The sequence below is a fragment of the Cherax quadricarinatus genome, chromosome 42 (genome assembly GCF_038502225.1).
Source record: "Cherax quadricarinatus isolate ZL_2023a chromosome 42, ASM3850222v1, whole genome shotgun sequence".
NCBI classification, from domain to species: Eukaryota; Metazoa; Arthropoda; class Malacostraca; order Decapoda; family Parastacidae; genus Cherax; species Cherax quadricarinatus.
The window spans coordinates 514094-586182 of record NC_091333.1 but is presented as its reverse complement, the minus strand read 5'-3'; the positions used below and the strand labels follow the sequence as shown (position 1 = coordinate 586182).

The following is a 72089-nucleotide window of genomic DNA, read 5'->3' as shown; positions in this document are numbered from 1 at the left end:
AGTATCTTTTTGAGGAAACGTTTCGCCACACAGTGGCAAAGATCTGGAGGAGTTTGAGGTAATCAGTCCCTTAGCCAGGAGTCGATGTAATCAGTCCCTTAGCCAGGAGTCGATGTAATCAGTTCATCACTCTTGATAACAATACAGGATATGCGCATATGCTGTTTTCTTTTTAAGACTGATGGACTAATTACATCGACTCCAGGCTGAGGGACTAATTACCTCAAAACTCCTGATCTTCACTCCTCTTGTTTGAATTGGACTGATGAAGCCACTGTGTGGCAAGACGTTTCCTCAATAAAGATACCCAAGTGTTGCACATGTGTCTAGTTTATCAACATGTCGGTTCTCCGAATCATTTATTTACAGACTGTTTACTTCCTTCCACAACAAGTAAGCGATGCTGGGTGTTCCATCCTCGCGTTGCCTAGGCAGAGGGTGGCGGGGGAAATATTGACATATGTGCAGTACTGGGATATTTTGTTGAGCAAATGTTACTCCATGAATGGCGTCTTCACGAAACGTTTGACGACTTTTTTCAGTAAAATATCCTAATGCTATGTATGTCTTATTTTACACTGTGAATAGAGACAGTAACACAAACAGCAGACTCTAAAATGTAACAACTAGACTAAGGCCAAGATAATGTAACTACTGGATTAAGACCAAGGTAATGTAACGACTGTACTAAAACCAAGGTAATGTAACAACTAAGATCAAGGTAATGTAACGACTAAGACCAAGGTAATGTAACGACTAAGACCAAGGTAATGTAACGACTAAGACCAAGGTAATGTAACGACTCAGACCAAGGTAATGTAACGACTCAGACCAAGGTAATGTAACGACTCAGACCAAGGAGAATGTAACGACTCAGACCAAGGTAATGTAACGACTCAGACCAAGGTAATGTAACGACTCAGACCAAGGAGAATGTAACGACTCAGACCAAGGTAATGTAACGACTCAGACCAAGGAGAATGTAACGACTCAGACCAAGGTAATGTAACGACTCAGACCAAGGTAATGTAACAACTAGACTTAGACTAAGCTAAAGTACAATACCTCAACCAGATCACCTTGTCCGGAGATTTCAATCATATAATATGTAAACTGTGTGGACAGGGGACCACACACACAGACACAGACACAAGACTGGCTAATAGTGTCCAGGAGTCAAACAATCAGTGGTAAATGCAACCAACACTACATGAAATGGCAGACACTTATCTGATGATAAGATATCCGAAGTGTTGACTCACTCCACCACTGCACTCCTATCACACTTTCTTAATCCAATGATATTAAAATATACACTCATTATTATTGATATTATTATTATCATTATTATAATTATTAATGAGGAAGCACCTGAGAAACCAGAGGTGATTATATTTGATCTTAGTGGAGGTTATCTTCAATTCATTGGATCAAAAACCTTCCACCATGATCAAGGGCTTATCAAGACACGTTTGATTCTTCAATATTTTGGCTCTACGACTCATGGGAAGTGCTACACACACACAGACACAGACACAGACACACAGACACACAGACACACACACACTCACAACAACAAGGGGGTCACAACTGGAAGTTGAAAACAGATAAGTCACAGCGATGTTTGAAAGTATTTCTTCGTGGGAAGTGGAACAATCTGGAGAGTGATGTAGTGGAAGCAGGATCCATACATAGTTTTAAGAAGAGATACGATAAAGCTCTTGAAGCAGGGAGAGAGTGGGCCTAGTAACGACCAGTGAAGAGGCGAGGCCAGTAGCTACGACTTGACCCCTGCAACCACAAATAGGTGAACACAAACAAGCGGCGATAAGATAACAATTATGTTTCTGATACAACCCACAGCGGGGGTCCCACAAGGAGCAGTACAAGCTCCAGTTATAATCCTGAGACGACCTGTCGCATTCCCTTGACGGCAGTCGCTCTATCACTGTTACTAATACAGTGGAACGGGTGACTGTTATAAGAGAAATAAGTATTGTGTGTGTTTAGACTGCCACAGGTGAGTCCCTGGTACAATGTCACCTGACTTAATAACGTCAGTCGAGGAATATGATGAAAATAGTAACTAAAAAATCGAATTTAGTGGGACGGGTAGAGTTCCACTCTACCCGTCATGTTTCATTCTGTGTAGAACATTATAAAGTTATGTTTCACCCTGTGTAGAACATTATAAAGTTATGTTTCACCCTGTGTAGAACATTATAAAGTTATGTTTCACCCTGTGTAGAACATTATAAAGTTATGTTTCACCCTGTGTAGAACATTATAAAGTTATGTTTCACCCTGTGTAGAACATTATAAAGTTATGTTTCACCCTGTGTAGAACATTATAAAGTTATGTTTCACCCTGTGTAGAGCATTATAAAGTTATGTTTCACTCCATGAAGAGTATTATGTAGTTATGTTTCACTCCGTGTAGAGCTTTATGTAGTCACGTTTCACTCTATGTACAGCATTATGAAGTCATGTTTCACTCCATGTAGTTTTATGCAGTCATGTTTCACTCCATGTAGAGCTTTATGTAGTTATGTTTCACCCCATGTAGAGAGCTTCATCAAGTCACGTCCCAATAAAAGTATGTCGTGCAAAAGGTTGTGAAGAAGAGAGTGTAGCAGAGGAAGTGTGGTTTATCAAGGGCAGCCAACACAGCCATTAACCATGACCACAACCACAGTCGCCCCCATCACACTTAAGGTCGCTCAAACTAGGTCCACAAGTATTCTTTTTTTCCCCTCGCCCGGTTTTGCTTTGAAATCTATACATTATGCATAAATGTTTTTGATCAGGAAGATGGAGAATAATGAATGATGATAAAAGGACCCCAATGGAAATAAGTCACTCTGACTTCTTTCGGGTTATCCTAGGTGCTCTACACATATGCTGCTATGTATGATAATCTATGTAACTGTATTTGTGTATACCTGAATAAACTTTCTTACTATGTGTGGTTGATTCTAAGGATGGTGGCTCTCACGTCTTTCTAGTTGATGGCTTGATCGATCGAGCTGTTGGTGCTACCTGCAGGCAGTCCAGCTTGTGCACCACAGCCCGGCTGATCAGGAACTGACTTGAGGGGTTTATCAAGGCAGCCTGTTAGTAATTCTCCTGATATTCGAGATCGGCTGTTGCAGTATGATGCTATCAGTCAACAAGTGTTGCAAACCATGATGTTGTCAGTCAACAAGTGCTGCAAACTATGATGCTATCAGTCAACAAGTGTTGCAAACCATGATGTTGTCAGTCAACAAGTGTTGCAAACTATGATGCTATCAGTCAACAAGTGTTGCAAACTATGATGTTGTCAATCAACAAGTGTTACAAACTATGATGCTATTAGTCAACAAGTGTTACAAACTATGATGCTATCAGTCAACAAGAGTGGCAAACTAAGATGCTATCAGTTAACGGCTGATAGCGTCACTCCCTATGAAAGCCAGAGACTCGACAGACGATGCATACAGCCTCTTAGAAAAGCAGGGATACCGTAAGTAAACTAAGCGATAACACGGTGAGCGTAAACCACCCGAGATTTTCAACACACTTTCTTCATGCATAAGAGAGATTACCACCAGGTCCCTGGTTGTCTGCAAGATCCTTAGTTATCTGCAAGATCCCTGGCTGTCTGCAAGATCCTTAGTTATCTGCAAGATCCCTGGCTGTCTGCAAGAGGAACTTAATAAAGTTCCTCAAGTATGCGTTCCTCAGACACTACCACAACCTCAGACACTACTACAACCTCACACACTACCACAACCTCACACACTACCACAATCTCACACACTACCACAACCTCATACACTATCACAACCTCACACTACCACAACCTCACACACTACCACAACCTCACATACTACCACCTCACACACTACCACAACCTCACACACTACCACAACCTCATACACTACCACAACCTCACATACTACCACAACCTCACATGCTACCACTACCTCACACACTACCACACATACTACCACAATCTCACATACTACCACAACCTCACACACTACCACAACCTCAGACACTACCACAACCTCAGACACTACCACAACCTCTGACACTATCACAACCTCATACACTACCACCTCACATACTACCACAACCTCACATACTACAACCTCACTACCACAATGTGGATAAACCCCCTGTAAAGGTAATAAGATAAACAATGCCATACACGGGTAGCAGCTCCCTTATCCAGAGGTCTGATGAGCAACAGTTTAGTACAAATAAGCGTCTTCCGGCGGGACAACCTTCTGGTCTAGACAGACCACGGACCAGTCTGACTCACACTTGTTGCTTCAAGGTATATGGCCTTCAACGATAATAGTAGTTGTGCCGTAAAGGTATACATAAGTAAACTGCCTAAGATAACCCCCCAAAAAAGTGAGACAAAGTGACATAATTTTGGGGGTTGTAGTATTGATAGTACCAGTGGTGGTGGTGATGGTTTGTACTACCAGCAGCAGCAGCAGCAGCAGCAGCAGTAGTAGTAGTAGTAGTAGTAGTAGTAGTAGTAGTAGTAGTAGTAGTAGTAGTAGTAGTAGTAGTGGTGGTAGTAGTAGTAGTAGTAATAACAGCAGCAGCAGCAGCAGCAGCAGCAGCAGCAGTAGTATTAGTAGTAGTAGTAGTAGTAGTAGTAGTAGTAGTAGTAGTAGTAGTAGTAGTAGTAATAGTAGTAGTGGTGGTAGTAGTAGTAGTAGTAGTAGTAGTAGTAGTAATAGCAGCAGCAGCGGCGGCGGCGGCGGCGACGGCGGCGGCGGCGGAGGAGGTGAAGGTAGTAGCAGCAGTAGCAACAGCAGCATTAGTTGATAATGATGATTCTGGGAGGTTATAACCACCTTGGCTCAGTCCCAGAACATGCCTCCTGGAGGCCGGGATCCAGAAGATAAACCCGGAACACGCTGACCACCCAAGGAGCCCTGGGTCAGCTGGACCCCCATGGTATATCACAGAGTACACAAGGTGATGGAGGAAGCCACAACGATCAAGGCCAAGGTAAACTAGCATGGGACACACACACATACGCACCTGGCTGGGCCAGGAGCTATGAATAGACCCCTGCAAAAACAATTAGGTGATTACACACACACATACACACACTTGTGGTTGCATCAAGATGGAAAACCTTCAGACATTATCTACCGACTGGTTCCGGGGCTAAGAAATAGCATCTACCAGGAAAGGCTCAACTGGCTACACCTCACAACACAGAAAAGTCCAAGATCCAGGGAGACTTAATCACAACATACAAAATACCTAGAAGAAAGATAGTTGAGACTTCTCTTGGATCATCCTAAACACATCACCATCAAGAGTAATAACAGTTTACACAAGAACACAGTGATAAAGGGAGAAGGAAGGGAATAATAAGGTCAAGGAAAATGAAGCAGATAATGAGAACATTCAGAATAAGGGAAATAACGCCAATGGTGACGCTATTCACTTCGCCCGTGTTCTTTCTCCTTAGAGTATTGCTCAAGTGTTGATGGCTCCGTTCATAAGAGGAGAGATATCAGATGGAACATATACAGAGATCATTTACGGCTTGCACAGAACCAACAAAGCATTTAGGTTCCTGGGAACGTCTCAAAGTCCTAAACACGTGCTCACTGGAACCAATGAGAGATACATGATAATACATACGTGGAAAGTACTCAAAGGTCTAGTCCAAAATCTGCACACTGTCATAACATTCTGGCGTGAGACATGGGAGAAAGTGCAAAATAAACCCAGTATAAGCAGGAGCGCCGTATGCACAACGAGAGAACATTATATTAACACCTGTGGTCCCAGATTTTTAACATCTTATCAGACGATATGAGAAACAATGCTTAGATAAATGTAGAAGTCTTCAAGAGGAAAATCAACAAATGCCTAGGACAAGTACCGGATCAAGCAGGCTGTGAGCCAGCGGGCCACCAGTAGCAACAGCTTTTTTGACCAGGCAAGCACGAGACAAGTCTGGCCCAGGGTCGGGCTGGGGGAGTAGGAAAACTCTCGAAACCCATCAAAGGTGTATCAAAGGGCATGTGAAGTACTTTTTTTCAACACTGAATATACAAGCAGTGTGGTGGTACCCTATCCTCTGTATATGATAGTTACATAGTGGGAATAAACGCTAACTGCTTCCCTGTCGTACTTCATAACACAAGATGGATCACATCCACAGTGTTGAAATCTGTCAGCCTCAGATGGGAAACTTCAGCACAACAATAAGGATTTCGTCAAATATTCCATTAAAGGTCCAGCAACTACGCTAGCTTCAAAGGTTTAGTTCCACCAGAACTTGAGTTACCTGGAGGTTATTCCGGGAATCAACGCCCCCGCGGCCCGGGGTATATCCCATATACACGCGTGCAACAGGAATTATATGTAGGAGGAGAATAAAGAGATGGGGGGGACTTGTATGATATGATATATAGCAATATACTATATACTTGTATATATATTATGAGGAGGTGGTAGAACAAGGGCGAGAGAACGACAGGAGGGAGGGAACAAGGGCGAGGGGATGACAGGAGGGAACAAGGGCGAGGGGAAGACAGAAAGGAAGGAACAAGGGCGAGAGGAAGACAGAAGGGAGGGAACAAGGGCGAGGGGAAGACAGAAGGGAGGGAACAAGGGCGAGGGGAGGACATAAGGGAGGGAACAAGGGCGAGGGGAAGACAGAAGGGAGAGAACAAGGGCGAGAGGAGGACATAAGGGAGGGAACAAGGGCGAGGGGAAGACATAAGGGAGGGAACAAGGGTGAGGGGAGGACATAAGGGAGGAAACAAGGGCAAGGGGAAGACAGAAGGGAGGGAACAAGGACGAGGGGAGGACATAAGGGAGGGAACAAGGGCGAGGGGAAGACAGAAGGGAGGGAACAAGGACGACGGGAGGACATAAGGGCGAGAGGAACACAGAAGGGAGGGAACAAGGGCGAGGGGAGGACATAAGGAGGGAACAAGGGCGAGGGGAAGACAGAAGGGAAGGAACAAGGGCGAGGGGAGGACATAAGGAGGGAAGAAGGGCGAGGGGAGGACATAAGGAGGGAAGAAGGGCGAGAGGAGGATAGGAGGGAACAAGGGCGAGGGGAGGACAGAAGGGAGGGAACAAGGGCAACATGGGTTCAGGGCAGGTCGCTCCTGCCTCTCACAACTACTGGATCACTATGACATGGCCTTGGATGCACTGGAAGAAAATCAGAATGCAGATGTAATATACACAGACTTTGCAAAAGCATTTGACAAATGCGATCATGGCGTAATAGCCCATAAAATACGTGCTAAAGGAATAATTGGGAAAGTGGGGAGATGGATCTTCAACTTCCTAACAAATCGAACACAAAGAGTAGTGGTCAACAGAGTTAAATCGGAGGCTGCCATAGTGAAGAGCTCTGTTCCACAAGGCACAGTACTCGCCCCCATCTTATTCCTTATCCTCATATCAGACATAAACAGAGATATACACCACAGCACCGTATCATCCTTTGCGGATGATACTAGGATCTGCATGAGGCTGTCATCTGCTGAGGACGCGGTTAATCTCCAAGAAGATATAAACAAAGTTTTCCAATGGGCAACGGTAAACAATATGATGTTCAATGAGGACAAATTCCAACTACTCCGTTATGGAAAACTGGAGGAGATAATAACTAGAACAGAGTATACTACTGACTCCGGCCATACAATAGAGCGGAAAACTAATGTAAGGGACCTGGGAGTAGTAATGTCTGAGGATCTCACTTTCAAGGATCACAACAGTGCCACGATCGCACGTGCAAAGAAAATGATAGGATGGATAATGAGAACTTTCAAAACGAGAGATGCCAAGCCCATGATGATCCTTTTCAAATCACTTGTTCTCTCTAGGCTGGAATACTGCTGTACATTAACATCTCCATTCAAAGCAGGTGAAATCGCAGATCTAGAGAGTGTACAAAGATTCTTTACTGCACGTATAAGTTCTGTCAAGCACCTTAACTACTGGGAACGCTTGGAAGCACTTGACTTGTACTCGTTGGAACGCAGGAGGGAGAGATATATCATAATCTACACTTGGAAAATCTTGGAAGGAATGGTCCCAAATTTGCACACAGAAATCACTCCCTACGAAAGTAAAAGACTGGGCAGGCGATGCAAAATGCCCCCAATAAAAAGTAGGGGCGCCATTGGTACACTAAGGGAAAACACCGTAAGTGTCCGGGGCCCAAAACTGTTTAACAGCCTCCCATCAAGCATTAGGGGAATTGCCAATAAACCCCTGGCTGCCTTCAAGAGAGAGCTGGACAGATACCTAAAGTCAGTGCCGGATCAGCCGGGCTGTGGCTCGTACGTTGGACTGCGTGCGGCCAGCAGTAACAGTCTGGTTGATCAGGCCCTGATCCATCGGGAGGCCTGGTCATAGACCGGCCCGCGGGGGCGTTGATCCCCGGAATAACCTCCAGGTAACCTCCAGAAAGGGGTTAGGACAGAAGGGAGGTGGTAGGACAGGAGGGAGGGGGGACAGAAGGGAGGGCGAGAAGGCAAAAAGGAGGGAGGGGAAGCAGAAGGGAGGGGGGAGGTCACAAGTGAGGGGTGGAAGACAAGAGAGGGGATGTAGGACGTACACTACCTACATATACAGTGTTCCAGAGACACAACCTTGGAGTTAAAGAACATTTCCGGAGATCATCGTCCCGACTCAGCCCTCTCTGACCAGGGTTTTCCTTTCCTCAATGTCTGATCAGTCATATTGTTGGTGCATGAAGCATACACTCCCACGTAGGCACTTCGGTCCGCTCATCGTTACTGGTTGTGAGACTAAACAAGTTCTTTCTTGAAGACCAGGGTCTGTCGGTAACTACTGTTGAAGACCAGAGTCTGTTGGTAACTGCTGTTGAAGACCAGAGTCTGTTGGTAACTACTGTTGAAGATCAGGGGTCTGTTGGTAACTACTGTTGAAGACAAGAGTCTGTTGGTAACTACTGAAGATCAGGGGTCTGTTGGTAACTACTGTTGAAGACCAGAGCCTATTGGTAACTACTGTTGAAGATCAGGAGTCTGTTGGTAACTACTGTTGAAGACCAGGGTCTGTTGGTAACAACTGTTGAAGATCAGGGGTCTGTTGGTAACTACTGCTGAAGACCAGAGTCTGTTGGTAACTACTGTTGAAGATCAGGGGTCTGTTGGTAACTACTGTTGAAGATCAGGGTCTGTTGGTAACTACTGTTGAAGACCAGAGCCTGTTAGTAACTACTGTTGAAGATCAGGAGTCTGTTGGTAACTACTGCTGAAGACCAGGGTCTGTTGGTAACTACTGTTGAAGATCAGGGGTCCGTTGGTAACTATTGTTGAAGACCAGAGTCTGTTGGTAACTACTGTTGAAGACCAGGGTCTGTTGGTAACTACTGCTGAAGACCAGGGTCTGTTGGTAACTACTGTTGAAGATCAGGGGTCTGTTGGTAACTATTGTTGAAGACCAGGGTCTGTTGGTAACTACTGCTGAAGACCAGGGTCTGTTGGTAACTACTGTTGAAGATCAGGGGTCTGTTGGTAACTATTGTTGAAGACCAGAGTCTGTTGGTAACTACTGCTGAAGACCAGGGTCTGTTGGTAACTACTGTTGAAGATCAGGGGTCTGTTGGTAACTATTGTTGAAGACCAGGGTCTGTTGGTAACTACTGCTGAAGACCAGGGTCTGTTAGTGACTCCTGTTGAAGACCAGGGTCTGTTGGTAACTACTGTTGAAGACCAGGGTCTGTTAGTAACTCCTGTTGAAGATAAAGGTCTGTTGGCAATTCCTCTTGAAGAATACAGTAATTTAGTAAGCACAGTATTGTTATAGTTATGTTGCCTTTGAAAAAAGAGCATGTGTGGATCCTTGCCAAAGAAGTTTTCATGAACCGTGTTGGTGGCTGGGTCAACTTTGACGACTAGTGTATTAACAATTAAGCTTTGGTCAATGATACGATTATGAGTCTACTATAGAGGTGTCAGATGGATATAACCTAGAAATAGTCAACATTTATTGTTGACCTTAATTAAGAATGATGATGTCACAATAATTCTCAGGTATTGTTCCCTCTATTTACCCAGAATGCCTGGAGCGCCTGGATAAAATGACAAACATAATACCGACAAATGTGAAATAAGACATGCACAGCATTAGGATATTTTAATGAATATATCTGGTATCTTATTTTCAGCAGTAAGATATCTTTACACATCACATAGGTTATTACATTGTCTATAAAGTTCACGAGACTGGTGAATTTTTGTTATATATTAGTTCACATGGAAAAGCGCTAAACCCGTAGGGGCAATACAACGCCTGGGGAATGGGAGATAACCAGGTTTAATTCAGTTAAGAGGATAGCTCCAATTACTTGGAGCAAGAGCCCTTAATGCCGGTGAGTGACTTATAAAATTTCGCATTGAAGACAGCCGGGGGGAGGGCTGTTGGTGATCACTTTATGTATGATGGGAGGCTGTTGAAAAATCTTGGGTCTCTTATATTTATTGAAGTACATGTTTAAGAAGGATATAGGAAAGAACTGGTTTGGTAATAGAGTTGTGGATGAGTGGAACAAACTCCCGAATACAGTTATAGAGGCTAAAACGTTGTGTAGTTTTAAAAATAGGTTAGATAAATACATGAGTGGGTGTGGGTGGGTGTGAGTTGGACCTGATTACTTTGTGCTATTTGATCAGTTGTCGTGTTCCTTCCTTAAGTGAATGTAACCTGACCTGACTAGGTTGGGGCATTGGCTTAGGCCGGTAGGAGACTTGGACCTGCCTCGCATGGGCCAGTAGGCCTGCTGCAGTGTTCCTTCTTTCTTACGTTCTTACTCATGACACCGCTGCTTCTCACTTCTGGTATTTAGCACCGTCTGGTGAGCCTCTTGCTTTCGTAGGCAGTGATTTGTGTTGTGAAAATTTGGGACTAATCCTACAGAAAAAACAGGCAACAAGGGGGGGTTGGCCTGTATGTCAAAGAGTCCCTTATCTGCACGGAGTTGCTGAACACCACAAATGAGGTAGTTGAAGTTCTATCAATAAAGATCGAGAACCAAAACCTAGTCATTGTGGTTGTATACAAGCCACCAGATGCAACCTCACAACAGTTCAAGGAACAGCTACTGAAAATTGATTACTGTTTGGAAAACCTTCCAGCTCCATCCCCAAACATCTTACTGCTTGGTGATTTCAACCTAAGGCATACAAAATGGAAGAATGTAGCAAATAATGTTATAGCTGAAACAATCCCTGGAGGTAGTGCAGATGAAAGGTCACACACACACATGAGCTACTAAGTCTCTGCGAAAAACACACCTTAAGCCAGCAGATAGTGGAGCCAACAAGACTAGAAAACACACTTAACCTTATCTTCACAAATAATGAGGACCTGATAAGAGACATAAGAATATCAAAAACAACTAATTCCGATCACAACCTAATCGAAGTCCAGACGTACATGCATAGGGGTCCTGATCAGCAGAATGCATGTACCTGTGAAGGTGTCTTCACAAAATACAACTTCAACAACAAGAACATCAACTGGGACCAGGTAAACCATGTCCTAAACGAAACATGTTGGGAAGATGTCTTAAATGACATGGATCCAAACCAGTGCCTTGAAAGGATCAACTTCCTGGTAGCCGAAGCATGTTCTAGGCATATTCCCCTAAGAAAGAAGAAGAGCAGGAGTAAACTGGAGAGAGAAAGACGCTCCCTCTACAGAAGACGACGAAGAGTCACTGAGCTCCTCAGGAGTGCTAGAATATCTGATACACGAAAGGAGGCGCTGACCAGGGAAGTGGAAACTATTGAACTTAAGTTAAATGACTTACAGGAACCAGGAGAGACAGGAGGAGCTTAAAGCTATTAGTGAAATTAAAAGAAATTCAAAATATTTCTTTTCATATGCCAAAAACAAGGCAAATACCACATCTAGTATCGGGCCCTTACTCAGACAGGATGGGACTTACACAGATGACAACAAGGAAATGAGTGAAATATTGAAATCCCAGTACGACTCTGTGTTTAGTGAACCACTTATCGGTCTGAGGATCGACGACCCAAATGATTTCTTCATGAATGAGCCTCAAAACTCCATAAATGTATGCCAGATTTCCGACATTACCCTAACTCCGATAGATTTCGAAAAAAACCATTGACAACATGCCTATGCACTCAGCCCCGGGCCCAGACTCGTGGAACTCTGTTTTCATTAAGAACTGCAAGAAACCCCTCTTGCGTGCCCTAAGTACACTATGGAGGAGGAGCTTGGACATGGGTGAAATTCCAGTCACTTAAAACAACGGATATAGCCCCACTCCATAAAGGTGGCAGCAAAGCATTAGCTAAGAACTATAGACCAATAGCTCTGACGTCCCACATCATAAAAATCTTTGAAAGAGTGCTAAGAAGCAGGATTGCAAATCACCTGGATTCCCAAAATCTGCACAATCCAGGGCAACATGGGTTCAGGGCAGGTCGCTCCTGCCTCTCACAACTACTGGATCACTATGACATGGCCTTGGATGCACTGGAAGAAAATCAGAATGCAGATGTAATATACACAGACTTTGCAAAAGCATTTGACAAATGCGATCATGGCGTAATAGTCCATAAAATACGTGCTAAAGGAATAACTGGGAAAGTAGGGAGATGGATCTTCAACTTCCTAACAAATCGAACACAAAGAGTAGTGGTCAACAGAGTTAAATCGGAGGCTGCCATAGTGAAGAGCTCTGTTCCACAAGGCACAGTACTCGCCCCCATCTTATTCCTTATCCTCATATCAGACATAGACAGAGATATACACCACAGCACCGTATCATCCTTTGCGGATGATACTAGGATCTGCATGAGGCTGTCATCTGCTGAGGACGCGGTTAACCTCCAAGAAGATATAAACAAAGTTTTCCAGTGGGCAACGGTAAACAACATGATGTTCAATGAGGACAAATTCCAACTACTCCGTTATGGAAAACTGGAGGAGATAATAACTAGGACAGAGTATACTAAAGACACTGGCCAATAGAGTGGAAAAATAATGTAAGGGACCTGGGAGTAGTAATGTCTGAGGATCTCACTTTCAAGGATCACAGCAGTGCCACGATCGCACGTGCAAAGAAAATGATAGGATGGATAATGAGAACTTTCAAAACGAGAGATGCCAAGCCAATGATGATCCTTTTCAAATCACTTGTTCTCTCTAGGCTGGAATACTGCTGTACATTAACATCTCCATTCAAAGCAGGTGAAATCGCAGATCTAGAGAGTGTACAGAGATCCTTTACTGCACGTATAAGTTCTGTCAAGCACCTTAACTACTGGGAACGCTTGGAAGCACTTGACTTGTACTTGCTGGAACGCAGGAGGGAGAGATATATCATAATCTACACTTGGAAAATCTTGGAAGGAATGGTCCCAAATCTGCACACAGAAATCACTCCCTACGAAAGTAAAAGACTGGGCAGGCAATGCAAAATGCCCCCAATAAAAAGTAGGGGCGCCATTGGTACACTAAGGGAAAACACCATAAGTGTCCAGGGCCCAAAACTGTTCAACAGCCTCCCATCAAGCATTAGGGGAATTGCCAATAAGCCCCTGGCTGCCTTCAAGAGAGAGCTGGACAGATACCTAAAGTCAGTGCCGGATCAGCCGGGCTGTGGCTCGTACGTTGGACTGCGTGCGGCCAGCAGTAACAGCCTAGTTGATCAGGCCCTGATCCATCGGGAGGCCTGGTCATGGACCGGGCCGCGGGGGCGTTGATCCCCGGAATAACCTCCAGGTAACCTCTCCAGGTACTAGGATTTTCCATTCGTACATTACGATATATCTTTCTTGCCTGCTTCCAGGGGGTATAGGTTGAGACTTTAATCATTCCCAGTAATTAGGCACTTTAAGTGTAGTGAAGGTTCTCTGTACATTCACCAGGTCTGTTATTTCGCCTGTCTTAAAAAGGGCTGTAAAGGGCTGCCACTCATACAAATCATAGAGTTGCCCCAAGGGAAATTTATGCTAAATTTATATCAGCTATGAGGATGAGAGACAACTTTTTTAAATATAAGAACTAGGAATCTGCTACATAAGTCAGTTGAGGGTTAATAAATGGGTCTGGGACCTAGAGCTCAGCCTCACTGAAGTGAACAACACACACACACACCAGCAAAAAGGCGGGGCCAGGAACTGTGAATCGACCTCTGCAACCACAAATCGGCGAATACAAATAGGCGAGTGTACACACCCGGTGAAGAGGCGGGAGCCTGGAGCTAAGACTCGACCCCTTCAACCACATATAAGTGAGTACACGCGCACACACACATTATACAATAATAATGTGACTTCTGTTCATATTGTCAAAGTGTCATGCCACCAGGTTCATAACCTGATGAATACAGTGTCTGGTGAACACCCAGAGAAAGAGGTGGAGGTGTAACCACCACCTCCCTTCCCCCTCTCCCTCTCATCCTGTACCCCCGCAGGCGAAGCCTTGTAACCGTCGCTCCCACACCCACACTCTCCCAGCACCCGGGTACCACACAACTACACACACACACCTCTACACACTAGGTTTAAAGGGTCTAGCAGCTATAGAACATTTCCTTAAAAAATACTAGCTCTAGTCACTATACCAACACATACAAGTCCTGGTCACTGTAAACAAGTACTAGACTCACACGGGTACTAGTTACTAACACACGGGCCCTGGTAATATATACACACTCACAAGACTTGTCCTCGAGCTAAGGGGGAATGAACTACATTGTCTGACTGTCTACAAGGAGAGGATACAAGAACTGGACTTGATATCATTAGAGGACAGAAAGACAAGTGGAGGCATAATATCGGCAAATAAAATACTCAGAAGACTTTAAAGAGTAAACAGATAAAAGGGTATTCGAGAAACGGGAAACTGGTACACATTAGTTAAGGAACAGACGAATTAAGAGGGATGTCAGGAAATATTCCTTCACTCTCGGTCTGAACAAAAAGGTGGTGGAAATAGACTCGACAGTCCATACACAGCTTTAAGAATAGGTAAGATAAGGGCACCGAGTTCGTGACCCTGGTCATACTCAAGAGGTTGGTCAACGTAAATAGAAAAGTACACACACTGCAAGTGTGTGTGTTGACCCCCCGGAACACCCTCCAGGTATACTCCAACTACACACACACACACACACACACGTAAGGTGGTGAAACCATGAATGGTGAAAGGCCACTATCCCCAGTCATTCACACAGTCGTCTCGAGGTCCAGTCATAGTGTAAATTACTACACAAATGATGAAGTTGTAAAAGTATTACTTTTTTGTATTTTTAACAATGTTTAAGTACATGTGATTAGTCATTAAGGAAAATCTTCAGTATAAATTTGTACATTGGTACAGAAGGCACATATATGTTTTAGTCATGAAACTGTGATGTGATGAAGATTTAACCCTGGATAACCTAATGAGGTCAGTGTGACTTATTTCCATTAGGGTGTTATAATATATGGCTCTCTTAAGTCTTTCTCGATAAAAAAAAAAACTACGTTTGCATAGAAATCTTTTCTGCCACAGTTAAAAAACTCTAGTTACATTCAATATAAGCTCATCTTTAATTTCTGGCCTCTTAATAGTTCTTAGTCCTGCAGTATTTCTATTCAATTTTAAAAGTCCTGGTCTGAGGCCTGGCGCAGGGAGCTTTGATCCCCACCACTGACGAGTGGACGACCAATATATTCAGTAACATGCTAATTTTTCCACTATAATCTACCCTGTCCATAATTACTATCGCACTTCCTTTGTCTGTTTCGTAAGGTGAAGTCTAGAATCTTTCCTTAATTCATGGTATAACAAATATTTGCAACACAATTATCCTCAAAGATTTGTTATGTTATACCATGAATTAAGGAAAGAGCCTAGATTTCACCTTACGAAACAGACAAAGCTAATGCGATAGTAATTATGGATATGTTATTAAAAGACTTACGTACCTCCTAACTCAGAGTAACTCAAGAAAGCCAAGCACTGTGCTTTATTACTATGTCAACCTGGAAATGTAAGCACATATGCAGTTTAATGTGATCCTTTACTGACAACGTTTCGCCCACAGTGGGCTTTTTCAAGTCAAACATCTACCTGGGGTGGAAGGTACGCGAGTATTTATAGTCGCGTACCTTCCACCCCAAGTAGATGTTTGTGACTTGAAAAAGCCCACTGTGTGGGCGAAACGTTGTCAATAAAGGATCACATTAAACTGCATGTTTATATTTCCATTGTGTCGGTATCTTATACCATTTATTTCCACTATGTCCACCTCCTACCCTAACCTAACCCATAAGTATCTGTCCACTGTCATGCGTGCACGTCCCTCCCCGCCCAGGATTCGACCTCAAGCTTTTCAGTTGTGACCCAATCAATGTTTGTTGACGAGTAGTGTAGCGGATGTATCGTTGGAGGAAGTGAGGTGATCGAGTAGTAGAAAGAGCTTAGTAGTGAAGAGACGAAAGTAGTTCAAATGAAAAGACTATACCATCCTTACTCGTTCTAGTCTTCCTGCATTAAAAACTTCCATTTTCAACTAATGAATCCCATATAGCCCTACCTAGCTACATGCATATACTTTTGTAACTTATACTTTTGTTTGCCTATGAGATACAAATTAGAAGAAATATGTAAACAAAGTCCATACCTTGCTGTGCTCCCGGGGGGAGAGTGCTCGAAACACTGCTCAGTTTCTCACCACCACTGTATCTAGAACTCTCACTCTACAATACCGCACTACCAATAAATTCACTATCACACACTACACCATAGATCACGTGTTTGTGTGGGCGTCGGGGAGTAGTCCGTGGAGACACCTCACGCCCTACAAGGCTTTACCTGTACTGAAGTTCATACCGTGTGGCGCTGGCTGCCGAGCCTAGCCTACACACCTTCACACCAGCGAGTCTAGTCCCCACTACACTACCTCACCTAACTCACACTGTCATCACAGAAACACATACAAATCCTCTATACACCACTACCACACTACACTTGCAATACATCCCTTTTAAGCCTGTGTTAGTATAAGGGTCGTTATAATGGAGTCAGGGATCCGGCTGGACCGGGAGCCTGGTAAACAGGTGAATAGTGTACGAAACCTCGCTGGCGATATATATATATATCTTTTACTCTTTGTTGGTGTATGATTAATTGGTTTTCATATTTTTATCTTAACAGACTGGCCATAATTGATGAGGTGATGCCCTTCCAATAAGCCCAAGTGTTCTGTCTGGCGCAAGAGAAATTTTTTTTGGGAGTGTCTGCAAACTGTACATTTAAATGTGGGTTTGGGACGCAGCTGCGACCATGATGCCATACACAGGTCACCATCACACAGGTCACCATCATACAGGTCACCACACAGGTCACCATCACATAGGTCACCATCACTGGTCACCATCATACAGGTCACCATCACAGGTCACCATCATACAGGTGTCCATCACACGTCACCATCATACAGGTCACCATCACACAAGTTATCACCACACAGGTCACATTCACAGGTCACTATCTTAGGTCACCATCATACAGGCCACCACCACACAGGTCACCATTACACGGGTGCCTTGCATAAATATTGGGTTTTCCTCGTAATAAATCTTTGTATCACAAAATCAATTTTAATCAAGCCTTTAATTATAGTTTTTTCAGTAGTGTGCTCGAGCACACCTTGCGCAGGAAAATGTCTGCCATGAGTTTTATAAAGCTCCATCAACTGGTTTCTATATAATGCAAGACTAAAATAGTCGGAAAATCATTACTGCTTCTGTCAATACGCATGTTTCGTTTTTAAATCGAAATAAATAAGAAAATATGTTTCCTACTGTAGAACATAAAGACCAAATGTAGCTACGAAAAAAAAAGCTAAAAAGGCATGTTTAATACAGAAATAACCCGTACATAGAAGAGAGAAGCTTACGATGAGGCTTTAGTCCAACTTGGACCATTTACCAAGTCACACTAACACAAAACAGTTTGGTTAGGTAAGGTTAGCCAGGAAACATGACAAGTGTTTCATTACGTGGGTTTTAGATGATGACTCACCGTTGGAGCTTTTGGTCATCTGACCGAGGCCTTCCGCTGGCTTACCGGTCCACTCCTTTAAAAATTATGGTCATTGTTATAACCATTTAGTAATATCAAAAAAAAAACAGTGAGGGAGTCAGTATTTATAGGCGAGGGGGGACAGGGACGGGACAAAGAGGAAGAAAAAGTAGTGGTAGTGGTAATGCTGGTAGTGGAAATGGTAGTAGTAGGAAGTAGGAAGAGTAGTTTTAGTGGCATAAAAGATAGAACAAGAAGCGAAGGGAGAAGGGAGGCAAGTAGTAGCGCTAAACTTATTCTCCAGTGTTGCCTGTGCATGGCTGGGAACTGTTGTAACCTCCTGTGCCTAGTTTCTTATGAATAAATACAAATAACGTATTTTTTTCTACGGTTGCTGAGCATTACAAACTGAGTATTAATATAAAAAGAAAACTGAAAAAAATAATGAAAACTTTTAAGAGCGATACCACTTCTTTGAGCTGTTGATTTTTCTGAGTATTACGGCATAAATATTTTCACTGTTAGACTGGCTTGATTTCCAGCTCCTGGCCTCCTCGAGGGTGTTGATCGCCAGCTCTTGGACCTGTTAGGGGGTTGAATTGTGGCTCTTACGTCTTATGATGAATTTGGGCTGCAGATTCTCTGCATTTTGAGGTTTGATGTATACCTACAAGATTTTGCGTGAGTTGAGGTACAGGGGCTGAGATTATGCAATATGGGATACACCTTTCTCGGATCGTACAGGGACTGAAACACATTGTTATTATATTCGTGGGAAAGCGCTAAACCAGTAAGGGTCATATAGTGTCTGGGGAATAAGAAAATATATTATTTTCCTTTCTGTAATATATGTATATTTATGTATAGTACTCACCCCTTTATATTCATTTATTTATAATTGTTCAAAGGTTAAGTTTCAGCTTTTGGTCCAGTCTTCCCTCTGACTGTTACTAGGTTTCCTCTCCTGGCACACACACACACACACATGTGTGTGTGTGTGTGTGTGTGCTTGTGTGTATGTGTATGAGTGTGAGTGTATGTGTGTGTGTGTGTGTGTGTGTGTGTGTGTGTGTGTGTGTGTGTGTGTGTGTGTGTGTGTGTGTGTGTGTGTGTGTGTGTGTGTGTGTATGGGTGTGTGTGTGTGTGTATGAGTGTGTGTGTGTGTATGAGTGTGTGTGCGTGTGTGTGTATGAGTTTGTGTATGTATGTGTGTGTGTGTGTTTATGTGTGTGTGTATGAATTTGTATGTGTATGTGTGTGAGAGAGAGAGAGACTCAACAATCAACATTTGCACCAATAACTCACTACAGTTGTGACCGGGTGTGGAAGTGTGAATTGCTCATTACTCTAAAATTTGTTCATGATTGCAGCCATGTATAAACGTAAGTAACCATTCTTACAGTATTCATTACCTTTGTAACTTGTGAGTTCATTACCTTTGTAACTTGTGAGTTCATTACCTTGTACCTAGTTCAGCCATCAAAACTTTGGAGCCCGGTCCCTGGACCCATTGTGTACCTCTGTAATCTGTAAATACCTTTGTAACTTGTCATGATTGTGACTAGACCTACCTGGAGTTCATTACCTTTGTAAATTGTGAGTTCATTACCTTTGTAAATTGTGAATTCATTACCTCTGTAACTTGCTCAGCTATCAAAACTTTGAGGCCCAGTCCCTGGACCCATTATGTACCTCTGTAATCTTTTGACTACCGCCCACAGGATGGGTATGGGGTGCATAATAAACATATTAAACTAACTAAAACCTCTCCTGGCTGAGTTAGCTCTCTTCTATGGATCCTGTCTCCACCGCTTCTCTGCCCAAGTCGTTCCACTTCCTGTTAACACCCACCATACCGATAAAATTCCGGTTATGATATTACTAGAAGGGGACCTGTCCTTTATACAGGAAAATACCCTGATTTTCCACCATTCTCGATGACAGAATCTCGAAAGTGGTCATATCCCACCGAAATGGCAGTTTCTTTCACTGTACGAGACAATTCTGTGGTCTGTGAACTTTACTCTAAACTCAGCTGCTGCTTCAATAGCACAACAGGTTATCCCCCTTGATAAGGTATCTACCACTACAGTTATGAGTCTTCGGAGGTATTTACCTAACTTGACTGGAGGTTTGCTACCAAACTCTTCCAGCGACATTTTGATATTTTTGGTTGGCTCTCAAAATCCTATTTGGTCATTTCTCTTGGGTCAAAAAAAAAAAAAAAAAAAAAAAAAGCCTGGTTTCTACTGATCTGTGGCCATAGCTGTGGCCAACTCCTCTATCTGTGATACTTTCCCTTGGTATATATAAGATCTGACCTTTGGTATAATTATTTAAATTTATCACTGAGAATATAGTTATTCTCGGGTTTAGCTTTGGGCAAGAAGCGTCTCGACTTCCAAATACATATGAGATCATCCAACCCACCAATAATTTGTTTAATATCAAAATAATTGGCACAAAGCTTGAGATATAATTCAAATCAAAATCAAAATAAAAAATAAAAATTTATTTCTTTGCTAAGGTTACAATGTATGTTTACATTTCATAATTTGATTGGTACAAAGAAAGCCACTATCATGCCGAGGTATTTCGGGTAGACTTAACCTAATACTTAAAGACTACAGTGGTACCGGTTAATTTCCTATGAAAATGAAGTGATTAAAACAGTTTATTGGTCACTAACACGTGTGGCCCAATGAAATGAATTTCTCGGGTGAATGTGAAAAGGAACATGAGTGGATTCTTTTTTTGTGGCGAACTGCCTCCTAGTTGCTGCAAAATTTGCAAAAGCAGTTGACACAGACGACCCAAGTTAATATCTCGGGCACAACAATGGCCCATGCAACAAAATTCCACATAACTAAAGTGTTGTGTAATTCGTAACTGTACAAGGCAAGTCAACTTACTTGTATGAGGGAGAGTTACACTTCCATGCTCTTGGTACCTCAGTAATGACGGACTTCGCTATTGTACACCCGCCAAAATCTCCCAGCAAACGTTCTCAACCCGCGTTTCAGCAGAAAGATTGGCCAATGATGCTGATAGAAACGTAAATCCAGTTCGCTGGGGCTTGTCAGGCTACTAATAGGTATCTTTGGTGTTTGAGGAAGCTTCGTTATTCTAGTAGTTCCTCAAAGAAAGTAATGCCAGTTTCCTGGCTACTCAAGTGTCACTTCCCGCCTCTATAACGTTTGATGTGTAACTGAATTAGCTAGCGTCTAACTGACTTCATTCGAATTTGAAATTCTAGCTATCTACCTAATACTACTATAATAGATCTATTCCTACCTATTTGGGTCCTAAAACTGTATTAATTCCTGCTGTTATTTTCTATTTTGTGTAACTATGTAAATCTTCCTAGAAGGACAAATATTATGTACAAATGTTATGTAAGTGGGTATATTATGGGCTTTTAAAGCACTGTGAAACGTTTCGTGGAATATTTTGGTAGCCCAAAATAAGTTTCCATAATGAGTGAAGGAGAGGTGGAAGAAATACTGGATTAGGTGCTGATAGGATCTCACAGGACAACAGGGAACAGTATTTGGACATCTTCCAAAATGGGGGGACACGCAGGCTCGTCACCTGCCTTTAGAATCCAGAAAGTACACAAATCAACACAGTTTAACTTACAACTAGAGTACTTGGGAACCAATTGCTTTTACAACTTTCGATCTGAAGGGTAAATGTGTAAAACATAATCACCGTTTTTTTTAATATAAACCAATTTTTTTATATAAAGTGGAGATATATGCCTACTGGGAAAATCAAGCAGGTAACAGATCGTACCAGTAATCATATGCTTGTGTAAGGACTAGCCGAGTTAAGGCGAAACCATGAACGGCTCTTTAAGTCAGCCGTTTCAAAGACGAAACACAAAGAGCACATTTTGCTTGTAAGTTGGGCCCTCCTGTAATGTAATAATCAAATTATGCCTCCCTGGAATTAAGGAACACTACCTTCCGAGAGAATAAGCAGAGAGCTCCCTGCATTGGAAAGTTTTGGTGTTATATTTCGACAATTTGTCATCCCAAACATCCGACACAGTAGTGGGTGCGACTGATGACCGGCACAAAGTAGTGTTGGTGGCAGATATTTATTTGGCTTCCTGTCAGTAGACAGTCTCCATCTTTACAATTCAAAAGCTGCCTGCTGGGTCAATATTATATTCGTATCGAGGTCCTAAACTGATTAAAGTCTTACTGCACCTTGTGAATGAGAGGTAATTCAAGGGTAGAGTAGCTCCAATTTCATGGATCAAGAGCCCTTCACTAATATCAAAGCATCACCTTGTAAAAATTTCCTATAGTATAAAATTAATCATTGTTTACAATTTTTTATAATATAATATTCATGGGGACGCACTATATCCATAGGGATCGTATATTATTATTAAGCGCTTAACCCGAAAGGGTTATACAGCGCTGCAGGGGAGGGATGTGCAAAAGTAGGAAATGCGCAAAATATGGATGGGAGTCACGGGCAGGGACGTACAACGGTAGGGTGTGCATGAATAAAATTTAAATAGAAGGTAATTCAGTATATTAGTTCGTTAAAAAGAGTCAGCATCAGAGGCGGGACTTTCAGCGAGGACGCCAAAATTAGGGCGGTGGAGACACTGCAAGTAAATCTTGTGAACCTGCTTGTAAACGGAAGTCTATTAAGATATGGCGAACTGAAACTGTGACCTGGCAGTCCACTCAGTGGTGCTCGCCATTTCTCTATGTGGTATCAGTGAGTAGCATGTGGACAATATATAAGCAGGACAGTAAAGACTTCCAAACACGACAGTGGTGGGAAGTTGGCCAGAATCCTCAACATGGTTTGATAATAAACAATTTGCTAAGGTTCAACTCGGACCAACATTATTGCCAGGAGTTGTCGAGTTACTGGGTAATCACCAAAAAGTAGTCTGAGAGGAATACTCGTGAGAAATTAGGTCATGAATAGCTGACCGAGCGGCTAAGTCTGCTTGTTCACTGCCCATAACATCGTGTCCGAGGACCCAGTTAAACAGGAGTATGGAGGATAATAGGAGTCGAATTTCTGGATATCCTGCAGTGCACTTTTAAATGTCCAATACAACTACGAATGACGGAGTGGAAGTGGACACAATGTGTACAACAGCAGCGAGAATTGCAAATGATAGATGTGAAAACACTGGCTGATTCTAGTACATGACCTTGGATTATTCTATCAGGAAAAACAACTGCATACCCAACACCAACAGGGGACTTTGAACCATCAGTGTATACTACCATAGAATGAGAACAAGTGTTCAGTAAAGAGGGAGTGTGGAGTTGTAGGGAAGTGACATTTGTTCCATGAAATGGAGAGAAGCAAACATGAATCGTTTGAACTTTCTGAGGAGGGAAGGAAAAGTAAGATGCAGCGTGAACGTAAAGGGGAGGTAAATCAAGGGAAATCAGTAGAGTAAATCTGAAGAGGAAAGATGTGCAATGAATGAGGCTGATGGACGATTAGACAAATTAGCCATACTAATATGCGTTACTGTTCTGTACCCGGAAGGACTGTGAAGGTCATGAAAGTGGGTAAATAACAGAAACAATGGGAATCACGGTAATCTTGCAGACAGGTGTTTGGTTTAATACGTGAGCTCTTGACTGGGAAAGATGAAAAAAAAAGCCCCAAGACAAACGTAGCACTTGATGAATGGGATAAATTTTAGAAAGTAACGGGGAAAGCAAATACAGTTGGTCACTTGAACAATTTAAATAAAATTAGGGCTGAATGAAGGTGCAGAAGGATATGTCTATCAACACCGCCTCTTCCCCATGAATGATGGACAAACTAACAAGGTTACGTAGGCTTGCAGCACATTCGACAGACAAAAGACCAAGAAATTTAAGCCGATATTGTTTAGAGATATGGGAACCATATAGGGTGCAGAACTGGCATAGTGCCAGACAAGTGGAAAATGGCAAATGTAATACCTATTTATAAGGCAGGTGACAGGTCCTTAGCTTCGAACTATAGACCAATAAGCCTTATTTCCATAGTTGGTAAATTTATTTAATCAATAATTGCCGAAGCAATTCGTAGCCATCGCGAAAAGCATAAATTGATTAATAATCTCAGCACGGTTTTACAAAGGGGCGTTCCTGTCTAACGAATTTACTAACTTTCTTCACTAGGGTATTTGAGGAGGTAGATCATGGTAATGAATATGATATTGTGTATATGGACTTCAGTAAGGCTTTCGATAGAGTTCCGCATCAGAGACTATTGAGGAAACTTAAGGTACACGGAATAGGAGAATTTTTTTTCCTGGATAGAGGCATGGTCGACAAATAGGCAACAGAGAGTTTGCATAAATGGGGAGAAATCAGAATGGTGGAATATGATTGAGGTGTATAAATGGAAACCAGGAATTAATAAAGGGGAGGTAAACAGCGTGCTAAAAATATCTAACATAAACAGGACTCGTAGCAATGGTTTTAAATTGTAAAAATTCAGATTCAGGAAAGATATAGGAAAACACTAGTTTGGTAATAGAGCTGTGGATGAGTGGAACAAACTCCCGAGTTCCGCCATAGAAGCTAAGACGTTGTGTAATTTTAAAAATAGGTTGGATAAATACATGAGTGGGTGTGGGTGGGTGAGTTGGACCTAAATAGCTTGTGCTATTAGGTCGGATGCTGTGCTCCTAAAAAAAAAAAAAAAAAAAAAAACATACCACGGGTGGGATTAGAACCCGCGATCAGTCTCAAAACTCCTCCCTTAAGTGACGTGTCTGACCTCACTGGATCAGTGAGGTCAGACGGTCAGTGAGCTTAAGCCGGTGGGAGAATTGGACTTGCCTCTCATAGGCCAATAGACCTGTTGCAGTGTTCCTTCTTTCCTATGTTATTATAATCATGGGGGAGCGCTAAACCCGTAGGATTATACAGCGCATGGTGGGGAGGATGGAAGGTATTCATTCTCAATTCAGGGACCCGGAGCACAGGTCCAATTCCCTAGATCAAGAGCCTCTCATCAACGTCAAAGAACCTCCCTTGAGGGGATGAGGGATTATAGAGCATCTTGTGAATGTTAATTGGTAGGTTTTAGCAGCAGAAACGTAACCTATGGGAGACTGCCCAGTTGGTTAGTGTGACTAATAGCATACTGGAGAGGGGTCACCACAGGGCTACAATCAGCACCTACACAAGATATAACAAAATTGAAGACAAATAATGATGAAACATTGGAAGGAAAAACAAGAGGGAAGATCATTAATGGCAAATAGGAAGGTAGTGCTAAGAACAGCTTTAAGGAATGCCTTCAACCTGAACAGTCAGGAAAAAAAAAGCTATTTACCTGACCACGAAAGTGCCTTTCTAATAAGTGTTGAAGAGAAAGTGTTCTGATTACCCAGCAGGCCCATGGAACGAGCTTTGGTCAATTATTATAATAAAAAAGAAGCGCTAAACCACAAGGGTTATACAGCGCTGCAGGGCAGGGAAGGAAGCGAGGAGCTTGGGTCAAGATGTTATGAAGTCGGGTAGTGTCAAGAATCTTGAACTTGAAAGGCTGCGATAATATGCTTTTAGCAAGTGGATTCCTACAAAATCCAAATTGAAGAGAGGAGAATTTCAGGTTTCCTAGTATCATATTAGGTGTTAGTTAACCAAGCATTATTATAGCTTATAAATTGCACTGGTAAGATGGATCTGTTATGAGAATTATAATTATAATAAAAAAAGAAGCGCTAAACTCTGTTATGAGAAGTAAGGCTCACACAACACAAGGAACAGCAAGTAATCAAGCTTGATTCAAGACAGTAGCGTCAATTCCTTGCATCGAGATCTTTACCAGCACCAAGGTACCCCATTGGATGGGCAGTACTTATGATTATTACTATTATAATGAAAACTAGGCGCTAAACACACCAGGGTCATACAGCACTGAGTATTATAATAAAAGTGCTAAACCTACAAGGGTTATACAATGCAGCAGGGCAAGGGATAGTGCAGGGTTATAAAGTAGCAAGGGTGTTGTGGACAACAGAGGGAGAGTTAGAAAGGGCTGCAAGGAGTGCTAGAGGAAGGATCATCAAAGTTATTGCTGTTGTTGTTGGGTTTACCAGGGCCACTGACAGCATAAGCCGTATTGAACCAGGTTTCCCGATGGTACGAGGAAGATTAGCTGCCCAAGGTTGGGCGATGAGAGAAAAGCAACAAAAGTTCCTTTGTAAACAGAGATGGAAACTTGAAGTTTCCAATTAGATCCGGTGGACCCCCTTGCCAAGCCCCAGCAGAGGGGGATGCCCACACCCCCACCTGAGTATAGTAACCGGCTTCCCACCAAAGACTGATAAAGAATTTTCCGCAGAGCGGAAAAAATGGAGCTGGCTAAAAGTAAGCCGATGAACAGGTGCCCCTCCTGTAGAGTGCCCGGCGGGCAAAATAGACAAAGACAAGTGTCCCAGAGAGAACAGGGGAAATTTATCACCGATACTCAGGCGAGAGAGACGTCACACCCGACGAAGGCTGGCGCAGAAGTCCGATCGTCAAAGTTTTAGTTAATCAGTTGCTGTCAAATAGTCAGCGAGGGGTCCGAGTCAAAGGTGGGTCTGTCAGCAAGGATTATTTTAATCAAAGAAAGTGCTAAACTAACAAGGGTCATGCAACGCTGCGGGGTAGAAAATAGTGCCGGGGCTATAAACAGGTAGGTGGAGAAAGGATCAGAGGCGAGTGGAGGAAAGGGCTGTAAGGGACGCTAGGGGTCATGTGTCAAAGTTTGTCTAGTAAAGCAGTTGCTGACAAAAAGTGATCGTAAGTCAAAGGCAGGGACATCTGCAAGAAGGGAAGAGAAGGCAAGAGCGGTAGCACAGTGGAGGTAAATCCTGTGAGCTTGCTGGTAAACTGGACAGTCCACAAGAAAGTGAAGAACTGAAACAGGGACATGACAAACTTCACAGAGGAATAGGGCGTTGTTCCATGACTTCACAGAGGAATAGGGCGTTGTTCCATGAGATACCCATGGGTACAGTGAGTACGACAACGATGGTAAGATGGCCACAAACCTAAAGACGGTTTAACAGTGCAATTTGTTATGGTGAATGTTAGACCACCATTGTTGCCGCCAACAGCATTAAAGACTAATATAGGTCCTGAACGAAATACCTCTATAGGAAACCAGAAGATCATGTACCACTGACTGTGCAGCAGCATCCGCCTGTTCATTGCCCTGCAGCATCCAGGGAGCCAACAGAAAACATCTTTGTTTTTGCTAGCTACTCGGAGCAACCAAAGTTGAATACGAAGAACCAGTGGATGAGGGGAATTAAATTGTTTAATGGCTTGTAAATCACTGAGGGAATCTGAAATGATCACAAACACCAGACATATGTCTGTTAACAAGGAGGGAAGGTAAGGTAAGAGCTATGATGATGTTGGAAGTACAGCATTGAGCAAAATTATGAATACAGTACAAGAAAATAAAAAATTGTTATTTAGCGGTAAATCCAAATATTGCTATCCAGGCAGTATTTTATTTTCCTAGATTGGATTATCAAAATTCAATCATATATTTATTTAAATATGAGGTTATTTGTAAATATATATTATAATCAAAAGAAGTGCTAAACCAACAAGGGTCATGTAAAATGTATAAAAGTTATAAAACTTTTATACATAAATATTCATGTTTATGTTTCAGCAAATCATCTGATTGCACATTTCTATTTTTATTCTACTGTACCTAGAAATTATCAAAAAATGTATTAAAATAAACCATTTTCACTACACAATATCTAATATTTGAATAAAATTACTGTAAATATTTTAACTTACCAAAACTGGTTCACTAAGTATTTTTGTGTAAGGACTTGAAATATTTTCCTTGGTCCAATCTAGATATGCACACTTACACAATATTTAAGTTCATCCTAGATTATCCAATCACTTTAGAAAAAGATCCAGGAAAAAAAATTCTTGATCCCCAAAACCTCATATACAGTTCTCCAAAATTCTGCTATTACTAGGGTAGAATATATTTTAAGGGATACAGATTTATATAATTATATTCACAAGGAATGTGAGCAGGGTAATATTTAGTGAAGGGATTCAGGGAAACCGGTTATTTTTATATAGCCAGACTTGAGTCCTGGAAATGGGAAGTACAATGCCTGCACTCTAAAGGAGGGGGTTTTGGATATTAGCAGTTTGGAGGGATATGTTGTCTCTCTTTATATGTATATGCTTCTAAACTGTTGTTCTGAGCACCTCTGCAAAAACAGTGATTATGTGCGAGTGAGGCGAAAGCGTCGAATGATGATGAAAGTATTTTCTTTTTGGGGATTCTCTTTCTTTTTGGGTCACCCTGCCTCGGTGGGAGACGGCCGACTTGTTAAAAAAAAAATTCACAAGGGAAAGGAAAATGCTAAATCCACAGGGATCATCAGCATGTGGGAATATTGGAGGCAATCAGGTTCAATCCCTCAACAGCATCAAGGAACCTCCCTTAAGGGGGGGGGGGAAGAATACACAACAATTTGACGATTTTAGTTATCTTTCAACATTTTATTATTTAAAAAAAATACTATTCTATAAAATTTTAGAACAAAATAATAAACTTAATAACAAAATAGTTGTTAATTTCAATACTATCAACTAAATTTAATTGTACACTAACACAAACATTAACACAAATAAAATATTTTGGCAGCTGGTATTAGAAAAACAATGGACACCAATTTTTTATTGTGTATTTTTTGCCTTCTACATTGCTATTGGGTTACGTAAAACTTTCACACTATACCTGACAAGCACACATTAAATTTAAAGCTTAAAGTTATAAATAAAGCTACACATGTTAAGTAGCTCTAAACTGGTAACATACATCTTACATATATAACAACATATACTAGGTTGGGCAATGTTACAGCAGATCATTCACACATTTTGATATATGAATAAAAGGTAACTTAAATAAATAAAAAAATTCAGGTTCAATTAAATAAATAACAGAGGCTCTAAATAGCTTCCAGAATATAAGGTAACAAATAACACTTCATACAGCAGACATGTGACAGAGACAGCATTTAATGGCCAGATGTAGTTCTACTCATTCATATACTTTCCTTAAAGGAATAACAACATAGAATAAAACAAAACTTTCACCGATGACTCACTGATTGCCTTATACCTTTTAAACAGCTGCTGTGAATGAGAAGAAACGAACTCCAAACTCCTGGTATACTTCTCAGTACTACTGTAGTTATCAGTATTACCATACAATAGTAAATCTTTGAAAGATATATTGGTTACACCAATGATGTACATAAAGTATTGTAAAATACCTGTATGCATAGGAACAAAAAATTATTTAACAGAATACACGTATACAGTACAGTATTTGTAAAGAACATGACTTTTGGTAAGCATAGACATGTACTTGAAAGAAAAATATTAAAACACGCATTAAATATCTGAGCAGTACTATGTATGGACATATAACAAATACACTCAGTTCAGTAACTAAGAATAAAGGAGGACTGAGAAGGAAAAGAACAAAAATAAGAGAAAAAGATATACTACATGGTGATGATAATGACAATTATATTATTACAGTATAATGACAAGGAAGCACTAAACCTGTAAAGTTATACAGACTAATAATTTATTATAGCTACATATTCCTGATGATTTTATATTCACTAAGACTTTTGTCATTTTTGGTTACATATTTAAAAATGCTGCAAATCATTCATAATGTATTATTAAAGTACCTACACATTATAACTACCCAAATATAGCTCTGGATTTGCCTATTTCAAATGAAATGCTGAATGCCATTCCAATAAACATACTACCATATACAATTTTATGCATGAACAATTTGATTAATCTGAACACACCATGGCATAACCTTATAATAGATAAAATTTTCTACAAGTGTTAAGATATATTTCAAAAATAATACATTCTTCATGGTGTGCAAATAGTTGCATGTTTACAACATTTCTAGTATGTTTGGAACAATTTAATAAAATCCACCACTCATTTTGTCAAAGGTATTCAATGTTATGTTATATTCATGAGGCAACTTCTGAGAGGAGTCTGTGAGAGATACTGGAGTTCAACAAGATTAGCAACCATAGCCATTACAAGGCTTACCGAGTTCATCTTATTATCAAACCACACAACACACAAACAAAGGGATTAATACTACAACCATTGGGAAGCATTAAACCCAGAGGGATCATACAGTGCCTGGGGAATGCAAGGTAATCAGGTCTGATCCAAGGAATAGAAAGACAGGTCCAATTCCCTGGATCAAGCCTCCTCACTGGCATCAAGGTGCCTCCCTCGAGGGGTTGCATGCTACATAATGAAGATCATACTTAAGAAACAGGAGATTCAGAGATTTATGTATATTAACAAGTGACTACAGAGAAGAGGCATTTTTTGACACAAGTAGAGTGGAGTGATGAATTCATGGGATAAATAACCCAAGAAATTACAGTAAACTATAGTCAGATGTGGACAGCAGCAACATGCAAGTTTGTATCAACCAACAAGGAAATGGGCAAGAGATACTGGAAAAATATATGGTTCACTTATCAATGTAAGAAAGCAAAATACCAGAATGCAAGAACACACACAAAGTATAGTGAACCAAGTGCCAGAAAAGAGAAGCTTGGGTGAAGAGAAAACCTAGTGTTTTAACTATACAAGGCAGGAAAAGAACCAAATCTGCTTCACAGCTCATAGTAAATTAACAAAGCTAAAGTAATAATAAAGGGGAAACACTTGCAGGTATTTACAAGAAAGTACGTTATGTGGTTAGCAGAAAATTCCAGTCGGTATTAATATTAATGAGTAGGACAAGCACCAGAGACAGGAAGAGAAACCAAATGGAACAGTTAAACAAAGACAGCTTGGTGCAACTGGACACATTGAAGGCATGAGAACCAGATGGAACATTACAAATATTGAGGCTCTGAAATACTATACAAGCCATCTGTACAGATCCTTAACAAATCACTGACAGGAAAATTTCAAGACTGGAAGAGCCAATGTGAAACTAATATTTAGAAAGGTGGGAGGCAGGAACCTCTTAACTAGGTCAATACCCCTATGTATGTAATGTACACACTGCTAGAAGATATTACTAAGAAGAAATGTTGAATTCTCCATGGGAAAGTGGAGAAGAATCCTTCCTTGGTAAGCCACGAGTGTCCTAAGAGGCAACTAAACTGCCGGGAGCAAGGGGCTAGTAACCCCTTCTGTGAGCGTGTTAGATAGGAGTGAATGGAGACGAATGGTACTTCGGACCTGACGATCTGTTGGAGTGTGAGCAGGGTAATATTTAGTGAAGGGATTCAGGAAAACCGGTTATTTTCATATAGTCGGACTTGAGTCCTGGAAATGGGAAGTACAATGCCTGCACTTTAAAGGAGGGGTTTGGGATATTGGCAGTTTGGAGGGATATGTTGTGTATCTTTATATGTGTATGCTTCTAGACTGTTGTATTCTGAGCACCTCTGCAAAAACAGTGATAATGTGCGAGTGTGGTGAAAGTGTTGAATGATGATGAAAGTATTTTCTTTTTGGGGATTTTCTTTCTTTTTTGGGTCACCCTGCCTCGGTGGGAGACGGCCGACTTGTTGGGGGAAAAAAAAAAAAAAAAAAAAAAAAAAAAAAAAAAAAAAAAAAAAAAAAAAAAAAAACTAAGTTTCTCCTTTTTCGGGTCACCTTGCCTCAGTGGGAGATGGCTGTTAAGATTGTACGCTTACAGACTGAAGGAAAGCTTTTGGTATGTACAGTACCATGTTAAGGCCACCTAATAAATTGGAGAAATAACCTTGGGTAAAAGAAAAGGTACAGTGGAAACTCAGTTTTCTTGAATAATCTGTTTGAAAAAGTAATGATAAACTGAATCATACAAAAACTGAAGCAATATTTCCCAAAAGAAATACATAATGTAAATCCAATTAATCCGTTCCAGACACCCAAAAATATTAACAAAAATACATTTTATAGAGAATAACTATAGTTTTCCCCATGGGGAAGTGGAACAGAATTCTTCCTCTGTAAGCCATGCGTGTCATAAGAGGCGACTAAAATGCCGGAAGCAAGGGGCTAGTAACCCCTTCTCCTGTATATATTACTAAATTTAAAAGGCAAAACTTTCGTTTTTCCTTTTGGGCCACCCCATCTCAGTGGGATATGGCTGGTGCGTTGAAAGAAAAAGAACTATAGTTTTACATATAAACTAAGGAATACGAAAACCGAGGTTCCACTGCATCAGCATGGTTAAGGGAATACTTGACCAATGGGAAACAATCACTTTGCAATATAGAGTAACAGGATGGGAAAGCTTAACTAGTGGAGCCCCACAAGCAGTAATATTGGATTCTATATTCCTTATGTATTAATGATCTGAATACAGGAACTAACCCCTACATACTCTTCAAGTGGGTGCCTTGATGCTGGTGTAAGGTTTGTGATCAAAAGAATCAGAGCTACCCTTCCCTACCTTAGATCAAACCTGATTACCTCCCATTCCCCAAGCACTGTATGACCCTTAAAAGTTTAGTCTTTTAACACACACACAATAAAAATAATTCTTACAAATTCTTGTTGGCAGAGGCTAAAATAATGAGAATATAATTGGAAGAAAGAAAAAATGCAGGAAGACCTGGAAGAATGCAGAAACATGTTAAATAGTTACTGAAAAAGGAAAAAGAAAAAGGAGACTGAAGACAGTAATGTACTATCTGGGAAGGAAAAAGCAATGAAATTCTTCTTCCTTCCCAGATGGTACACTAACCCAAATCTGTTTCCTGAGGCCCATACACAAAAAATGATCAGCAGCACAAACTCAGTGTGCAAACATAAAGAGTGGCATTCAAGAACAGACTCATAACACTTGACCTTATTTATTTAAATGATTCTTGAGTATGTAGTAGTATGGAACCCTCATCTAGTAACAGTGAAAACAGAAAAAACAATTAAAGGAGTGCATCTTGACTGGGGCATGAATTGAAGGAAATGATCTACATATTTAGACAGAAGAACAAGAGGGAATATAGAACAACATACAAAATACTCTTGAAGAATAAACAGGATAGGCTTTTCAAAAGATGTTGGGGCACAGTTGGAAACTGCCTCCCCAATAAGCTGCAGGTATATCAGAAAACATTTCAGTAGTAAAGAAATGGAATGGACTAAACATAGTGGAACTAGACTCTACACGAGGGTTCAAAAAACAATAGGACGGCTCAATCACTTCAGTCGGTTGAAAGTCAAAAGGTGGCAATTATACACAAAAATCTAAGAAACATGTAATCTAAAATTTAAGGTAACTAATTCTGTGGCAGTTTTGTTAAGGAACTACTATAAGAATAAAGGCTAAACTTGAGCCTACAGAGCTGATAACAAATTTCACACAACCATAATATCATAACAGTTATCATATGAAACACTTTTATTCAACACCATACAGTTTTCTTACAGATCTTTCACAATGCACATATAAGCTAAAAATTTAAATATACATATTGCACCAATAAGTTTCACAAAATTACAATACTGTACTTCTCAGTAACATTGCATGACTCGTCACTTGGTACTTTAAAAAGTTACAATTAAAATAAAAATTGTATCTGCTAAATCTGTTGGTATTCAAGTTATAAAACTCCTATATAATATAAAAATCTTCATATACAATACTTAAGAACCAATTTATAAAAAAATGCCATCAAGTTCTTTCAAATGAATCTCAAATTAAAAAATTCTTGCTATATTTTTGCATATAAAGTAGAACCACGTTAGTCTGTAAATTTGTATTATAGATACAAGCTGATTTTAAAAAATTTACAAACTGTATACTGATTATAAACAATTAGCCGAACCCCCTAAACTAGCAATTTTCTTGGATACTCGCAAGCTCTCAAGAATGTTTTTCTGTAATCTCGGGATTTTTTGATGTTATGAACCTCTAGTGGAGTTTTTATATAAATATATTTAAAATGCATTTTGCTGTTTAAATTATATTTAATTTTTCCATGAAGTTCCAAGATATAACTGATATATCTCTACTCAGGATCACAAATCTACATCTGGTCTGTGCTGGACACTGTTAAGAAAGAGCGAGAAAGTGCCAAATCACCAATACCATTATATACAATACTCCACATCAAAGGCAAACTGATACCACAGCATATGCACATGAATTAAAAATAATTACTACAGGCTTTAACATGCAAATTTTAAAACAAATATATTATGCCATGTATCTAAATTATGAACATGAGCATGAAAATGATTGTATTTTCAGCTTAATGTGGCAACACAGAGTATTTAGTGCAAATGAATACAGTATAGCCAAACCCTTAAATTTATTAGCTTCATAACTAATGTGCTTCGATTAATCCTATTATTATGATGCATTTAAATCAAGCGCAAAACCAGCAGGGGTCATGCTGCATTGCATTTGAAAGTGGGTGTATAAAGGGGGGGGGGGGTTATAGTAGAGGTAACGTCAGCACAAGTGTGAAATGGAAGTCATAATGGGTGCGATAGGCCAAGTATCAGTTGAAGTATGCATGGAAGGTGGGAATACAGTATTTCACTTTCACTACACAACACTTACTGAAGGCCATTTCACGAACAACTTCAATTACAGTCTTTACAAGTTCTTGTGCTCATTATCCTTATTTGACTTGCATGACCCCTAAACTGAAAACTAATAGATGGGTTTTGTTTAAAATATGCATGCTGGATTGCTCGCACCCAAATTTCTCTTTTCTCGTTTTACTTTATTAATGTTAATATTAACCAGATTAGAACAATACTTAAAGAAATATGGCCTCTGAAAAGCAAAATCAGCCCAAAACAAACAATACTGTGGTATTTGCAAACTCTGAAATCATGAGGACATTTAGGAACCAAATCATCACAAATCTGGGGGATTAACATTAGAAAGAGAACTACTACTATTAGTACTTCTACTACTACAGTGAGTTGTAAGTACACATTTTTCATTTTTCCCCTCCCTGTACGTGCAACTTAGACTTCATGCACCCCTAGATGCACAGATATTTTTCATAGATGTCCTGACCCTGATGAGTGTTTTTTCGGGGTTCGACTGTACATTATCTAAGAAAATATTATGTTGTATATCTGAAGCTACACAATTTAATAAAGTTAGTAAATTTATTTTAAACTAAAATTTCATACATTTAAACTGCCTATTTATAAAAAAAATTCTGATAGCTATTTCCAATGGGAAGTTCCCTTCCTTGAAGATATAACCTCCTATAATCTATCGAGACATTTCAACTACAGAACCTTGAAACATTTAGTAAATAATTTCACATGGTCAAATTTGGCTAAATACAAGTGTACCATTTAGCACTTGCAATCACAACAAAATTCACAGGTACCTACAATTTGTAGGGGAAACTTCAGACAATGTTTCGGTCCTTCCTGAAACATTATGTCAGGACAGAAAGGTGGTCCAAAATTTCATCTTCAAATTTTTAGTTAGTTGTAAATTGCTCCAGCCATAGCATTGTGACCTTCATGAACAGGACTGATTGTGCAAAATTAATTTTGCCTAATCAAATATACAGAAGAAAAATAGAAGCACACTGAAATAAGAAGAAAATTATTAAAAAATAATGAGTATAAAGTTTACACATTAAAAACAAACGCATTAATTGCAGTTGAAAAATACAGTGAAATCTTGAGAGGTTTAACTTTAAATTTTTTTTATACCATGCAAAAATTAGACAATTTTAAAATAATTCAATCACAGAGATTAATAAAACTAATAAATTATTGAGAGGTTAGCCTTGTTTAAAATTCTGGCCACATCTAAAAGAGCTGGAACTTATTGCCAACATAAAACTGGGTGGCAAAGAGAACCAATGGAAGCAGATTATCGGGGTTCTACTTTATTTCTACCATTGTTTACTTAATGTATGGACAGTCAATTATGTTATTTATAGATGTTTGGCAAGGACAGCCAACAAAGACATTAACAGCAACACAACATAAAGACAAGCCTTTAATACAGGTAATATTTCACTTGGGTTGAGCTTTATGCTAACTGAAAGACACAGCAAAAGATGAGCTTATACACATAGTATGTATACAGTATTCCACTGCAATAGTAGAGAGAAAGCAAGAGGAAGTCGATTTGCTGGAAAAGGTTTGTTAAGCAATTGAGCACTGTGATCACCAGAAGCAAAAATAATTAACATGACACAACCAGGCCCAATTAATGAATAGCCAACCAAATCCATGAACACATTCCCCCTTCCTCTTTGCGACTAGGATATACAAGCTCTTATTTTCTGTGTTCTTTCCAATTGGCTTGATAAAGCTCCTTCTGTGCAAAACATTGTCTACAATAAAAGACTGCCTTTATATCATGTTTCTATTTTACATTATCTATACTTTTTAGAAAAATATTATTTCTGTATCTGGCACTGAATGATGACATTCTCTAACTTCGCATTTGATTAATACTTTGCCAACAGAAACTAGACATTTGTACCTAAGTTTCTTTACAGTTAAAATTTCCTTACAATTCTTCATGAACAGCATGTCTCTCAACATGGAATGCCTTCATATGTACATTATAATTACTTTTTTGAGTAAAATCTTTGCGGCAAATGGTACATTCATACGGCATTTCACCCGTGTGAATCCTGACATGATTGTCAAGATTGTATTTCCGAAAGAAAGCCTTACCACAAAAGGCACACTTGTGCTGTTTTTCACCAGAATGCTCACGTACATGCAGCTGCAAATTATTTTTATGAATAAAAGATTTTCCACATTCATTGCATGTGAAAGGACGAATGTTTTTATGACTACGTATATGAGCTTCTAAATCCTTTTTACGATGGAAACTTCGCTCGCATAGCTTACATTTATGTGGCCTATCACGCACACCCATATGAACCCATTTATGAGCATCTAAATTACATTTCACTGCAAAACTTCGGTTACATATATTGCACTTAAAGGGCTTTACTCCAGTATGCGTCCGTAAATGTAAGGCAAGTGAAGATTTCTTAAACACTTTGCAGCATACATGACAAGTTGAATTGTTTTCGGATTTTCCATCTGACGTTTGGTGGTGTGGATCATGTTTCTGACGGATATGTTTGGTCAGACTGGACTGGTGAATGAAGCACTCTCCACACTGCTGGCATTTCTTAGGCCATCTCTCGTGAGTTTCTCGATGCCATGCTAATTTTTTCTCAGAGGGAAAGACTTCATTGCACGTATTACACATGAAGTCCCTCCGTACCTTAGTTTTACCTTTGTGTTTTGAATGTGCCTTAAGCTTGTGCTTATTTAAGCATACAATATTTTTATAGGTTTTTTGACAAACATCACAGTCAACCTCTTGGCCATCCATATGAGTGACCAAATGCCGCTTGAGAGCTTGCCGCGTTGCAAAGGCGCTACTACATGATACACAATGAAATGGTCGTTCACCAGTGTGAGTCCGTGAGTGCACCTCTAATTCTGATCTCCTCTGGAATCTCCTACCACATTCCTTACATTCAAAGAGCACCAAACCCATATGGAAGAGTTGATGCTGAGACCAAGAATACCGATTTGGATACGTACGATTACAAATGAGACACTTCAAGTCTGCCATCGTGTGTGTTTTCATATGTTTTATTTTTAAGATTCTTTTTTTGAATACCACATGGCATATCTGACAAGTGACACGAGATTTAAAAACCATCTTTCGATGTTCAAAGAGTGTCTCTGCTGATGGGAATCTTGAACTACATTCAGGGCATTTGTATTCCCCATTTGAAGCAAATGACTCTAGCATTGAGCGTGTTTCATCTTGCATTGCACCCATTTCTTCTTTACAGTGCAATAGTGATATGCCTGAATCTTCCTCAGCATCCTTTTTAATCCCTAACTGAATTAATTTGACTTGTGCTGCACTTCTAATTGCCCCCGATTTTTCCATAGCCTCTGCACAAGGTGAATGCTGACCAGCATGGAGTAACTTTTCCTTAAGACTCTTGAACATTTTATTACACTCAAGACACTTCCAGTGATCTAGGTCGAGAGGACCACGATTGGTAACACCTGACTCTGAATCACTGTCACCATAACAATCAGACTCGTACTCAAATTCATAGTCCTCATCTTCTTTGGTAGGTTTTGGAAGGTTAGAGACTTGAAGACCAGAAGTTGATGGGACTGGAGACAGCTGGCGATTTAGATTATTGCAGGTGTTTTCAAGTGACAGCATCTGTTTTGGAAGAACATTCTGTTAACATATTATAATACAATTATCATCTGTTATATAATAGGTCATGGTGCAATACCTAGTTTATAACACTTTCAAACTGATAAATTAATAGTGCCAACATTGTATTAAAAAACTCATTCCTTCTTTCACATACTCTATTTTTTTTTTTCAACAGGTCGGCCGTCTCCCACCGAGGCAGGGTGACCCAAAAAGAAAATACTTTCATCACCATTCAAAACTGTCACCTCACTCGTGCATAATCACTGTCTTTGCAGAGGCACCCAGATACAACAGTATAGAAGAATAAAAGAAATTCAGCGGCCTGTCTTATAACTTATACCCTGTATGTTGTGGGTAAAGTACAATGTTGCCCAACAACTTTGCAAGCTGAAAACTTGTTAGTGATTCATTTACTTTAATTCTACTCATTTTTGTTGTCCATTTATGACCAATGAGTCAATGTGCACACTCAAAAAGTACAACTTTATTATCATTCAATACACAGGTACAATGGACCCCCAGTTAACGATATTTTTTCACTCCAGAAGTATGTTTAGGTGCCAGTACTGACCGAATTTGTTCCCATAAGGAATATTGTGAAGTAGATTGGTCCATTTCAGACCCCCAAACATACACATACAAACGCACTTACATAAATACACTTACATAATTGGTCGCATTCGGAGGTGATCGTTATGCGGGGGTCCACTGTAATTTGTTCAGCTAGAAGTAACATGTCATTCAGTATGTTTTCTCCAACAAAACACTCCCACTGAAAACAATACACAGCCCTTCTCCTGAATGCATCCCTTACTCCTCAGAGTTACATTCAATATACCTGTCCAGCTTTTATAATCAAAAGTAATAAAAAACTGTAAATAAAATGTTTTGTATGCATTACAAATTTATGTGCAACAACAGAGGGTGACTCCTCCCAGAGCATTATCTCCTGCCCTCCCTACTGAGGGTTGGGTACGTGTAAAAATAAAACTTTTACATGCAGGGTCACATCCAGCAAAGCTTCTGGATGAGTATGGGAATTATCAAGAATATAGAGAGCCTTGAATGCAAGATTCTTGCTGTGCAGGTAAAGCTTTACTTCAGGAATAAGGTGATGCTTAAACCAGTCAATAAATATTTCCTCTGTCATGCATGCATGCTGACTGGTTTGACCTCCAAATTACTGGCAAGGCGTTTTTATCTACACCTTTCAAAGTACGAGGATTCTTAGAGCAGTAAATAACCATGGGCTTACACTTGAAATCCCGTGATGCATTACCGCAAAGGAGTAAGGAAAAGCGATCCTTTGCTGCCTTGAAGCCCGGTGCAGCCCCACAGACAGTGGTTTCACCCACAGCCAGGCGGCAGTCCGAGCTAGGGAGATATCCCGCAAGGGACTCTCCAGCTTTTTTTTCCTTCCCGCAAACCAAACTGTTAAGTTGATTTTATGAAGTTTTGTACAAAATTATGCCACAATTTTTCAGTGTAATAACCAAAATGTGCCAAATAAATCTGTGTAATATTAGGGTCTACTGTATACACACCCCTCTGGGTTTTCTTCTATTTTCTTACTAGTTCTTGTTCTTGTTTATTTCATCTCCATGGGGAAATTAAACAATTCTTCCTCTGTAAGCCATGCATGTCACAGGAGGCGACTAACATGCCGGGAGCAAGGAGCTAGTAACCCCCTCTCCTGTATACATTACTAAAGTTAAAAACAAACTTTTTCTTTTTGAGCCACCCTGCTTTGGCAAGACACAGCCGGTTTATTGTAAGAAAGTAGTCTACCGAGTACAGTAGGTAAAGTGTATGGTAGGGTTATTATTAAAAGAATTGAAGGCAAGACAGAGCAGTATTGCAGATGAAAAAGGAGGCTTAAGACTGGGTAGGGGATGTGTAGCCCAAGTATTTACATTGAAGCATACAAGTGAACAATATTTAGATAAAGGTAGGGATGTTTTCATTGCATTTATGGATTTAGAAAAGGCATATGATAAGGTGGATAGGGAAGCAATGTGGCAGATGTTGCAAGTGTATGGGATAGGCAGTAAGTTACTAAATGCTGTAAAGAGTTTTCATGAGGATAATGAGGCTCAGGTTAGGGTGTGTAGGAGAGAGGGAGATCACTTTCCGGTAAGAGTAGGCCTTAGACAGGGGTGTGTTATGTCACCATGGTTAACATATTTATAGATGGAGTTGTTAAAGAAGTAAATTCTAGGGTGTTTGAGAGAGGGGTGGGATTAAATTATGGAGAATCAAATACAAAATGGGAGTTGTCACAGATACTTTTTGCTGATGATACTGTGCTTTTGGGAGATTCTAAAGAGAAGGTGCAAAGGTTACTGGATGAGTTTGAGAGGGTGTGTAAAGAAAATTGAAAGGAAACAGATAAGAGTAAGGTGATGAAGGTATTAAATGAGCTAGGCAAGGAAAAATTGGATATCACATTGGAGGGAGGGCATATGGAAGAAGTAAATGCTCAGATATTTGGGAGTAGATCTGTCAGCAGATAGGTTAATGAAGGATGAGGTTAACCATAGAAACGAAGGAAAAAAGGTGAGTGGTGCTTTGAGGTGTCTGTGGAGACGAATAACGTTATCCAAAGAGGCAAAGAAGGGAATGTATGAGAGTATAGAGGCTCCAACACTCTTATATGGATGTGAAGCATGGGTTGTGAATGCTGCAGCGAGGAGGAGGTTGAAGGTAGTGGAGATGTTGTGTCTAACAGCAATGTGTGGTGTAGATATTATGCAGAGAATTTGTGGTGTGGAAATTAGGTGTGGAGTTGCAAAAAAATATTATTCGGAGGGATGAAGACATGTTATTGAGGTGGTTTGGCCATTTATAAAGGATGGAGCAAAATAGAATGACTTGGAAGATGTATAAATCTGTAGTGGAGGGGAGGAGGGGTAGGGGTCATCTTAGGAAAGGATGGAGGGAGGGGATAAAAGAGGTTTTGTGTGCAAGGGGATTGGACATACAGCAGGCATGTGTGAGCATGTCAGACAGAAATGAATGGAGACGAATGGTTTTTTGGGACCTGACGAGCTGTTGGAGTGTAAGCAGGGTAATATTTTGTGAAGGGATTCAGGGAAACCAGGAGTGGGAAGTACAATGCCACTAGCTGTTTGGAGTGACATCTAAACTGTCATATCTGAGCACCTCTGCAAAGACAGTGATTATGTGTGAATGATGGTGAAAGTTTTCTTTTTTGGGTCACCCTGCTTCGGTAGGAGACAACTGACAGCTATGAAAGTTAAGACACATGTGCAACATCTGGATATCTTTATTGTAGACGTTTCGCCATCCAGTGGTTTTATCAATACAGATTCTAGATGGCAAATCACCTACAATGAAGATATCCAGATGTTGCACGTGTCTTAACTTTCATATTGTCGGTATTTTATACCTTTCTTGCACAACTGACAGTTACTTTAAGAAAACAGACTGTGTAGTCACAAAAAAGAAACATGTTACACTGACAGCAAACAGCATTTACCCGCCTAAACAAACGTATGACTGGGAGTTTTCTATCCTTTATATAGATACGTAATGTAATTCTATGGACACAACTGTAATGCATATTTTTCTAAATATTCTGATTTAGAGCTTTCACCAATAACTATGCTAATTTCTGAATTCAGCAATATTCATTTAATTCATATTCACAATCTCAGAACATTAAGTTAAATGCTTACCTTAGAGCCGAGTTTTGAATCTTCCATCAAGTCAGCAAAAGTAACTTGTGATGGTGTCAGTGAGACAATCCCATTATAAAAATGCGATGAGGAAGTAGAAGTTGCAGTTTCTTGATGGGATGTGGGGAACAACTGAGTAATATTAAGACCCATAGGTGGTAAAACAGTACAGCATTCATCAGCAGCAAGATGCATTGTTGTTTCTGCAGGGGGCATTTCTACTACACCATCCTCTGTATGTCCTCCAACAAGGCTTGATATAGATCCATTCTGCCCTGATTCAATCTGATGAGATTATGTATATTTTAGTTACAGTATATTCCCAACTTATGATGTTTCATACTTTTGAAAATGGCACTGTGAAACCAATCAATTAATTATCTATGAATGATGATCTACAATTAAAATCATTGCAAATATTCAAACAGATTACAGAATTTAAAATATTTCTGCTGTTTTTACCAAATACTCTCATACTTTGTGCATGCTCATTTTATACACAATGTTCAAATTTGGTAGAGTTTGAGCAAGAAATATAGATTTAATTTTGATATCTTTCTTAATCTCTATGAGGAAGTGGAAAAGAACCCTTCCTCTGTAAGCCATGCATATCATAAGAGGCCACTAAAATGCCATGAGCAAAGGGCTAGTAACCCCTTCTCTGGTATCAATTACTAAACATAAAAAGAAAAATTTTCATTTCTTCTTTTGCAGTTCACTCTACCTCAGTGGGAGGCTTAATGCAGAACTTATTTTCATTCTCAATTAGATTTTTACTAAATACTACATTTTGTATGTTCATTTTATGTATTTATGAGAACTCACAATCGCTTGGCAGAGACTGGTCAAGAATTATAAATTTAATTACCTTCTCTTAACAATAAATTTATTTTATTTTACTTTTTTGCCAAATGCATTGGCATTTAGTGCATGGGTGGAAAGTTATGATTTCCTTTAGTCAAGATTGGGTGAAAATGGTAGTTAAATAATTCTGTTGTTCTGCTGGGCTGTGATAGCTGTTGCAAGCTCTATGTTTCTGATTATAACATGGGTGTCTGAGAAAATGGGTTCCAAATTCCGAACCATTGGTTTGTGTACAATTTTCAGGAACAGATTAGCATCCTACGTGGGGATCCTACTGTGCATACAATTTACTGTTTATCTGGCAATCATATAATGAATATGCTGAGGATTTTCTTCCTTTCAGAGCAACATTCTTTAATTTTATCTGATATTCTTCTGCAAATTTCAATGAAACAGAAAATGTGTGATGCTATTTAAATAATACGGTATACTGGTAACTGTTAGTACACATTTCTATAAAATATACTGGAAAATTTACTGAAAACATGTACATTTATTCTAGGTAGTAGGTTGGTAGACAGCAACCGCCTAGGGAGGTACTACCGTCCTGCCAAGTGAGTGTAAAACGGAAACCTGTACAGTGGACCCCCGCATAGCGATATTAATCCGTGCAAGAGAGCTCATTGTTATGCGAAATTATCGTTATGCGAATGAATTTTCCCCATAAGAAATAATGGAAATCAAAATAATCCGTGCAAGATACCCAAAAGTATGAAAAAAAATTTTTACCACATGAAATATACATTTTCCTACACACAAAGAGAAGGATACATGCATAATAGTAGAGTAGTACATGCACAATATATATTGTGCATGTACGTACTACTCTACTAAATGAAGAATAAATGACACTTACCTTTATTGAAGATGCAGCAATGACTGATGAGACACTGTGTCCTGGGAGTGCCTTTTCCTCCTGAGTACTGTAGGTCCTGTTTGGCATTTTCTTCCAGAACAGGCCTTATCACACTGTGTATGCCACTACGATTCTTAAATCTCTCAAGCCAACCTTTGCTGGCTTTAAATTCACCAATATGAGCACTAGTTCCAAGCATTTTTCCCTGTTCACCTGGGTGTTAGCTGACTGGTGTGGGTTGCATCCTGGGAGACAAGATTAAGGACCCCAATGGAAATAAGTTAGACAGTCTTTGATGACACTGACTTTTTTGGGTTATCTGGGGTTAATTGTTTCTTGGTATTCTCAATAAGCCACACCAACAACAGTGCTACAGCAGCAGCAGCAGCAGCAGCAGCTGACAGTGCTACAGCAGCAGCAGACGGTACTACAGCAGCAGCAGACGGTACTACAGCAGCAGCAGACGGTACTACAGCAGCAGCAGCAACAGCAGCTGATGGTGGTACAACAGCAGCAGCAGCTGACAGTGCTACAGCAGCAGCAGCAGCAGCAGCTGACAGTGCTACAGCAGCAGCAGACGGTACTACAGCAGCAGCAGACGGTACTACAGCAGCAGCAGACGGTACTACAGCAGCAGCAGCAACAGCAGCTGATGGTGGTACAACAGCAGCAGCAGCTGACAGTGCTACAGCAGCAGCAGCAGCAGCTGACAGTGCTACAGCAGCAGCAGACGATGCTACAGCAGCAGCAGACGATGCTACAGCAGCAGCAGACGGTACTACAGCAGCAGCAGCTGACGGTGGTACAACAACAGCAGCAGCTGACAGTGCTACAGCAGCAGCAGACGATGCTACAGCAGCAGCAGACGATGCTACAGCAGCAGCAGACGGTGCTACAGCAGCAGCAGACGGTGCTACAGCAGCAGCAGACGGTGCTACAGCAGCAGCAGACGGTGCTACAGCAGCAGCAGACGGTGCTACAGCAGCAGCAGACGGTACTACAGCAGCAGCAGCAGCTAACGGTGGTACAACAGCAGCAGCAGCAGCTGACAGTGCTACAGCAGCAGCAGACGATGCTACAGCAGCAGCAGACGATGCTACAGCAGCAGCAGACGGTACTACAGCAGCAGCTGACGGTGGTACAGCAGCAGCAGCAGCTGACGGTGGTACAGCAGCAGCAGCAGCTGACGGTGCTACAGCAGCAGCAGCAGCTGACAGTGCAGCAGCAGCTGACGGTACAGCAGCAGCTGTACCACCAATAGTAGCGATGGTTGATTGGGGTTTATTATACAACCTGGCCAGCTCGGAGACACGCACTCCACTTTCATACTTATCAATGATCTTTTTCTTCATCTCTATAGTAATTCTCACCCTTATTGCTGTAGGGTTGGCACTAGAAGCTTTCTTGGGGCCCATGGTCACTTATTTTGCAGATAAAATCACCAAAAACACTGTAATAATACGAAATGTTCCGATTGTATGCTTGGATGTTACCGCGGAGGCTGGCTGGTAAACAATGCCACCGGCGGAACATGTGAGTGTGGCTCAGGCCGCACATAGATGCGTCTCAGACGAACAGCACTGAGCGGGTTTTTTAGCGGTATGCGAGGCAAAATATTGGCGATAAAATGTAGCGGTATGCGGATTTAACGTTATGTAAGGCCAACGGTATGCGGGGGTCCACTGTAATTGTTTTACATGATGGTAGGATTGCTGGTGTCTTTTTTCTGTCTCATAAACATGCAAGATTTCAGGTACGTCTTGCTACTACAGTGGACCCCCGTTTAACAATATTTTTTCATTCCAGAAGTATGTTCAGGTGCCAGTACTGACCGAATTTGTTCCCATAAGGAATATTGTGAAGTAGATTAGTCCATTTCAGACCCCCAAACATACACGTACAAACGCACTTACATAAATACACTTACATAATTGGTTGCATTGGGAGGTGATCGTTACGCGGGGGTCCACTGTACTTCTTACACTTAGGTCACACTACACATATATGTACAAGCATATATATATATATATATATATATATATATATACACACACACCCCTCTGGGTTTTCTTCTATTTTCTTACTAGTTCTTGTTCATTTCCTGTTATCTCCATGGGAAAGTGGATTAGAATTCTTCCTCCATAAGCCATGTGTGTTCTAAGAGGAGACTAAAATGCCAGGAGCAAGGGGCTAGTAACCCCTTCTCCTGTATATATTACTAAATGTAAATGGAGAAACTTTCGTTTTTCCTTTTAGGCCACCCCACCTCGGGGGGGATACGGCCGGTGTGTTGAAAGAAAGATGTACATTTATATCTCCATGGGGAAGTGGAGAATAATACCTCCTCTGAATTCCATGCATGTCATAATAGGTTACTAAAACGCTGGAAGTAAAGGCCTAGTAACCTTTTTCCTGCTTATTAAACTGCTAAATGTTGAAAGAGGAAAAATTTATGAAAGCATATTTTCTTCACATCACCCTGTTTCAGTAGGAGACAGCTAGTGTTAAAAAAAAAAAAATTTACTTACCTGCACTGTATGTTCAAGAGGTGTAATAAGTGCAGGTGTCAAAGCATGGAAGGCTGAGGAGTCTATTGAAGGATATGTTCTTGGAGAAAGGTTCGCTGGCCCTGGCTCACCAGCAAACATGCAGCTTCGATCATAGAACATAAGCTATGAAGAAAACCATTAATTAAATACTGTATACTCTTATGATTTAAAAGCCATTTTATATTCATTACATTAAAAATGCTATTCTCCATATTTAAGCAGGAACCACTATATAACCAACTTAAAAACAGCAATAATTGTACATTTGCACACATTTGAGAATAAGTGCTAAACTTTTATGGGTTATACAGCACAACAGTGGATTAACCCTTTGAGGGTCGACAGGCCCTCTCCGAGACTCGTTCTCAGGGTCGGCCAAATTAAAAAAAAAAAAAAAAAAAAAAAAAAATCTTATGAAAAGATAGAGAATCTTTTCCCGATCATAATGACACCAAAATTATGAAATTTGATGGAAAACTTACGGAATTATGCTCTCGCGAAGTTAGCGGTCTCGGCGATGTTTACGCATCGGTGATTTTGCCCACTGAGGCCCATTTTCGGCCAATTCCACTGCACTAGTCGACAAAAAACATGAATATTTCGCTAGAACTCCATTTTTTCTATCGAATGAGTGCAAGAAACCACCCATTTACCAATTTCAACTATCCAGTACAGTGGTCAGAATTTAGCAATTTTGCCAATTTCACACAAATTTCAAAAGATGCCAATTTCTGAATAGGGTCCAGAATAAACAAGAAAGACATTCCTGGCACTAAAATGACATTTCCTTTATTCATTAGTCACGTCTCAAGGCCCCTCTTACATTCTTTTGCTTTCCACTTTGAATTTTTATTCTCACAAAAAAATTCAAGATTTACTGTTATGCAGACTACTGCATTAGTGTAAAAAATGGTATAAATAATATTGGCGCACTTGCAAAAGAATATTAGACTCACCAGTTGACGTGTATTAGACGCTTGGCATGATTTGTTTACTTTTGAACTTTGGTAAAAGTCGAACATTTCTGCTACTTTGAGCTCAATTTCAAGGTACTTTTCATTGTAAAACCAGTCAAAATCATCTCAATTTCTGTAATATGTCTTCCATTCTATAAAATGAGACCAAGAAAATTAGAATACAACAATAAATACCATACGAAAATACAGTGCAAAGTCGCTGTTTTATTCCAAAAAAAAAAAACGGTCAAAGTTTTTTTTCTTTCATTATGCACTGTGTGCTGCAGGATTTTTTTTATACTGTGCACACTGACCACATAGATCCATTCTTTCATATGTAGGCCTACCAGCTTTCTCCCACTAGATTTGAGGGCACTAGAATTTAGGCGTACTAGTACGTCAAAAACCCTGGGTCATAAGCTGTACTAGTACGTCCAAAACCCTCAAAGGGTTAAAATGCAAGAGTAGGGATGACTGGAGTCAAGGGTTAGTGAGGATGTACAATAAATGTCATAGCTGGCAATATCTGGAGTTTATCTGGAGTTTATCTGGAGAGAGTTCCGGGGGTCAACGCCCCCGCGGCCCGGTCTGTGACCAGGCCTCCTTAGGTCAGTGTCCCAGGATGCGACCCACACCAGTCGACTAACACCCAAGTACCCATTTTACTGATGGGGAACATAGACAACAGGTGGAAAGAAACACGTCCAATGTTTCTACTCTGGCTGGGAATCGAACCCAGGCCCTCACCGTGTGAAGCGAGAGCGTTAACCACCAGGCCACCAGAGCCACATATGAGGTTAGTTTCTGTTAAAAAGTCAAGAGTACAAGTCCATGCTTGCATATTTTTTAAAATATAGTTTATTAATATATGGTGAAGTGCTAAGTGTTACCTGGGAGTGCATGCACATATCTTCTTTGTCACGGTTCACAGGTTTGAACCTAAAGCATTATGCATTTTTTCTTGCAGTGGCTTGGCATAACAGTGTACATATTTAGGTGTTGATACTTTATGCAAATTAAACTAGGGGTTACTTCAAGTTAATTGCTTAAAAAAAAAAAAAAAAAAAACCAACAGTAATCAATTACAGTACTCACCCATTTGTGGTTGCAGGAGTCGAGTCATAGCTCCTGGCCCCACCTCTTCACTGATTGCTACTGAGTCCTCTTTCTCCCTGCTCCATGAGCTTTATCATACCTCATCTTAAACCTATGTATGGCTCCTGCCTCCACTATGCCACTTGCCAGACTATTCCACTTCCTGACAACTCTATGACTAAAGAAATACTTCCTAACATCTCTGACTCATCTAAGTTCTAAACTTCCAATTATGACCCCTTGCCTCTGTGTCCAATCTCTGGAACATCCTGTCTCTGTCCACCTTGTCAATTCCTCGCAGTATTTTGTATGTTGTTATCATGTCTCTCCTGACCCCTCCTGTCCTCCAGTGTTGTCAGGCCAATTTCCCTTAACCTTTCTTTGCAGGGCATTCCCCTTAGCTCTGGAACTAGTCTTGTTGCAAATAATTGCAACCCCACTCATCACAGGAGCCCACTGACACCTCGTCATGTACCATAACTCGCTGTTGCCTCCCTGTCAGATATTCCCTGATCCACTGCAGTGCCCTTTCTGTTATGCATGCCTGGTCCTCAAGCTTTTGCACCAATTCCTTGTGAGGAACTGTGTCAAAGACCTTGCAGTACAAGAAATGCAGTCTACCCACCCCTCTCTTTCATGTCTTACTTCCATTACCTTGTCATAAAACTTCAGTAGATTCGTGACACAGGATTTTCCTTCCCTGAATCCTTCCTGGTTATAGTTTATAAGCTTGTTCCATTCTAGGTGCTGTAAAAGTGTGAGCGTGTGCACATGCACATGCATGTAGCAGTCTTGGAGGCCCTCCACATTCGCGAGGGATAGGGGATCAAGAACCTCGTGAATCTTGAAAATTCACGAATGTTTGGTGCGCCAATATGATGCAGGGAAATATAATACTGTACTGTAGCATTCATGAATGTTTTGATGTGCAAATATATTGTAGGGAAATATAATAATAGCATTTACTTAGCCAAACAATACTGCTTCCTAAACCTATTGAACCATGAACAATTATAAAACACACAAAAACATCATAAAATATTGTATACACGTTATGGTTTATGGCTGCCGGTTGAGGGGGCAAGAGAGAGGGTAGTTGGGACGCAGCGGGAAGTGTTTTCCTGTACTTTTTTCCCTCCATAGGCATTTGGCTGGGCATTTGCCAATGTTCGAAGCTCGCGAAAGTGGAGGGCTAGCTGTATATGGCAGTCTGCTGCTGGGTGTATTTGTAATGTAGCAGATGTTATGCAGCACATAAGTATTGGAAAGCAGAAAGAAAATTAGAAAACTTTAGTTTTCTCATTTCTACTCCTGCAACTACAAATAAAGTTTTAAGAGTAACTTAGTGCTGGTACCAAAAGTTTAATTAAAAAAATTTTCTAGTGCATTATATCCCAAGAAGATAAGAGCAGCCTCCAAAAAAAAAAAAAAAATTCAAACAAATAAGGAGTTTGTTAAAGAAAAAAATACAAACACACAAGGTTAAAACTTCCGACCACAAATATGTAATTACACACTGAACCTAAAATTTAACTTACATCTTGTAGTTCTTCATGAGGTGTGGCTCTTTCACTATCACTGTCAGCTAAGGTTTCTGATGCTTTCAGGGACATAACTTCCTCTGTTTGCTGACTGTTCAGTTCCCGTTCAAACATCTGGTCATCTTGAAAGATATTTTCATTTCCTAAATCCCCAACTAAACTTGGGTCATCTACTAACTCTTCCTCCTGTTCTTGTGTCGATGTTTCAATTTTTTCCCCTAAGCTGGTGGAAGAACTCAGCACTGGTTGGTTCTGACAAGTTTGATTTGACTGATAAGATGCTGTTCTACTTGCGGAAGAACTGGACTGTGAACTACAGAGGGGTTCAATCTTGCATTTAACATCCTGTTTCTTCTCTCTCTCATTCTCTTCAAGCGTAGAAGGTATGCAATGCTGCTTCTCATAGCCAGTCACATAGGATTTGTTCATTTTTCTTGGGGGCATTTTTTGACTAGAGGTTCCATTCACAATCGATGAACTTGTACTTGGTAGGTTTGAAGAATTTTCACCAGCAAAGACCTCTTCAACAGCTCCAAGCACTTGTTCTTCAACATATACCATTTCCTGTAAAGTTGAATCATCTAAGAGAGTATTAAGGGTGCGGTCAGATGTTAAAAAACTAAGTGGTGGTTCATCTTCACAGCACAACCCACTTTCATTCTGTTCCTCACTTTTATTTGTTTCAATATTTTGGCTTGCACTGCCAGATGTTTGTTCAACATAGGTGAAATTGCCAGGTATTCTTGAAGCATTACAGATGGCAACATTGATTCCAGAATCACTAACCTCAACCTTTCTGGATGAAATTCGCTTTGATCTTGTTTCGTTATTTTTATCAGCAGAATTAGAGGATACTTCAAAAGAAATCTTGTGGCCATCCCTTTCGTACGAAGCCTTATCACTACGAACATTTATGCCAGTTGTATGACCATGTGAAATGCCACTACAGCCTGATGTATGGCCATTATGACCCCTATCATCAAAAATAACCTGAATTGGTTCATTTACCGGTATGCAATATGGACTTAATGTTTCATGACGAGCAAAACTGTCTAACCCATTTTCAATTGTTATATTATGAGCAGGTGAAGGAACATTTGGATCAATGTGAATACTGGAGGAATTTTTAAATTCTGAACTGTTTCTGCATCTGCTTGATATGGGTACAACCAAGGTCGTTGCCAAGGGATCAACTTCTTGTTTACTTTCTCCATACTGCTGATCATCATCAAATCCATGTGTATTATCACTATCATCTAAATCTGAATCTATCCTTAAAGGATTTTCTTCAATACATTCTTCAGAAACGTCTCCTCGAAGGCCATTAGATGAAGCACCATATACATCTTCCTTCACTTCATAGCAAACTACTCCATTTTTGCCAGGAAAAAAGACTGTTTTCTTTTTTCCTGTACTAGTTGAGGGTTGATTTTCTGTGTTTTCACTTTCTCCCTGACTATCATTCATCAACAATGCTCTAACCAATTCCTGATTTATAATTTCTTTTAATCGTTTCTTCTGCCAAACTAAATCTTTAGGCAATGCAATACTTATATTTTTACCTATATTTATAATTGCTTTCTGACTTACTGATGCTGGTTCATGTCTTTGCTTAAAATAATTCCTATCATTACTTAAAATAGTTTGGTTTGTATTTGCTTCCATTCTGTACGAGTTCTCTACAGAAGGTAATTGAACCCCATCTTGGGTTTGTTGAGAACATGGTTCCTCTATATAACAGACTGGAGGCTCTGGCAATAGTGGCCTTGGAGGTCTGCGAGGCTGGTTATTATATAATCCTCCAATCACTGTTCCAGGTGCAGCAATAGATACAGGAGCAGCAGGCTGATGTTTAATAGGTACAGATTGTGTTGCAGTGGTGGGAGTTTGAACGAAAATGGTTTGGTTAGTTGATGGTGCAGCAGCAAGCATAAGCCCCCCAGAACTAGGGATTAGATAGCTTACTCCATTGTTGCCTAGCTGTAAATTATTGGGAATTACACTTCCAGCAGGAAACATGTTGTTACTAATGATAAGGTAATTGCTTGCTGCAGCACCATGTTGCAAAGGAGTTGCTGCAAGAGGTATGCCATTTCGGGGAGGCTGTATCAGTGGTGTAGATGATTGAGGTAATGGTGCTAGGGAAGCTCCCAGGGTCTGTTCATGAGTTGGATTTCCAGCAAGTAGCAATGGTGTTTGACTGGTGCTGGTTCTAGGTGAGATGGGAGCTACATTTGCTACAGATGGAATTGGGTAAGAAGGCCTACGAGGCCTGCCAGGTGGCCGCCGGTTGGCTAATTCTGGCAGTGGATGACCATTGGTTACTGCACGGATAATGTCTTCTTTGCTGTGACGAGACAAATGTTGACTCAGGTTGGGCTGGTTGTAGCCACACACTGGACACACACTAGTGTTACCTGCAGTGCCACCGCTGCCACCACCGCTGCCGTCACTGCCAGCACCATTCCCGCCTTCCCCACCTGCCATTCTCTGCAAAATAAAGTGCTAATCATAATACTGTACATTACATACTAGTAAAATCAAAACACTTCTCCACTTGTTTATCATATATGGGGATATTTGCAGTTTGGAGGAGCATCGAATTGTAGCATCTGCGCACCTCTAGAAAGACAGTGATGGAGCAAATGGTTTCTATTTTGGTTCACCCTACTTTGGTGAGGGACAGTGTGTTTAAAAAAAATTAGTAAACAAAAAATTAAAAAATTCAATTGGGTTAGAAATATTTTTTTTTTTTTTTTGCTATCACTCACTCAATTTAGTCCTTTACATACAATCTCTTTCCTGTTCCTTAAATACAATTTATTTAATTATGAATTTTGAATTATAAAGGTCAATGTTTCAACAAATTCCCACATCCTTTAAAGAAAAAGTGTACAGTATTTCATATTCAGTGAAAACGTACTGTGTCAAACTAAAATAAAATTTACTTAATTATTGTTTAAATTGCAATAATACAGTGGAACCTCAAGTTTTCGTATGCCCTAGTTTATATGTAAAACTATAGTTATTCTCTATAAAATGTATTTTTTGTTAATAATTTTGGGTGTGTGGAATAGATTACTAGTTGAATTTACATTACAGTGGACCCTCGGTTATCGGCTGTTCCTGTTATTGGCCAACTTGGTGATTGGCTGGTTTTTTGGCTTCCGGTGATCAATCGTTATTTCAGTGATCGGCAGTTTGGGACGTGTCCGACCGCCGGCTGGGGTCGCTTGCGCGTCAGTTTGGCTCTCTCTCGGTGGGCGAGGAAGCTTCTCATACATCCAAACATTTCGCTTGTTTTCCATTTTTTCTTTTTTTGGGAGTGCAACTGCGAAATAAGTAGCCATGGCTCCAAAGAAAGTTCCTGTGGTAAAGAAAGTGAGAAACACCAGGGAATTTAAGCATGAAGTGACTGAAAATTTTCAGAGTGGTATGCGAGTGCTGGAACTTGCCAAGATGTACAGAAAAAACAAATCTACCACTACATCCATCCTGGCAAAGAAAGAACAAATCAAGGATGCTAATGTTGCGAAAGGAGTAACTTTTCTAACGAAATAAAGGTCACCAATAATGGAAGAGATGGAAAAGTTATTAATATGGATTAAGGAAAAAGAATTAGTGGGAGACATTGTTGTGGAATCTATTATTTGTGAGAAGGCAAGGCAGTTACACGAGGATCTTCTACAGAAAACTCCTGGAACAAGTGCTGCTGGTAGTGAATTTAGGGCCAGCAAAGGCTGGTTCGAGAGATTTAAGAAGCATAGTGGCATACACAGTGTTGTAAGGCATGGGGAGGCTGCAAGTTCTGACAAATGTGTGGCTGAAAAGTATGTGCAGGAATTTCAGGGGTACATAAAGGCTGAAGGATATGAACCCCACCAAGTGTTAAATTGTGATGAAACAGGCCTGTTTTGGAAGAAAATGCCAAACAGGACCTACATCACGCAGGAGGAAAAGGCACTGCCAGGACACTTGCCTATGAAAGACAGGCTTACTCTTTGTTGTGTGGTAATGCTAGTGGGGATTTTAAAGTGAAGCCTTTACTGGTGTATCACTCAGAAAATCCCACTGTGTTCAAAAAAAGCAGCGTCATCAAGAATATATTGCGTGTGATGTGGAAAGCTAATCGTAAGGCATGGGTCACAAGGCAAATTTTCAAAGAGTGGGTTAATGATGTGTTTGGCCCAAGTGTGTAAAAATACCTCCCGGAAAAGAAACTGCCACTCAAGTGCCTCCTGGTACTGGACAATGCTCCTGCACATCCTTCAGATTTGTAAGACCAAGTGTTTAGCAACTTCAGCTTTATAAAAGTAAAGTTCTAGCCTCCTAACATCACTCCTCTCTTCCAGCCCACGGACCAGCAGGTCATGTCTAACTTCAAAAAACTACACAAAAGCAATGTTTCTAAAGTGCTTTGAAAGGACCTCCGACACCGTTGACCCTAGGAGAGTTCTGGAGGAATCACTTCACTATCCTCCATTGCATAAACCTTATACAGATTGGCCATCACTAATCCTGCATCATTGGGACCTGTAGTGTGCCGGATTAGTGAGTTTGCCGGATTACTGAGTGGTTAGGTTAGAATACACTTAATTAACCTGTCAAGAGAGACTTTCTACTTTATCTTCCTCATTTTCATCACTGCTTTCTCCTCCACTAGCTTGCTGATGTGGATTTACAAATACGTATCTGCACAATTTCCGAGTCTGTATAATAAAATTTGAAATTATGCTAGCCAAAATTAGTGCCAGATTACTTATGTAACTGGATAACTGATTGCCGGATTACTGATGGCTGACCTGTAGGTAAAGCTTGGGAGGGAGTGACTTCCAGGACTTTGAACTCTGCTTGAAGAAAATTGTGGCCAGGTTGTGTCCAAGAGAGGGATTTTGAAGGGTTTGAGGCTGACCTTGTGGACTATTGGGGCACTGGGGAAGTCCCTGGGGAGGGAGGCGAGTGGCAAGGATGTGGAAGAGTTTGTGGAAGTCCACAGGGAAGAGCTAACCACTGAAGAGCTGCAAGAGCTTCAACTCGAAGAGCAACAGACTGCAGTTGAGGAATTTGCTTCAGAGGAGGAGGAAGAGGGAGTGAAAGAGGTGCCTTCTTCAGAGATTAAAGAGGTGTGGACTAGGGTGCAAGATTTTGTGGAGAAATACCATCCTGACCAAGCAGAAACAAGCCATATCTGCAACATGTTTAGTGACAAAACTGTCCCACTTCAGGGACAGGGAAATCTTAGAGATGCCAGAAACAGACCTCTATGGACAGATTTGTTGTGCAACAGGTTTTCCAGTGACTCAATCTGGTCCTAGTGGCATTAAAAGACAAAGTAGGAAAGTAACCCTGGATAAGGACTTGGTACCTGAAGTCTTTATGGAGGGGGATTCCCCTTCCAAACACTAACTCCTCCCTCTTTCCTCCCATCTTCCAGAAGCTGGCTTCTGGAAGATAAAGGTATGTAATGCTTATAAAATTGTTAAAAAAATATTTTTTTTTGTGAATACTTGTCTGGAACGGATTAATTGTATTTCCATTAATTCTTAGGGGAAATATTTCAGTTTTTGGCCATTTTGGTTTTAGGCCAAGCTTCTGGAACGGATTACGGCTGATAACCAAGGGTCCACTGTATTTCTCATGGGAAATATTAACAAAAATACATTTTATAGAGAATAACTATAGTTTTACAGACAAACTAGGGCATATGCAAACCGAGGCTCCACTGTATACAGTATTCAACAGATCAAAGGTACATACTGTATTATAACAATCTCAAGTAGAAAAATTATTAATACACTTCAGTGGCAGAAGACACTAGACTGTTAACAAGGAAGGTACACATTTGTGGCTCATGTCTCAGTGGTATCGAGTTCAGTTCACAATGAAAGGGAGGCCTGAGCTCAATCCTGGGGCAGGTGGAGATGTTACACACATTTTCTTACACCTGTTGCCCTTGTTTACCTAGATACTTGGCTTGGGTATAAAAACTATGTAGAACAAGTATTTATGACTATGCTTCACTCGTGTTGATAAAGTTCTTTCCCAAGTGAAATGTAATCCCATTAAATACTTATTCTGCATGTTTTTACATCCATTCTTGTCAGTATTATGCCTCTACATCCAGGTACAATCCCTGGTTGTTAGTCAATTACTGCATCATGGGTTACATCCTGGGAAGAGAATCAAAGAACCCCATTGGAAATAACCCATACAGGCTTTCTTGGGTTATCATCTACTATCATTCCAGGATAATAATCCAAAATGCTATGCATCCAATTGACTGAGTATTGTATATGTAATGATTTGATATACAGATTCTGAATCTAAAGCCTTCCTCTATATGGTTGTATAGTGTATGTATGGGTACTATTACTACAGGCCAATATGACCAATAAATAAAAAAAAAAAAAAAAAAAAAAAAAAAGCTGTGCATGTTATTTTTGTTGTAAGATATATAAAATTGGGGTGGAAAGATAATTTTCATATTTACAGAAAACACTTACCACATGAGTCAATTAGCAGTGGAATGAAAACATTCCAAAAATGTTAAGTCAGTAAAGCAGGGATAAAAATTAATACAAGACAAATTGGCTGGAATGCAACACTGTTGTATAGAAGCTGTAAACCTAGGCTACTAACACTGACTACAATAATATATTTTACAAATTAACTTTCTTGTGTACCCCCCGAATGAGGATGATTCTAGCGCAAAAAGTACAGCATATACTTGTCTATATAATGTTATAAAGACGTTGCTTACATACTGCAAGTTTATTCTACGAGAATATGAGCCTTAGGATAAAAACAAACATTTTTTTTAATGAATTAAAGCTAGTTCAGGTTGCCAGATACCACAACAGAATCACAAGCAATCAATAAAACACCAGACCTCAAAATTCTCTTACGATTCGCCACGTAAAAGGAGGCGCTTAGTACCACTACTACTTAGCAAGTATCATAAATTAAGAGCTTCTTAAACATTTTTTATATGGACTCAATCACAGCAACAAGACAAAGTCTGTCAACTTAAACTGAAACGCACCTGACGTTTGAGACATTTAATATAGATATTTCAGGGAGAAATATATATATTCTGCCTGTGTATATGAAGTTTAGTACCTTACCTAGCTGGCAACAGTCAATTTTCTAAGTCTTTCCGGGGTTAGAGAATCGGCATTGTGATAAAATTCCCGATTTCTACCCGACCCTTTGTTACTTCCCCTGTAATGGCGGGCGCTTAAAATACATGTCCAGAGTATTTCTTCTTTGTAATAGTCTTTCAAAACTAGATCTATTTAATCTACAACAATATAATCTTACAAAATAAATACTTTAGGAAAAATAGATTTATTTTGTTACGAGACTAGTAACCTGGAATCGTATGAACAGTGTGCTACAAAGCTTTAGTCAAGACGAGTTAATCAATAATCAGCACATTCCACTTATATTCTTTTGTTTTCGTGACTTTACATATTTTGCCTGAAATAGGCCATTACATTTTTATGTAGATAACAACCTACGTTAAGAGAGAAATGCATTTTTATACATTTTATTTTTGCAAAAATCCAACTATCATATGAAGTGAATAAATATCTTTTCCCAGTTGAGTACGAATGAAGCAATCAAATCAAGATTCAAAATTATTTATGTTGGAAGCCAAGTATATAGTTGTTATTTAAAATGGGTAAATGTAAATACTCCGGTAGCAGAGTGCATAAAAAACATAAAAGAAGAAGAATTGCAAAATATTTTTAATACTAGGAAATCTCCAATAAAGGTGAATGAATGTGCAGGCAATGTAAGCGCTTCATTGACAACATAAACAAAAGGTTGAGGAATCAGCTGAGACATGAGAAGTTGTTTACAGTTGCCGTTCAAGTATCTCCTTCCATATTAAAATCGAGAATACGCTACATTCCATTCAGAAACTTTTACTCTAATCCGTAAAACCAAATTTGATTTACACCTTAGAATTTGTAATGGATTAGTAACTCTCTTAAAGTCAATAACTTGAAAGCTTGCCCGAGTTAAATATCACATATGGATATCTTCATCGAATTCCAGCCTAGTGCAGTGTACTCGCACTTCTTAAATATAACTAAATTCAGGTCCATACCTCCCAAATACATATGTACCTACCTGTCAATTGTGATGTGTCTACTATTATCAAGAATGCAACTGTATAAACTGAATCCACTTGACTACATCAGGGTGTCTTAATGCTATTTTTTAAATAAGTGTTGAATTATGCTTAGTTACGAAAAATGCAAATTATTCTTATTTAATGTAATATTATCGTGATGTTCGCCTTAAGAAATTAAAATAAGCGAGTACATACTTGCACATACCTATGCATGTACACTCAACCATTACATTCCTTTGTACAACTATTATGTCAAAATAAAATATTTTTATGTACCGATAGACTTGGGGGCAGATGAAACCTTTTTATTATAGGTGTTTCACCCCACAGTGGGCTTTATCTAGTCGTGTGAAAACATAAGAACATAAGTAAGAAGGAGCACTACAGCAGGCCTACTGGCCCATGCGAGGCAGGTCCAAGTCGCCTACTGGCTTTTGCCAATGACCCAACCTAGTCAGGTCCTGGTCGCATCCACCCACTCGTGTATTATCTAACCTATTTTTAAAAGTACGCAACGCTTTAGCTTCTATGACGGTACTCGGGAGTTTGTTCCATTCATCCACAACTATTACCAAACCAGTGCTTTCCTATATCCTTCCTTAATTTGATTTTTTACAACTTTAAACCATTGCTTCGAGTCCTGTCTTGGCTATACATTTTTAGACGCTATTTACATCCCTGGTTGATCAGGCCCTGATCCACCATAAGGCCTGGTCACAGACCGGGCCGCGGGGGCGTTGACCCCCGGAACTCTCTCCAGGTGAACACCTCAATCATATTCCCCCCTACTTTTACGCCTTTCTAGAGTGCAGATTTAGGACCCTCAGTCTGTCTTCATAGGGAAGATTTCTGATACACGGGATCAACTTTGTCATCCTCCTTTGTAAGTTTTCCAGTGCATTTACATCAATTTTGTAATACGGTGACCAGAACTGTGCAGCATAATCTAAGTGAGACCTAACTAAGGATATATAGAATTGAAGAACAACCTGAGGACTTCTATTATTTATGGTTCTTGATATGAAGCCAAGGATTGTTAGCTTTATTGCGAACACTAATGCACTGTTGTCTTGGTTTTAGATTATTGCTAACCAGAACTCCTAAATCCTTTTCGCAATCAGTAATATTAAAGATCTACATTATTTAGTTTATATGTGGCATGGTTGTTTTCCTATCCAACATTTAGAACTTTGCATTTGTTTATATTAAACTGCATCTGCCACTTCTCCGACCACTGTACCCCTCAAGGAAGGTTCCTTGATGTTAGTGAGGGGCTCTAGATTTAGGGAATTGGATCTGTGCTCCAGTTCCCCGAATTAAGCCTGAATGCCTTCCACATCCCCCCCCCCCAAGGCGCTGTATAATCCTCCGGGACAAGATTAAGGACCCCAATGGCCTGGTGGCTAAAGCTCCCGCTTCACACACGGAGGGCCCGGGTTCGATTCCCGGCGGGTGGAAACATTCGACACGTTTCGTTGTCTGTATAGCAGCAAATCCTCCGGGACAAGATTAAGGACCCCAATGGAAATAAGTTAGACAGTCCTCGATGACGCACTGACTTTCTTGGGTTATCCTGGGTGGCTAACCCTCCGGGGTTAAAAATCCGAACGAAATCTTATCTTATCTTCCCCTTGATTATAATAATAAATCCGACCACTGCATCAGTCTGTTCAAATCATCCTGGAGTGTTCTAATGTCCTCATTAGAATGAATTGGACGGCCTATTTTGGTGTCATCAGGAAATTTGCTTATGTCGCTATTTATTCCCTCATGATGCCGTTTATGTAAATTGTGAACAAGGGGCCCCACACTGACCCCTGTGGAACGCCGCTTGTAACATGCCCCCACTCTGATTTCTTCCCATTTATGCAGACTCTGCTGCCTGTGTCAGCCATGTCTCTTCCCAGAAAAAAATGTCTCCTATTCCGTGTGCCTTAAGTTTTCTCAATAGCCACTGATGTGGAACTCGATCGGAAGCCTTACTGAAGTCTATGCACAATATATTCATTACCATGATCTACTTCCTCAAATACCTTAGTGAAAAAAGTAAATTATTAAGGCAAGAGCGCCTCCTTTGTAAAACAGTGTCGAGATTCATTAATCAATTTATGCCTTTCAAGATGGCTACGAATCGCCTCGGCAATAAGAATTATGAATCTATTTACTACAAGTACATGTAGAAGGTATACAGGTCTAGCTGGCATCAATGACATACTACTATATAGAAAGCCGCTGGTTATGCAGAGCATTTCGGGCAAATTAGGTCAGTTTTGTTACAGGATGCGACCCGCACCAGTCAACTAACCCAGGTACCCATTTTACTGATGGGTGTTACAGAAAGGCGATATCTGTAAAATGTAGACATTTCCAGAGAATACTAGAAAGTCTTCCCCTCTAGCATTCAGTCTCTTTCTGGATTTTGTAACATACAAATTATTCTGATCCAGTTATCCTTTAAAATTATGATAAATTTTAATAGTGTTTAAGGATTGCAACTGATAGGATACGAAAGCAAAAGACTTGGCAGACGATGCAACATCCCCCCAATGAAAAGCAGGGGTGTCACTAGCACGTTAAGAGACAATACAATAAGTGTCAGGGGCCCGAGACTGTACAACTGCCTCCCAGCATACATAAGGGGGATTACCAACAGACCCCTGGCAGTCTTCAAGCTGGCACTGGACAAGCACCTACAGTCGGTACCTGACCAGCCGGGCTGTGGCTCGTACGTTGGTTTGCGTGCAGCCAGCAGTAACAGCCTGGTTGATCAGGCTCTGATCCACCAGGAGGCCTGGTCACAGACCGGGCCGCGGGGGCGTTGACCCCCGGAACTCTCCAGGTAAATTCCAGGTAACTAACGAAATAAAAATTGAAAAGTTTATTAACAAGGTTGTTAAGAGTGGACAAAAAGTAAGCGAATTTTATGTAATTTGGGATATAAGCTCCTACACTTCTCTTGTAGGAGTATAGCGCTGAAGGCATATTTTTCATATCAGTAAGACTTAAGTACCGTCTTGTGGAAAATACTGCACATATTTTCCGGAAATACGGTAATTTATAGGTAAATAGATGCCCTATATTGTATTTTTAAAAGAAGTATGTTATCGAAAATGGGAAAACTGAGCCTGGGGAGAAGGGACAGTCGCCATTTTTTTGTTTGAATTGAATAACACGTTGTGAATAATGGGAAGAGTTTTTCGTGCTCTAGAGGTTAAAATCGGGCTGACACCTCTCAAATAGGAGGCGAAATTGTTGGATGTGCATTCCTGCATAATTTGAGAATCAGGCGACAGGACAGGACAACTCCAGGAACCTCAGATAAGCTGTCTAAATTATGTTTAATTTCTGGCCAGTAAATTCTTCATAAATGTAGGCAAAAGGGGGGGTCCTGTACATGACACATTAATCTCCAGTCAAATTGGTGAGTGTTATGATTAAGATATATTCTCCTTCTGTTGTATAAGTGTGTGGTGTGTGTGTGTGTATGTATATATATATATATATATATATATATATATATATATATATATATATATATATGTCGTGCCGAATATGTAAAACTAGTCAATTAGCAAGAAATCATTTAAAATAAAGTCCTTTCTGAAATTTTCTTTTATATGTTTAAAGATGCATATTTTTCATTAATGTTAATGTAAAAGTTTTTAATTTTGCACCAAAAGAATCTTAGAAAACTTACCTAACCTTATTAAAACAAGCGCAATTTATTTTAGCCAAACCCAACTAAATATTTTAAATAAGTTTACAATAATTTAATACTAAACAGAGTGAAATATATTTTTTTCGTTAGGCTCAGAATGATTTTCGCGAAATTATTGCATACACAAATTTTCACTTGTCTTATATGGCAAGATGAGCGTTGCTATTTACGCCAAGATCGCAAGTTTTGCCTATTCGGCACGACATATATATATATATATATATAAATATATATATATATATATATATATATATATATATATATATATATATATATATAATCATTTATTATTTTTAATATACAGTCCACAAATTTATATATTTACCAGCATTCCTGGTGATGTATATTTCATTTAATTAATAGGTCCAGAGCAACTTGTGGAGATGACAGTGGTAGGTATCGAAGGGGGACATTTTTGCGACCTAGGTGTCCCAAATTCCTACTTGTCTAACTGATAAATAATAATTATCTGTATTCATTTATTATGTACATAATGATACATTCAGATAAATGCAATTTTCCACACGTCTAGTACTTTACCATCAATTATAAGAATACCAGTATATACAAGTGTGTGTGTTCGCATCGCTATTGGGCCGTGTGGACGTGCTGCGCAGTAGCTCCTGAGCGAGTTGGCTTTTGCACAGTGTTGACGTGTACTTAGCTCTGTGAAGACCTGTTTGCGCGCTCTCTATGAATTGAAGCAAGATGCCCTCCATCGAGAAACTTTACCAACAGCTTAAGGAAGAATTGAGGATGGCGAAGTTGGAGATTCGGCGACTGACCGAGGAAAACAAGAAGATTCGTAGTAGTCCTCCTGTTTTGAGTCCTCAGGTCAAGAAGGGAAACTGGTCAGTGGCTGGACAGCAGGGAACAAAGTTGACGATCAAGAAGACGAATGGAAAGGTAGAAACGATGAAGAAAGACTGCCGCGGAAACTGTTGTGGAAACATCTAATACATTCTCAGTGCTACCCGACGAATGTGAGTCGACTACTGGGAACACGACGAACGACACCAAGGAAGGTAAGAATATTGTTGTTGGGGATAGCCAAGTTAGGTATATGGATAGGGCGTTCTGCTTGAAGGACAGGAGTAGGAGACAAAGTTTGCTTTCCTGGGGCTGGGATGGAGGATATTGTTAGCCATCTGGATGACATCATGAGAGGTAATGGGAGCAATCCTATTATCTGTCTCAGTGCTGGAGGCAACGATGTTGGCAGACGTAGGAGTGAAGACCTGATTAGCAGGTATAGGTCAGCAATAGAAATAATTAGGAGTAAGGGTGGGAACCCTGTCATATGTGGTATTTTGCCAAGGAGAGGAGTTGGAAGTGAATGGTTGTCCAGGGCAACTGGTGTCAATTGCTGGCTGGACAAATACTGTAAGGAAAATGCGGTAACATTCATTGACAACTGGGACCTCTTCTATGGCAGAAGTGACATGTATGCCAGGGATGGGGTTCACTTATCTAGGTCTGGGGTGGTAGCACTGGCAACTGCAGTGGAGGGAGCAGTTAGGACTTTAAACTAGGAATAGTTAGTGGTATGGGTTTTGGCAGGAAAACAGTGAAGTCCTAGTGTAGTAATATTGCGAGTTCTAGGGGAACTAGTAATAAGCAGAACGAGGTAGATATTGAAAAGCCAGGGACTTTGGGTGATAAGGACAGTAATAGGTTTAGTAGAAAGACAGAAATGAGCAGGAAGGGTAAAGAGAAAGGAGAGTCTTTCAATGTTTATTATGCTAATTGCCGTAGTGGTAGGAATAAGATGGACGAGTTGAGATTAGTTGCTAGTGCAGGTAACATTGATGTATTTGCCTTAACTGAGACGTGGTTTAATTAAAAAAGTCGGGACATGCCTGCGGAATGTCATATTCAGGGTTTTAAATTGTTCCAAGTAGATAGAAGTATTGGGAAGGGGGGTGGGGTGGCATTGTATGTCCGAGATCGCTTCAACTGTTGCATAAAAACGGGTATTAAGTCTGAAGTAACACATACAGAGTGTTTGGATAGAATTTTCAGAGGGGCATGAAAAACTGATTTTAGGAGTGATATACAGTCCCCCAAACTTAGATAGGGACCAAGGGAGACTACTATGGGAGGAAATTGTTAAGGCCACAAGCACGATAATGTAGTAATTCTAGGAGACTTTAACTTTAGTCATATTGATTGGAATTTCTTGACTGGGAATTTAGAATCATACGACTTCTTAGAAGTAGTTCAGGATTGTTTTTTGAAGCAGTTTGCGACAGAACCTACAAGGGGAAATAACCTGCTTGACTTAGTTATGGCAAACAATGAATCCCTTGTTAATAATTTAGAAATTTCAGAGGAACTGGGTGCTAGCGACCACAAATCAATTACATTTAGCATTGAATGGAAGTACGATAGTAGCGATAACTCAGTAACAGTCCCAGATTTTCGCTTAGCAGATTACGATGGGCTTAGAGAACACTTATCATCTGTTGACTGGGGTAACGAAGTGAGCTATCAATATGACAGTTTTCTGAACACTATACATGCTGCTCAAAGAACGTTTATCCCATATAAAGAAATTAGATCAAATAGAAATGACCCAAAATGGATGAATAATAGGCTCAAATATCTACTAGGGCATAAGAAAGGAATTTATAGGCGTATCAAAAGAGGTGAGGGTCATCTTATGAATCAGTATATTGACATTAAGAGGGACATTAAAAAGGGGATAAGAAAAGCTAAGGGACTATGAAATTAAAGTTGCTAGGGATTCTAAAACTAACCCAAAAAGTTTTTCCCAGGCCTATAGAACAAAAGTTAGAGATAAGATAGGTCCCCTTAAAAATAACTATGGGCACCTTACTGACAAAGAATGAAATGTGCTCGATTTTTAATAATTATTTTCTCAGTTTTTACACAGGAAGACACTAACAATATTCCAGTAATTAATTTTTATAGTGGGCTAGAAGATAAATTATGTAACATCACAGTCACTAGTGAAATGGTTGTGAAGCAGATAGACTGAAGCAAAATAAGTCGCCGGGTCCTGATGAGGTTTTTTCAAGGGTTCTTAAGGAATGCAAAATGGAACTCTGTGAACCATTAACTAATATTTTTAATTTATCTCTTCAAACAGGTGTAGTGTCTGATATGTGGAAGATGGCTAATGTAATTCCTATTTTTAAAACAGGGGACAAGTCGTTACCGTCAAATTACCGCCCAATAAGCCTGACCTCAATTGTAGGCAAATTACTAGAGTCAATTATAGCTGAGATTATAAGAAGCCATCTCGATAAGCATAGCTTGATGATTAATGATACTCAGCATGGATTCACAAGAGGCCGGTCTTGTCTAACTAATTTATTAACTTTCTTCAGTAAAGCTTTTGAGGCTGTTGACCACGATAAAGAATTTGATATTATTTACTTAGATTTTAGTAAGGCTTTTGATAGAGTTCCGCACCATAGACTGTTAAAGAAAGTGGCAGCTCATGGCATTGGGGGAAAAGTGCTCTCGTGGATCGAGTCATGGCTCACTGACAGGAAGCAGAGAGTCCATAAATGGGGTTAAATCCTAGTGGGGATCTGTAACAAGTGGCGTTCCACAGGGATCAGTCTTGGGCCCGTTGTTGTTTATAATATATATCAATGATCTTGATGAGGGAATTACTAGTGATATGAGCAAATTCGCCGATGACACAAAGATAGGTAAGATAAGATAAGATTTCGTTCAGATTTTTAACCCCGGAGGGTTAGCCACCCAGGATAACCCAAGAAAGTCAGTGCGTCATCGAGGACTGTCTAACTTATTTCCATTGGGGTCCTTAATCTTGTCCCCCAGGATGCGACCCACACCAGTCGACTAACACCCAGGTACCTATTTGCTGCTAGGTGAGCAGGACAACAGGTGTAAGGAAACTTTTCGAAATTTTTTCCACCCGCCGGGAATCGAACCCGGGCCCTCCTGGAGTTTACCTGGAGTTTACCGTGTGTGAAGCGGGAGCTTTAGCCACCAGGCCACCGGGCCTGGTGGCTGTTATGTTATGGATGTTATGGAACTTCAGGAGGATTTAAACAAACTCTATTCTTGGTCAGAAAAGTGGCAGATGCAGTTCAATGTAGATAAATGCAAGGTTCTGAAGCTTGGGAGTGCCCATAACCCTAGTACTTATAAGTTAAATGATGTAGAACTTAGCCATACAGATTGCGAAAAGGACTTGGGGGTTATGGTGAGCAGCAACCTTAAACCAAGACAGCAATGCCTAAGCGTACGTAATAAGGCAAATAGATTACTGGGATTTATATCAAGAAGTGTAAGCAACAGAAGTCCAGAGGTCATACTGCAGCTTTATACATCATTAGTAAGGCCTCACCTAGATTATGCAGCTCAGTTCTGGTCTCCATATTACAGAATGGACATAAATTCGTTAGAAAACATTCAGCGTAAGATGACTAAATTAATACATAGCATTAGAAATCTTCCTTATGAAGAAAGATTGAAGACTCTTAAATTACATTCACTTGTTAGACGAAGAATGAGGGGAGACCTGATCGAAGTGTATAAGTGGAAGATAGGTATTAATAAAGGGGATATTAATAAGGTCTTGAGGATGTCTCTCCAAGAGAGAACCTGCAGTAATGGATTTAAATTAGATAAGTTTAGATTTAGAAAGGACATAGGAAAGTATTGGTTTGGAAATAGGGTAGTTGATGAGTGGAACAGTCTACCTAGTTGGGTTATTGAGGCTGGGACTTTGGGTAGTTTCAAATTTAGGTTGGATAAGTACATGAGTGGGAGGGGTTGGATTTGAGTGGGACTTGCACATCAGAGCTTATTTCTTGGGTGGCATTGAAAATTGGGTTGGGCAAATGTTTTGTTAGTGGGATGAATTGTAAAGGACCTGCCTAGTATGGACCAACAGGCCTCCTGCAGTGTTCCTCCTTTCTTATGTTCTTATGTATGTTCTTATGTGTATGAATGTGTGTATGTTCAGTGCTCGTTGTCTCATTAAGACTAAACGTCCTCAAATAATCTACCTTCTTGACCAACAAGACAGTCAAATCAGCTTACTTGAACAATATGACGAATCATTCGCCAACAGCAATAATGTAACAAGCGGTAGAACAGCGTCAGGAACAAGGAGACAAAATAGCGACCCTAACTGGGGACCACCAGCAGATCCTCCATAAAAGTCATAACTCCCTTAATACTGAATCTAAGTTCAGCATAACCAAATCCCCGAATACAACAATGCGTAGATGCCACAAAATAGGTCAGAAGCTTATGCTTGGGACCTGAGTCGACTTAGTGTCAGTATGACACACAACTTCAGCAAAACATCAAAAATGACTAAGTCTGAACTATGCTCTGTGAGTTACAAGACGTACGATTCGACTCACCAGCGAAATCATACTCTACCTAAACAGAATCTAAATAACGAATAAATAGCTAGAGACAAGATAGGTGGAGAGAGGTGCTGGTCGACCAATGACCAGCTGTGGAGAGAGAATGATTTCTCGACAACAGGCCGCACATCAGGTGTGGTCACGTGACTCTCCTGTGTTACTCCAGCACGGCGCCAGGTACAGCCTTACGCAACAAGTGAGCGATAGTTAGCAAGGTAGTTTGCCAATGCGGACAGCCAACCACAACTTTCAGACAATGAGCACACGCCACGGTGCCCCGCGGACTGATGGTTAAAGCTCTCGCTTCACACGGCGAGGGTCTGCGTTCGATTCCCAGCGCGGGTAGAAACATTGGGCGTTTCTTTACACCAGTTATCTATGCTCACCCATCAGTAAAATGGGTACCTGGGTGCTAGTCTACTGGTGTGGGTCGCATCCTGGGACAAAGACCTAATTTGCCCGAAATGCTCTGCATAATCTATATACTAGTATGTCATTGTTTTCAGCTAGGCCTCTATGCCTTGTACATGTATTTGTAGTAAATAAATATATTATTATTATTCTTTTATCCTACCTAATGACATAGCTAAGCCAAATAATAATATAAAGCAAGATATTAATGAAAATATCATCAATATAAAATTATATGAAAGACAATATACATCAAATGCTCATTATATACATTGGGTCCCATTCAGGGGGCGTAATATTCACGCATAGATATGAACAAGTATACACTTACATGCATACACGCACATACATACGCAATGCATATATATTCTTATTTTTTCTTGCATTAGTCTTTTATGACCAGTCTTGGGCCCCGGACACTTATGGTGATTTCCCTTAGTGTACCAATGGGGGGCATTTTGCATCGCCTGCCCAGTCTTTTACTTTCGTAGGGAGTGATTTCTGTGTGCAGATTTGGGACCATTCCTTCCAGGATTTTCCAAGTGTAGATTATGATATATCTCTCCCTCCTGCGTTCCAACGAGTACAAGTCAAGTGCTTCCAAGCGTTCCCAGTAGTTAAGGTGCTTGGCAGAACTTATACGTGCAGTAAAGGATCTCTGTACACTCTCTAGATCTGCGATTTCACCTGCTTTGAATGGAGATGTTAATGTACAGCAGTATTCCAGCCTAGAGAGAACAAGTGATTTGCAAAGGATCATCATTGGCTTGGCATCTCTCGTTTTGAACGTTCTCATTATCCATCCTATCATTTTCTTTGCACGTGCGATCGTGGCACTGTTGTGATCCTTGAAAGTGAGATCCTCAGACATTACTACTCCCAGGTCCCTTATATTATTTTTCCGCTCTATTGTATGGCCAGAGTCTGTAGTATACTCTGTTCTAGTTATTATCTCCTCCAGTTTTCCATAACGGAGTAGTTGGAATTTGTCCTCATTGAACATCATATTGTTTACCGTTGCCCACTGGAAAACTTTGTTTATATCTTCTTGGAGGTTAACCGCGTCCTCAGCAGATGACAGCCTCATGCAGATCCTAGTATCATCCGCAAAGGATGATACGGTGCTGTGAAGTATATCTCTGTCTATGTCTGATATGAGAATGAGGAATAAGATGGGGGCGAGTACTGTGCCATGTGGAACAGAGCTCTTCACTATGGCAGCCTCCGATTTAACTCTGTTGACCACTACTCTTTGTGTTCGATTTGTTAGGAAGTTGAAGATCCATCTCCCCACTTTCCCAGTTATTCCTTTAGCACGTGTTTTATGGGCTATTACGCCATGATTGCATTTGTCAAATGCTTTTGCAAAGTCTGTGTATATTACATCTGCATTCTGATTTTCTTCCAGTGCATCCAAGGCCATATCAGAGTGATCCAGTAGTTGTGAGAGGCAGGAGCGACCTGCCCTGAACCCATGTTGCCCTGGATTGTGCAGATTTTGGGAATCCAGGTGATTTGCAATCCTGCTTCTTAGCACTCTTTCAAAGATTTTTATGATGTGGGGCGTCAGAGCTATTGGTCTATAGTTCTTAGCTAATGCTTTGCTGCCACCGCCGGTCAGTTACTGGCTTGACAAGCACAACAACGTGTACATCACGTCTTGTATATGTACACTGACATACATTACCTCTTTATTTTAGGGGAAAGGGTTACCTTGATGGCATTTTGTTTAAATGAAGACTGCTATTTTAATCACGGGGAAACGCTGAACCCGTAGGGGCTATAGAGCGCTTGAAAATGGGAGATAATGAGGTTTCGTTTAGGAAAAGGAGAGTACCTCAAATTCTTTGAGTCTGTGCGTCAAGAGACTCGCCACCATCTAGGCTCCACCTTTGACGTGTGTTTAAGTGGGCAAAGGCATCCCTAGGAATGTAAATGCAGCCTAGTTGGGTGGTGGAAAAACGCAAGAATAAAGTAACATTGCAGGAGACCTACTGGTCATGCTAGGCAGGTGCACCTCACACTCACTCATGTACCCGTCCTACCTATATTGAAAGTTATCCAAGGGTCTCCCTTCAGTGACAAACACTTTCTTAGTGGAAGAGTCACCTGTCTCTCCTTGCCTTCTCATGTAAGAAGGACATGGAACACCTGAGACATCTGGCTGAAGAAGAGTGGTGTAATCAGCCTCCTCACTTCCCTGCCACCACACACCTGATCCTCAACACATTGTCTCGGGTCTCACACCTTGCACACCACCTCCTTACTACTGCTTACACACACAAACACACAGACAAGGTGGATAGGGACGGAATGTTTCAGAGATGGGACACAGGAACAAAGGGTTACAACTGGAAGTTGAAAGCTTAGGCATAAGAATTAACAACTGGGCGTCTACACTGCAAACTGAATTGTTTGCAATCCTAATGGCGCTAAAGCTAACCTATGACACTGAGCTTGACTCTATCATCATTACTGATTCTATGTCATCATTGAAGGCTCTTGGCTCATATAATGACTCCAACAATATGCTCATTGGGGAAGCCAGGTATAGATACTCAAAAATTAGGGACAAAGGAATTAATGTACAATTGCTATGGATCCCATCACACATTGGATTACTCCTTCATGATAAAGTTGATATGTTAGCCAAGAAGAGTATCGAGAAGGAGAATGTAGAATATAACTTTGGTATAACTGTGTCTAGCATTAGGAATAATATTAGGAGAGAAGTAAATAATGAAAATGATTGTTATAGGAATGCAGTTAGAAGCCTGAGTAGATCTATAACCCACTATGATAACATGAACGTAGATAAGTATGTTTATGGAGCAACTTGCAATGTGAACAGACTGACTGATGTTGTAGTGGCCAGGCTTAGGCTTGGTTACAAGTACTTCTGGCAGTTTGGGAGACACACAGATGATGATCAAACTAAATGTAAATTATGTGATCAGGCATATGGTCACTCTCTTGAACACTATGTGCTTAATTGTCCACTTATTGAGGAATACAGAGACAGACAGTATAATAACCTATGTGACATGTCAAGATATCTTATTAATGAAAATAAGATACCAGATATACTAAGCAAATTTCCTAAATTTGCTTGTAACAGATAAGCTTAGGTGAGTCACAGGGGTGTTAGGAAGTATTTCTGAATTCAGTCATAGAGCTGTCAGCAAGTGGAACAATCCGGAAAATGATGTAGAGGCAGGACCCATACAAAACTTTAAGAAGAGATACATAAAGTTTATGGAGCAGGGACAGTGGGCCTAGTAACGACTAGTGAAGAGGCGGGGCCAGGAGTTTACCTGGAGTTTACCTGGAGAGAGTTCCGGGGGTCAACGCCCCCGCGGCCCGGTCTGTGACCAGGCCTCCTGGTGGATCAGAGCCTGATCAACCAGGCTGTTGCTGCTGGCTGCACGCAAACCAACGTACGAGCCACAGCCCGGCTGATCAGGAACTGACTTTAGGTGCTTGTCCAGTGCCAGCTTGAAGACTGCCAGGGGTCTGTTGGTAATCCCCCTTATGTGTGCTGGGAGGCAGTTGAACAGTCTCGGGCCCCTGACACTTATTGTATGGTCTCTTAACGTGCTAGTGACACCCCTGCTTTTCATTGGGGGGATGGTGCATCGTCTGCCAAGTCTTTTGCTTTCGTAGTGAGTGATTTTCGTGTGCAAGTTCGGTACTAGTCCCTCTAGGATTTTCCAGGTGTATATAATCATGTATCTCTCCCTCCTGCGTTCCAGGGAATACAGGTTTAGGAACCTCAAGCGCTCCCAGTAATTGAGGTGTTTTATCTCCGTTATGCGCACCGTGAAAGTTCTCTGTACATTTTCTAGGTCGGCAATTTCACCTGCCTTGAAAGGTGCTGTTAGTGTGCAGCAATATTCCAGCCTAGATAGAACAAGTGACCTGAAGAGTGTCATCATGGGCTTGGCCTCCCTAGTTTTGAAGGTTCTCATTATCCATCCTGTCATTTTTCTAGCAGATGCGATTGATACAATGTTATGGTCCTTGAAGGTGAGATCCTCTGACATGATCACTCCCAGGTCTTTGACGTTGGTGTTTCGCTCTATTTTGTGGCCAGAATTTGTTTTGTACTCTGATGAAGATTTAATTTCCTCATGTTTACCATATCTGAGTAATTGAAATTTCTCATCGTTGAACTTCATATTGTTTTCTGCAGCCCACTGAAAGATTTGGTTGATGTCCGCCTGGAGCCTTGCAGTGTCTGCAATGGAAGACACTGTCATGCAGATTCGGGTGTCATCTGCAAAGGAAGACACGGTGCTGTGGCTGACATCCTTGTCTATGTCGGATATGAGGATGAGGAACAAGATGGGAGCGAGTACTGTGCCTTGTGGAACAGAGCTTTTCACCGTAGCTGCCTCGGACTTTACTCTGTTGACGACTACTCTCTGTATTCTGTTAGTGAGGAAATTATAGATCCATCGATCGACTTTTCCTGTTATTCCTTTAGCACGCATTTTGTGCGCTATTACGCCATGGTCACACTTGTCGAAGGCTTTTGCAAAGTCTG

At 40.4% G+C, this 72089-nt stretch overlaps 2 protein-coding genes across 3 annotated transcripts in view; both read right to left on the bottom strand.

The window, feature by feature from the left end:
• The window catches only part of ec (echinus), a 458553-nt gene extending 441679 nt beyond the window's left edge, over positions 1–16874 (bottom strand). Inside the window, exon 1 of the mRNA XM_070093184.1 lies at positions 16673–16874. The gene's annotated coding sequence lies outside the window, so the exon portion shown is untranslated. The remainder of the gene's footprint in view (positions 1–16672) is intronic.
• A 17683-nt stretch (positions 16875–34557) lies between these two features.
• Positions 34558–67223, bottom strand: LOC128695564 (uncharacterized). Of its 2 annotated transcripts, none has more exons than XM_053786252.2 (5): positions 57015–57129; positions 49888–52380; positions 46278–46421; positions 42030–42314; positions 34558–38331 (listed from the first exon to the last, which is right to left on the bottom strand). In XM_053786252.2, exons 2-5 carry the CDS (start codon positions 52375–52377, stop codon positions 36625–36627), a joined length of 4626 nt encoding a protein of 1541 aa, XP_053642227.1. In that variant the 5' UTR covers positions 52378–52380; positions 57015–57129; the 3' UTR covers positions 34558–36624. The 2 variants fall into 2 exon arrangements, with proteins under 2 accessions (XP_053642227.1, XP_069949284.1); XM_070093183.1 differs by lacking the exon at positions 57015–57129 and adding an exon at positions 67127–67223 and having other exon boundaries at positions 36475–38331.
• Positions 67224–72089: the final 4866 nt, after the last annotated feature.

Coding starts and splice junctions, on each gene's coding strand:
- LOC128695564 (XM_070093183.1), bottom strand. Junction 42,315..46,277: donor CTCTTGAACATACAGTGCAG/GTAAGTAAATTT, acceptor TAATCTCATCAG/ATTGAATCAGGGCAGAATGG. Junction 38,332..42,029: donor ATTCAAAACTCGGCTCTAAG/GTAAGCATTTAA, acceptor CTTCCAAAACAG/ATGCTGTCACTTGAAAACAC.